The 60,948-nt window shown below is 35.1% G+C and overlaps 3 long non-coding RNA genes across 3 annotated transcripts; 1 reads left to right on the forward strand and 2 right to left on the reverse strand.

Annotated features, from left to right (window-relative positions):
- Nucleotides 1-15,565: 15,565 nt before the first annotated feature.
- LOC145694074 (uncharacterized) lies at nucleotides 15,566-21,856 on the forward strand. The gene is made up of 3 exons (XR_014132907.1): nucleotides 15,566-15,715; nucleotides 19,836-20,010; nucleotides 21,689-21,856. It is a non-coding gene; the product is annotated as an uncharacterized LOC145694074 (long non-coding RNA).
- A 7,623-nt stretch (nucleotides 21,857-29,479) lies between these two features.
- On the reverse strand, nucleotides 29,480-33,859 carry LOC145694075 (uncharacterized). The gene is made up of 3 exons (XR_014132908.1): nucleotides 33,712-33,859; nucleotides 30,808-30,976; nucleotides 29,480-29,619 (listed from the first exon to the last, which is right to left on the reverse strand). It is a non-coding gene; the product is annotated as an uncharacterized LOC145694075 (long non-coding RNA).
- Nucleotides 33,860-45,068: 11,209 nt separating this feature from the next.
- Nucleotides 45,069-50,674, reverse strand: LOC145694988 (uncharacterized). Its single transcript, XR_014133092.1, has 3 exons — nucleotides 50,521-50,674; nucleotides 47,403-47,664; nucleotides 45,069-45,281 (listed from the first exon to the last, which is right to left on the reverse strand). It is a non-coding gene; the product is annotated as an uncharacterized LOC145694988 (long non-coding RNA).
- Between the last annotated feature and the right edge of the window lie 10,274 nt (nucleotides 50,675-60,948).

Raw genomic sequence — 60,948 nt, forward strand, 5'->3', positions numbered from 1 at the left:
GTTTTTTAGTAATAGAGTAATTCTGGACGTGACAGTAATAGTCACACACTTTATGTAACATTAGATATTTAACATTGGCGCAGTCGTTTTGAAGAAATCTACGTTCCAAGAATGTCAACAATTCCGAATTTTCCACCCTTTAACATTGAAACAGATCGTCTACAATCCTACTTAGATCGGTTTGAGCATTTATGCATAGCAGGACAAATACCTGAGGAGAGAAAAGTGTCAACTTTGTTTACAGTGATGGGTACAGAAGCATATGAACAGCTGTGCAATATCTGTTGGCCAGTTTCACCTGCAGAAAAATCGTACACTGAAATCAAGGAAGCAATGAAAGGATATTATGCCACTAAAGTAAATGTGATATCGGAACGTTATCAATTTCACACGATGAAGCAAAAACCATACCAATCAATAACTAGTTTCGTTTTAGACCTGAAAAAGCAATCCTCGTACTGTGAATATACATGTTGTTTAGAAGAGAATTTACGAGATCAGTTTGTCTTTGGTGTGGCAGATGAAGGGATAAGGCGTAAACTATTAAACACCAGAGATTTGACTTTTCATAAAGCTACTGAAATTGCACTAACGATGGAAAGCACAGAACAGCAATTGCGGTTATTCAAGCCTGGTACTGACCATAAAGTGAATTCAATTCAAACCGTGAAAAGTCGTTTTTCAAACTTCACAGATAATCGGGCATCCAGTTCCAGCTCATCATCACCTAGAGCATCTCCGAAGCCCAGGTCAAGTTGTAACTATTGCAGGTTAACACATAAGAAAGAAGCTTGTCCTGCTTGGGGGAAGACTTGTCTCAAATGTGGAAGAAAAAACCATTTTGCACTAGCATGCCAGTACGACAGTTTTGTGACACAAGAAGTTAAACAGCAAACTCTTACTATAGATGAAATGCCGTCACAGAATAATAACGACAGTCAACCAGAACAGGAAGAGTTGATCAATTTGGCTAGATTAATGCATTTAGACACCTTATCTTGTGGAAAGGAAGAAGAGATACAATTACCCGATACGAGTACAGACAATGGTTTAGCTGACATTTTATTTTATGATCAGAGTGAAAAGAAAATGACAAAGTGCAAGGAAGACATAGACGAGTCAAACGTAGGATGTGAGCAATTGTTTACTTCTGATTCCATGGAAGAAAAACAAGAAAGTAACCCATTCATGGGAACAATCGAAACTCCTCAAGTCACATCACCAAAACGATTTCAACAGGTATTCACAAAGTGGTTTGTCACCCGAAAAGGAAGAAGAAGTGAACGAGGGAATGCTAAGAGTGGTACTTGGCCGAAGCAGGTTGATGAGAATAGAGGTTATACAGCGCCGAAGACCATCGCAGTGCCTGAACACATGCAAGATCGAGAGCAAATTATTTCACAGCTTATAAAGAACCAAAATGCAATGCAAGCGCAGATTAACTTTTTGATGACCAGATTAAATCAGCGGAAGAAAAGAAAGAAGTTCGTGGATTGGCAGTATAGTGAGTCTAGTTCTGGTTGATAGAACGTAAATATTTAAAATGTGTGGTTTCATTTATTTTGTTATAGCTTTCATTTTGTAAAGGGGGGAGAATGTTGGATATTAAAAGTGGCACAAAGTGCTTTTAAATGCTACACATACAGTTGAGAAGTTGAAGATAGGATATGGCATGTGATATAAAAAAAAAAAAGATATATGGATGTTTAAGACAAGAGTCATGGAAGAGAGAGTTCCGTGGAGATAGTGAAAGTGTGAACATCGCAGATAGTGAGCTGATGAAGAGGAAGTGGATAAAGTGAAAAATATCTATCATACATCATCTACACTCATCACATTTTAACACGAAAACATTTTTACACAGTTACAATTACTTTACACACATTCATTCCATCTATATTTCACTTTATTCAATATTTTCACCCCGATCAACTGGGTAACTGGCCCTCTTCTTCCCACTGGAACTCCTTCCCGATTTTGACTACACTAATACCTAATTAAGACACTTCAATTATTACCTGGATTTGACATATTATCTATTTTCTTACCTCAACATACTTGACGAACAATTAATAATGAAATAATACAAAATACTATATGTTACAGGAAATACGACTTGAAAGTCGACCAGAAAAAATGCAAATGGCGGCACACGCCATTTGCAAAAATAGTTACAATTATAAGAAAAACATTTCAATTTTCATACATTTATAGCATACTTGGCGAATAATGCTGATGCTTTTATTTAAAACACCGATAGTTGGTGAAAGAAGACAAGACAAGAGTCATGGAAGATTATAAAAGTTAAGTAAGAAGATTAAGATTACGATTTTTAGTTTTTTGAGATAGATTGATGTGAAGACTCGCGATTATAGAAATGGTTAAGATATAGAATAAAGAGGTCAATAACGATATTGTGTTTTTTAGTAATAGAGTAATTCTGGACGTGACAGTAATAGTCACACACTTTATGTAACATTAGATATTTAACACAAAGAAGTGAAACTATGTGTTCATGGGCATAAAATATACTACGAGCACAAACCATTCGATGCTGAGTTGACACATTTTGATTTTTGACAGATGTAGGTAAGAGGCATTTTGTTGCATAAAATGCAAATATCAAGAAGTATAACAGATGTTTATTATAACACAGCTGCTGTATTTGTTTGAAATTAAATTACTAACCCTGAAGTTATTGTGATATCCAATAACTTTAAGGAATAATAGAAAACAATGAATAAATTTTTGCAATGAATTGAAGATATCTGTGGGCCTGTTAATTAATTCTTTGCTTCAGATATAATTATAATGACCTCTTCGGATAGAAATTGTGCTTATTTCTAAGGATGCGAACGAGACAACACACGATTTGTAGAATTCGAGACGAGACACGAGGCAGCTCGCAAAATATCTCGTTTCCGATGTCAACAAAATAAAATTTTGAAAATTATTCACTCAGAAAGAGCTCTCTATCTTGGAACCAATAACAGCAGTTATTATACTTTGAAAGGATAGAGAATGCCTAAACTTAATAGTCATCGTTTCGAAATTAAGCTTAGGGGCACGGTGGCTCAGTGGTGGAGCGCTTACTTCTGGTGCATGAGATCTCTGTTTCGATCCCCGGACAAGCAAGTTTGTGGTGGGCAACATCGTGTTCGTGGGTTTTCTCAAGGTAACCCCATTTCCTTCCTCATTCTCATTCCACCAATTCTTCCATCGTCATTCACTTGCCTCAATCATCGTCTGCCTTAGCCTAAAGGTTATAAACATGGGGCGTTAAACTGAAAGATTTCATTTCGAAATCAAACTTTAATATATGTAAAAATAGTGTCATGTGGGGTACATTATAAGATATGTGCATAATAATATACCTTTAAGTGTTATTATTATTATTATTATTATTATTATTATTATTATTATTATTATTATTATTATTATTTAAAATATTATCAATATGAACATGGGTGTCTGAACAAACCCTTGATAAAATTCTATCTACACCAATCGTACACAGTATTATATCATAAATACACTTGAAATTTCGTTTACATGAGATATTCACGTGTGGAAGTCGAAAACAGTTGGTGTGGATGCACCCCTCATCACCGTTATATGAGGAGTAAGGTTACAGCTTATTGTGGAATCCAACACCAGGAATCGAACCCGGGTCGTATGCTATCTATATATCCACGAGGCCACTCTATGTTGGTATCAACTGTATATACAGGGTGTTTCAAAAGAACACCGAGAACGTTTGGGAGGTGATTCGTTACAAAAACTATAAGAGAAAAGATTCCAAGATAAGACAAAAAGTATAGACCTACCTGGGTGCACAAATGCTTCCTTTCGGAATTATAGGTTGCCAAAAAACATGAAAAAATGAAATTTAAAGATCCATAGCTTAAAAGCTAGAGGACCTACCATAGTCGGGTCAAGACTTCACTTAAAAACTAGTATGCCCTCTATCCAAATAGCCAAGTCTCAGAATCCTGTGGTACTTCCGTAACAATTTTTGTAGAGGTAGTAGGTGAGTACCTCAAATTGTACGCACGTAGCCAAACTCCCTCTATAAAAATTGCTTCGTGAGTACTTTAAGATTCTAAAAACATGTATTTTTGGATAGCACACATACTAGTAGTTAAGCGAAGTCTTGACCTGCTTACGGTAGGTTCCATAGTTTTGAAGCTATGGACCCTTAAAGTTCATGTTTTCTTGTTTCTGATAGCCTATAACTCCGAAAGGAAGCATTTGTGCATCCAGGTTGGTCTATACTTTTTCTTTTATCTTGGTGTCAGGAATCACCTCCCAAACGTTGTCGGTGTTGTTTTGAAACATCCTGTATATCAATACACTATGAGTAATTATATTGGTTGTATACGATATTGCAAAAGCTGATGACAACTACTTGCGACATAGTAAGCGTAGTTGTTGATTTTAAAAAAAAATTTTAGTTTAGCGTCCCTTTCAAGCGAGGCTACGGTATATGAGACGTGGACCTACGGCTTAATGTGGAATCCGAACCACGTGAGCTTCCACCGGAAATTGAACCCATGTCTCCCACGCTGAAGGCTAACCACTTAGCTAAGAGAGAGTTATAAACGTAGTCGTATCTCGTATCGAACTAATTTCCATAAAAAAGGTTTGTATTCAGGGCCGGCCTTAGGTGGTGCGGGGCCCGATTGGTAATATTTGGCGGGGCCCCAGGTTTACAACTAACTTGCACCAAGGTCTGTAAAACGTTATAATATATATATGGGCGGATCTAAGGGGGGCTATAGGGGCTACAACCCCCCTTGATGCTCAGGTGTACACAGGATAAAATGGGTTTAAATTCTGCTTTTTACTGGATGAAGCGGCAAACTATGAGTTAACTCCTCCCTTGATCATATCCTCTACTATATATATATATATATATATATATATATATATATATATATATATATATATATATATATATATATATATATATATATATATATATATATATATATATATTGGTCTCCCTGCTGGTCTAGTGGTTATACCCATTTCACTTTATAACGTTTTTCCATCTGCAAAATGTTCTGGTGAAAACGCTCAGCCTGTTCATTGCTTATAGCAGTTAATTTTTCAGAGAAATAACTCAAATGGAATTGCAGACAGTGAATGAATTTCAAATACATATTTCACTCTTTATGCCTCGCAATTTTTCAAGAAGGTTCTGTACTAGTATTTCATAGTTTTCTTTTCTTACAAGTAAACTTATCGATGTTGAAATCTAGTTTCTTGACCAAACTTGGCCGAGAAGTGTGGAATATTAAGAAACGAGTGTAAGCAAAATTTAAAGCGCTTCCATCCATAAAACAGCCGCAGTGGCCAAAAACCTGATTGTTCAGAATAAGCCATTATAATGTGTTTCACGTTTGAAAATTTAATTTTATTTGTTTAATTTAAGGAATGAAAAACAAAAACACATTAGCCGACACCGGGAGGAAGTACACATCTATTTAAGGGTATGCGTATTATGGTCGCCATCTTGAAGTCAGTCTTGTATCTCGCTTGACATTTTTAAATAGGAAGGGGGTCATGTAATATATCAAATTAGGTTAGAGCTTTACGAGAAATAGAATGGTGAAGTCTTTGTTTCCATAAGTTCATATTTATAAGACATAATGAAATGCGCATTGATATGAATTCGTTGGTTCAAAGATTTCTTAACAGCTTTTTGGAAAGAATTCAAGTCAGAGAATCCTAATGAGAACATTGTAGATAGCTACTTAAAGATTATACTGAAAGGTATAATCAGTTTGAAATCATTATCGACTGCAGACGAATGAAATGACAATGAGACGACACAAACCTTAAAGAACTGATGGATGACTTTTTCTATTGGATTAGTTGAGTTAGAAGACAAACCCTCATAAGCAGCCACCTATTCAGTACGCACTAGTATACATTCCGTTTTCCTGACTTATTTTTTTTAAATCCACGGGATATTTCGCAGGAGAGGGCAACGTTTGTCCTCAGGTTTGGTATTTTTAATATAGCTATAATAAGAAAAAGGATATGCAAAGGAGTCGCACTGACAAGGAAAGGTCACGAACCGGTAACCTGAGATGCGAACGAGACAATTGTGTTTTAATTTGATATTTTATTAAATATAACTAGACTAATCCCAAAGTTAGACGTACCACCCGTCGGGATATCGTGTAAAAGCTATTAGCTGGCTCCTGGCAGAATAATTTGAACCGGGTCATTTGTTCGGAAACGGTTGAGTAGATGAAAAACTTGGTGAAGAAGTATCCCATCCTTTTTCAAGGGCATAGTTTTTGGGGTAAAATAAGTTTGCCGAGGGTCCACCACAGGGTCCCAAACGGGGTTCAACTCAAAAGTTTTAAATGGCAAGGCGGCTTAAGTAGCACATCATTTGAAAGCTGTTGCGAATGAAAGATGTAACAAGTCTCGACTCTCTACGATAACCGTGCAAAATGACAGAGGGTCAAAATGTAAACAGATACTTAATTGAAAAATATATGGCCACCTTGAATCAAGATGGTCACTTAAAACCTATGTCGAAATATAGGCACTCTAAACTGTTGAAGATAGGAAAACTAAATTTGGCATGAATGTTGACCACTAAGCGTAGGTAACGAAAAGATACGAAATGTTCAAAAACACGACATCTTGAGTTCAAAATGCCGCACTATGTATCACACACATGTCCAGCTCAAACCACTGAAGCTAGAGAAGCGAAATGTTGTATTTACGTTTATTGTCAATAGTAGATATCCACAAAAAGTCAGACTTATCATCTGTGATCCAATAGGACTGCCATCATGAAAAATGAGTTTATATATAAATGGTGACAATTACGTTGCATCTGACAATCACAGCTGACAATTATGTTGCATCTTCATTCATTCAACCTGTTGAAACACAGAGATCGACGGGTGACCCGACCGGAGTACAGATAAGTTGTTGCCACCAGGCTGCAACCCTAACCACTGCAGCAGACGATTCGAAGCATCATAGAACGGAGACTACTATTCTTTTTTTTATTTATTTATTTACCACTTCGATTATTTCTTATTTCTTTGTTATTCTCACTTTCAATTTCTATTCTGTTTTCATCATATATAAATTAATCCGCCATTGTGAACTCATCTTCTTTCATTTCACAACAGTTTTCAAATGATGCGCTACTATATCCCCCTTGCCTTCGAAACTTTTGAGTTAAACCCACCTGGGATCGTGCGGGGCCCCTGGGACAAGATGTTTTAACTTTTAAATCGTTGTACTCTGAAAATAATGCCACACGTGCTTTCCTGGTTTGACATTTATCTCACCGTTTCCGATTCATAAAACTGGCCACGGACTTTTCAATTAAGTTTTTATTTACATTTTGACCCGATACCATTTTGCATAGGATAGTCGTATATTCGAGACTCACTCCATCCTCTTTCATTTCGCAGCGCTTTGAAATGATGTGCTACTTAACCCCCATTGCCATTTGAAACTTTTGAGTTGGACCCCGTCTGGGATCCTGCGTGGACCCTGCGACAAACTTTTTATCCCAAAAAGTGTGTCCTTGAAAATGATGGGATACGTGTTCCCCGAGTTTTTCATCTACCCAACCGTTTCCGAACACATGGCCCGGTTCAAATTATTCTGCCTGCTAATAGCTTTTACATTACAAAATATGTTCTAACTCATGATATCCCGACCGGTGGCACGTATAACTTTGGAATTTGTCTCATTATAACGTATCAAATGAAAACACAATTGTCTCGTTCAGATTTCAGCGGAGCCAGTTTGTGACCTTCCCTTGTGAGTCTGATTTATTTTATATCATCTCTGTATTCACGTTAGTATGACATGACATAATCAGTGAGAACGCCAGGAACTTTTACTTAGTGGGGTGTTCAAAACAAAAGATGGTGTACACCTAGAATAATGATATACATATTTACATATACATATTTACATATTTACATAAACAAGAAAACAATATTTTTATGCCAAAGGCTGTGTGTAAGGAAATTTGAGGAGTATTAGAGGTGTTGCGGGTGGGCAGAATACTCCTTGGACATATCTATTTTTACAACAGAAGTTGTAAACGTATAAAAATAAACTACTGCTGCATTAAATTCAGAAAATATGTACTTTTACCCGGAAACTTAATACGAACTATTCATTTTCTTATTAGGGAGAGGCCATACCCTCCTTTATGGAGTCCATGGATGTACCTGTATTGCAATATGTTGTTGTGTACTTGACAACCGAGAGTAGCAGAGCCATCTTAACGGTACCATAGCCATTTGGTTTGGGGGCCCGCGAGCAGTATGGCATGTATTAATTACATGTATTAGGAGCAAAATTTACTAATAGGGACCACAACACACTTTTTTGTTCTGGGGCCTAATATGATGTTGAAACGGCAGTGGAGAATACAGTAGGTTAGGCTGGACAGTACAGTGGACGGCACTAGCGCGGGGCCCCCTTAGGCGCGGGGCCCGATTTGGAGCAATCGGTCCAATCGGCTTAAGGCCGGCCCTGTTTGTATTAGCGTAGCAACTTATGACTTATATATTCGAACCATAGGTACACTCATGTCTAAAATGATTGTAGCATATCTATAACTGTCTTTGCAGGGTACTTTTAATACTGTTACAATGTGTATAATCGGGAAATGTATATTTGTGGTAAATTTCATACGAAAAGAATTATAAATACAAAATTAGAATGAGTAAAACAAAATGTTGATAAATGGACAAGAAAGTTTTGTTTTCGTTTTATTGTTCTTATTTACTGCTTTTTTGACGTGAAATTTGTCACACACATGTCTTTGCCGATTATACACCTACTACCGTTATAAGAAATGCCGGGCGAATTCGTTATCAAATTACATTCCTACAGCAACATATTTATAGACATGCGACAATAATTTTGGACATAAGAGTACTTATTAGTCCAGTCCTAATTTTTTTTCAAGATAGTTAAAAATGGAAGAATAGTATTATTAATTCTTTAGGTAATTTTCTAGAGAACATAACATGAGTTGAGTTGAGTTGAGTTTGAGTTTAACGTCCCGTTCAGTAGCGAGGCTATATGAGACGTGAACCTACTGATTAACGTGGAATCCGAACCACATGAGCTCCCGCCGGGAATCGGATCCGATTCTCCTACGCCAAAGGCGCGTACGCTAACCGCTTCTTGGCGTGGGAAACCCGGGTTCGATTCCCGGCGGGAGCTCCTGTGGTTTGGATTCCACGTTAATCAGTAGGTTCACGTCTCATTTAGCCACGCTGCTGAACGGGACGTTAAACTCAAAATCAACTCAACTAACCGCTTCTAGAGAACATAACATACTATTTAGTACACTAACCAATGTTTTTGAGATGTATTCGTTGTTGGTTAGTTCGGAATCTAATTAAGTAGTTCCCAATCTTTCTTGACTGAAGATACACTTGGCTGATAGCCCACGACATCAAGACACATTTGTTTCATTTTTTATTAATAATTATAATTATAAATTATAATAGTGTATAATTATAGTAGTTTCTATAAAGTAGTGCCTCTATGAAGTACTGAGCATTATTGCTGCTACTGGAGGCGTTAACTGGTACACCCTGTAGCAAAATTGATTGTGATTACTTATTAAATTATTGATTTTTTAAATTCTAAAATTTCGCGTCACACCAGTGTATCACTGCACACCCGTTTGGAGCAATTAAATTCATAATTGAATGGAAGACTTGTTCTTAAACACCACAAACTATTCCAATAAGTTTCCAGTACATAAATTACGTAGAGCAATTTTACGATTAATTTTTACTATGGCACTAAAGTGTGAAGTGTGAGCCTCACAGGCTAGCACCACAATGTAAGTGCTGGAGAAGATACTTGGGTTGGTGTGTGTACCAGATTTCTGCCAGCTTGAACAAATGCTACTTTAATTGCTTATGTACAGTTGTCCTTGTTGCTTAATTTGAAAATGATTACCGTGAACATTAGTAGAGCACATTTATTAAATTCTGTTTTTCTTTTTTTAAAAGTAACCAGCAGCAGTATAAAAGAACGAAGTGGTTATCTGAGGACAAAGCTCACAAGCTTTTAATTCAAGCGGCTCCCCACATGTAACAAGGTCGTGACGGAAATTTGGTTAGATTCACGATTTTCTGCTCTGATCTCCTCTCACGTTGTCAATTTACACAAGTTAGAGACGAACATGGATACGTTATTAGAAACATATGTTCCTTCCTGGACCATCCCTTGAAATTATCACTATCCGACCAATGTTGACTGGAAACGTTTCAGCGAAGATTTACCTCCTTCATCAATGCTTATACTTACGAGGCCCCATCACGGCGAAATTAAAATACCGCTAATTTAACAGTAAGTATGTGATATCTTTTTTTTTTTTACTTCTGTTTGAAACCATAACTAAATCTGACGCTTAGAAATTTAAAATTAAAAAAAAATAGCGCATTGCACCGCACCTGTTACCCTTATAAAGATTTATATATATATATATATATATATATATATATATATATATATATATATATATATATATATATATATATATATTTGAAAATGCAAATTCAATCCAAATATTTCTTCTATTTGCTGCAGAAGAAAAAAATCGATCTTATTTGTAGAAAGATTTACCTATTAATTTGACATGGTTCAAATGAAACATATAACTTGTTCGGATTAACGAACAAGTGAGTGATCGTCTAGCATGCCCCTTATGATACAGTTCCCTCACAACCAATGTTCCAATCAGTTTCTCTTCTTCTTTTCAATTACCTTTAAAATTGCTCTTTTCTCCCCTATTATTCCTAACATTTCGTCCCTCGTCTTGCATTCGACCTAGTTAATTATATCCTTCTTCTCCACACCCACATTTTCAAAGTTTCTCATCGCTTTCGCGTAATGTCCATTATTCTCCTCCATATAGTACAATGTTCCGTATGAAACATTTTATGAGACTTCTTATCTTTTTTATACGAAAGTATAAAGGTAACCAAGAAAGTTCTGTCGCTTTATTTGTGGAGGTTTGTGTTCCACACACACACCGTGAGTTGAATACGAATAGATGTAAGGCGAAGATCAGTTGTTGGTGTGGGTATATCCAATATACTACCTGGTTGTGGCAGTTCAGTTACACCGAGAACTTGCGTAAGGACAGAGTGAACACGGGACTCCACAGCATTGTTTTTCAACTTCATAAATATTTTGAACATCGTTATCTCTCTCTCTCTCTCTCTCTCTCTCTCTCTCTCTCTCTCTCTCTCTCTATATATATATATATATATATATATATATATATATATATATATATATATATATATATATATATATATATACGCCCCCTCCCCCAATCTTCAAGACAGATTTGCGCCGCTGTTATCATTTAAATGTTTCTCAGCTGTCTGCTGCAAAGGACCTTCTGGGATCAAAGACATAAAACGTAATTTGTTTATTTACTTCCACTTATATCTTCCTAGTGCGAAATTGTCAGAACTTGTGCCCAGTGAGCACAATACATGAAGCAACCCTAGTCTAATATGTTAGTTTTGGTTTCATTGTATCTCTTCCTTTACATAAAATGTATTTTCATATCCGATGTGTTTAATCTAGCAGTAGTAGTAGTATGAAATATTTCAGTTTAACGTCTCACGATTATGCCCTTTAGGCTCAGGGAGATGATCAAGGCAGGTGAATGATGATGGAAGAATTGGTGGAATGAGAAAGTGGAAGATAACGGGAGTACCCCAAGGAAACCTACGGACACAAGCGTACTTGACCGGGGATCGAACCAGGGACTCCACGCACCATAGGTAATCGCTTTACCACTGAGCCACCGTGCTCCCTTTATTTATTTTATTTGCAATAAGCACATGGGATAATGCAACATTTAGTCTTAATGGTGGTTGATGATGCTTTTATAATGAAAAATAGGTCCAGTACTACCAAAAACTGTTTGATACAATGTGACACCACCATGTAATGGATTTTGTACACTCGTGATATAAAAAAAGTATACCATGAACGTACACAGTCTCTTAGTTGTGCGCTCCTGTTCTCCGGTCGGCTCGACAGTGCCCTTCATCCTATAGAAAATGATTGATATCATCTAATACTGTAAATTACTTTAACGGTCTCACAGCTGCAAACAAACAACAGTTAATAATAATAATAATAATAATAATAATAATAATAATAATAATAATAATAATAATAATACTTGAAGCATTCTGACGACTGGTACTATTACAGGACATAATCGATTACTTATTGGAGGCATACGAGTAGAGGTTGAGGCTTTACGTTGTGCTAAAAGTTGCTCTACCAAGAATTAACTTCAGCATTCTGTGTATTGAAATTTGGCAATGGCCACAGGCTTATTTTTTGTGGTATCTTCTCTATTTATGTCAGGGTAATGTACTTATAGAGGACTTAATAATTAAAAAACAGTATTTTTTCCTGCATTTATTTTTATTTAATCTATAAGATTTAGTCGTAAGTTATTAATATACGAGGTGTGATTGGAAAGTCTGAAGACGGGGTTGTAATTTTAAAATGACAGTACTTACAGGCTATTGTTATGGATCTCCTTCGAAGTAGTTCCCTGCTGAATGAACACACCGATTCCAACGGTGTTTCCACTTCTCGAAGCATTCCTGAAAATTGACAATTTTAATTTAGGAAAGAGGTAGAAGTCGGCCGGGGCGAAATCCGGGGAATGTGGGGGTTGCGGAAGCACAGGAATGTTGAATTTGGCCAAGAATTCCTGGATCGAGAACGCACAATGCACTGGTGCATTGTCGTGGTGGAGAATCCAATTCTTTTCTTTCCAGAGGGTAGGCCTTTTCCGCCGCACATTTTCGCGCAGACGCTGAAGGACACTTTTGTAGTATTCCTGGTTGACTGTTTGCCTCCTAGGTATTCATGATGCACGACACCCTTAGAATCGAAAAAAAAAAAACATCAACTTTGTCTTCACATTCGACCGACTTTGACGCGCTTTCTTTGGTCTTGGTGAATCTCGGCTTTTCCACTGAGAAGATTGGGCCTTTGTTTCTGGGTTATACTCATAAACCCATACGCGCTTTCTTTGGTCTTCGTGAATCTGGGCTTTTCCACTGAGAAGATTGGGCCTTTGTTTCTGGGTTATACTCATAAACCCATGATTCTTTAACTGTTATTATCCTATTCAAGAAATCTGAGTCCATTTCGGCTCGATTAAACAGTTCTTGGGACACTTCAAGTCCGTATTATTTCTGCTCGTGTGACAACACTTTTGGAATGAATTTCGCGGAAACTTGACGCATGTTCAAATCATTAGTTAAAATAGAATGAACCGCATAGAAACTTAAATTCAGGTCTTCAGCCATCTTTTTAATTGTAAGACTACGGTTCGAGCTCACTAAATCGCCAACTTTCGCAATGTTTTCGTTAGTTTTTGATGTTGAAGGCCGGCCAGACCGGGGGTCATCCTCTACTGACTCGCGGCCATCTTTGAATCTGTGAAACCAGATAAAGACGTTTGACCGGCTCAGACATTTGTCTCCAAAAGCTGTTTTTAAGAGTTCGTAAGTCTCCGAAGCAGATTTCCCAGTTGTAAAACAAAATTTCACACAAACGCGTTGTTCCAATTTTTCATCCATTTTGCGCACTTAAAAATCCGCCAAGACACACATACACACGCCGGTTCTCAACTGGTTGCTACGCCGTTCTGAATAATCGGTGCTTGTTTCAACATGTCTCAAGGACACACCAAGCCACCGCTTCCATGCTAACGGGCGATCATATCTATTCCTCCCGAGCAGTATTGCCAACTGTCTTAAAACTTTCCAATCATACCATGTATATGTTTTCATGTTGTGTTTCATTTTGTAAGTTTTATTTATTTATTTATTATTCCAATAAAGGTTCTATTTTCTTTTAAATTTAATGGCTTAAATACATGTACAGGAATTAGATAGTGATAATATGTAAAATACGTGGATTTATGACACTGAAATTCTTACTAAACTGTCACAATTTATTCGATCTGCAGTATTACAAGCAGAGTTTTGTGCTAGGAACTTAGCTTATAACAACAAATTGGTATACAAATAAAGCCCAATTTTTAAATTGAATCATGAATCGCGTTGGGAGCAGTGAAATATGGAGACATTGTTAAGACTGTTTATGAGAAAATAGTTTAAATAAAACTCTCTTCTCCAGTGTACTACTTCCTCTAAATGTTTCCGACAGAAATTAATTGACCAGTGTTACCACACTTGGTACAATTGCACTAAATTCAGCTTCTTTTGTCATTCGTCGGCTCGTTAGTACCACGCTGGCATTTTCAGTCCCTTTAGTGAAAAGGTGGTACAATTCTACCCAATTCACACTCTTATAATAGAATTAAATACTCTTAAAGAGTTCGTTAAAAAAATCTATATGTCTGTCTGTTATTTGCGAATGTTTCAGTTTTGAGTCCTCTATTCGATAGAGCAACAAAAGCTAACTCTAAGAAGTGATGGAATTTTTCGCGTCACTCTTACCGTTCCCGAGATATTGGCCAATAAAGTTCTGATTTCGGGACATTCAAGGAGCCATATCTCGGGAACCACAAGTCGTAGACAGATGATATTGATGTTAATCAATACAAATGTTGATTCAATACCAACACCAGTTCAATAATTATAGCCTCGTTAGTTATTGATTCAATAATTATAGCCTCGTTAGTTATTGATTCAATAATTATTGCGTCCTTAGTTATTGATTCAAAATTAATGCTTTTCAAGTTCATTCTGGCAATGCTCTTAGAGCATTCTTAACTGCTTATTAAAGAATATTATTCATGAAATACTGTAGATACACAATTAGCAAAGCTGTTTAAAACAATCATGTTACCTTTATATTTGGGTTATGGAGAAAATACAAACTATGGTAAGAAAATCGATTCAATTCCCAGCGGGAACTCATGTAGTTTTACATACACGTTAAGCTGTATGTCCATGTCTCATATAGTCTTGCTGCTGAAGGGGACGCTAGACTCCAATCGAGTAGAATCCAAAATACGAACCAACTTGGAGAATCTTTTTGAATTCTTTAAAAATTTGGTATTGATATAGATCTACGGGCTAAACGTACAAACAGATGAACGGGAGACCCGAAAATCAGCTTGTGTAAATATTAAGATCGTGAAGTGTGTAAATCCGTTGAACTGTCAAGTTCATTCTTCTTCTTCTTCTTTTCACTTTCTTTAGTTGCTTGTAAGAAATGACTTTATGATACATTGGAAATAACCTTGTAGTTTTCACATTTCATAATATATTTTCTTAACATTAACTGTGTTTTATATGTAGGACACTAAAGAAACATTTCGTGTAGTGATATCAGTTTGGTTATCTTATGGAAAAATATTAAGAAGATGTAATTAACCTAATTGAGTTATAAAAATAATATAAGTGAAATTCAACGGAGGAAGTTCTTTGACTTATGAAAAACGGAACAATTTTGTAAGAATTGAAAGCTACAGGAAATGCGATTACACAGTCAATACTAAATATCTCTTGAACACTTGAAAAAAAAAAAAAAAAAATTATTGACATTTTGGTCTTACAGGATGCTGGAACATCGTATAAAAAGGGTTCAGAAAACTTAAATAGTCAGAGTTGACTTTAGCTCGGGAACATTTAGAAGAATTTTACATCCAGTCATGAAGGTCCTGGTAAGTAGCCTGAAATTACTTTCAGATATTACATTTTAAAAATAAATACGTACAATAGTTCAAAGTGTATTGATATTAAAGTTATTATTCTCAATTTATTATCGACAGAACATACTAAAATACTGTTATATTTAAACTTATCGTTACAACTTTTTTCATTTCTTTTTTCGACATTGAAGTAATCAAACAGTAGTTAAAAAAGGGCTTAATTTTATAGAAAATGCAAAATACTGTTGTGAGAGTTAGTTTTCATTTTTACAAGCTTATCTTGCAAACCTATGACGGCCTAATTGATTTGAAGATATTTTTTTGCCTATTTCGTCATGCAACCCTATGGTGTTCTAATAGATTTGACGACGTTTTTGCCCAGCTTGCCGTGCAAACCTAAGACGTCCTAATTGATTTGAAGAATATATTATGCTCACCTTGTTGTACATACCTTTCGATTTGAAGACAGTTTAGCCCAGCTCGTCGTGGAAAACCTATGACGTCCTAATTGATTTGAAGACATATTCTTGGACAATCAGATATAATGTAGCGACAATAGAAACTCACTAGTAGTATTTTCGAGCTTATATATATATATATATATATATATATATATATATATATATATATATATATATATATATATATATATATATATATATATATATATATATATATATATATATATATATATGTCCTACACAATCGAGGAATCTCATCCGATTTTGATTAAACTTGGCGTGATAGTAGATCTTGACCTTAGTGGGTGTATGAAATATTATAGTGTTGGTTCTCGAGTTATGTATGCTCCATCAAAATTGGAGATTGTATTTAGTTAAATTTCCGAAAAAAAGTTGTAATTCCTATTTAGGAAAAATAAAATAACATGGAAAAACTTGTTAATTTACGGCATCGGTTGATTAGCTATGTTGTAATGCAGGGTGTGTTTATAATAATGGTTTGATTTCGAAAATTAATGATATCTCGTAATAGGGACACTTACTAGTCGAATTACACAGAAGAAGTTGATTATCTTTTTGACTTTGGCAAAACTTCCAAAAAATATTTTTATACAATGTGTCAGAAGATTTTCCAAAATGAATGAATTGTTTAGAATAGTTGTTACCTGCGTTTATAACACTCAATCCAGGGATAATGTTTTCATCGAGACCAAAACAACAGATAACTTACAAATAGTAGGCTAACAATACGAAATACGACCTACAGTCTTCTCTATCTCCATCGTCTGTGTCATCTCTTCCTCAAATATTCGAACATATTTCCTCAAAATTCTCTTAAATATCTGCACAGTAGCATATTTCACACTCTCAGAGATGTTTTACATTCTGAGTTCTCACAACATAGATCTCAAAATCAGATTACGAAATTCGACATAAAATTTGTGTAATTCTACTGTGGTGCTATTTTTCAAAGGCTGTTCCTCTTAATACGTTTTCTGGGACGCAATATCACTTTCAACGAAAGCTATACCGGATTGTTTTCTGCACATTTTAACGACTTTTTGCGGCACTGGGCGAATTTAGACTACAATATGACATCCAAATATGTGCTCGTAGAAGGAATCGAATCCTGCTTTCAAGCACCGCCAGCACATTAATCCACGAAGTTCTACTGGAGTTATATCTATTCTGTAATTATACTTAGTTTGCACTGTTTTTAAATGCTGATGTATAACTTAACCTAATGTAGTGCTTATTTTTCTGCCTATCACAAGAAAAATCAATAACTTAAACGAAATTGCGTTCCTCACAAGTTTAGTGGTTAGCACGTGCGTCTTTGGTGCACGTGGTCCCTTGTTCGATTCGCGGTGGAAGAGCGTTGAAATTTGAACGTATTGCTGTAGTTCGGTTCTACTTTAAACTGTAAGTTCACATCTCATATAGCTTTGGTGCTGAAAAGAAGCAGTAAACTACATTAAATAAGGAATCAAACAATGAACTAAATTAAAATTGTAAAAATCCTTTGGATTCCCAGTTAGGCTAGTAATGTGATGAAAATTCTGTGAAATTATGGGGAAGTGAGAATATCCGGGATATTACTAACTTGAAATTTCTGCCTAAATACAAAATGAAAACACTTTTTCAATTTTTTCTATTAAATATTGCGGAACTTAGAACTAAAATTTCTTTCGATGCAAATGTTCGATGCAATGAAACCTCTGAATAACATACACCAATGAGCCATGGTTATTTGTATGTATATGAGAATTGTCTGTTACAGAGAGGTTACACATATTTAGATTAAACATAATTCATGTAGTAATTGTGTGCAGCAATCAGTAAATACACAAATTATAAATGTAAATAAAGATTAATATCGAAATATTATGCTCAGTGTTCGAACTGATGGCTGGAAAATATCTTTTGTAAAGAAACAAATGTATCTATGTGGTATGTGTTTATGTGCGTACACTTCTAACTATATTTCATGCTCGGTATAATAATTGATCATAGTTAGCGAAATCGATTATTTAAAATACAATACCAAAAAATATATAAGTTCACAATTTTAGAAGACCCTAAATATACTCATTTCAATGGGTAAAAATTTGATCATTAGTATCACTACGCTCACACGTAAGGCAGTTAAATAACGACATGACTAATTGACGCAAACAAAAAAATAAAAAATAAATAAATATTACTAATAAACAAAATTTGCAACAAAATATGATAATGTTATTTAAAAAACTGTAGGAAGAATTAAAAATGAGATTCCTTCACCGTATTATGGAGGTGTCCATTGAGGAAGATTTCACTATACTAAGAAAATACTACTTTGTGAAATACCGTAAAACGGGGCTACTTTGACATTTAGGGTTACTTTGACATAGAGTGGGGCTACTTTGACAGATGAGCAATTCGTGCTTCCTATGAGAATTGTTGCATATACTTTCATAGATAAAGGCTGATATGGTGTCCACGGTGCGAATTGCCGGGGGGGATGAGGGATTTTTCCCATTGTATTTCTACCCCCTCTCAATATTCTTCCTGTCCCCCAATATATAATATAAGGACTTCTAGACCCGCCACTGTTTATTCCCTCCAAAAATGAATAATCTAATTCGCACTCTGACGATATAGAGAGTGGATTCAATGTGTGCTGTGCAAAAAATGGGTGTATGGGTTTTGTAATGGTGGATCAAAAAATCCTCAACATGCTTGTTACGACTGTGATGTTGACGACTAATCTTTTTCTTTCCATTGTTACATGTAAAGATAACATACCGATACATATGTAATTATGTTAAAAGTAAAGTAAAGTAAAGAAAATAAAGTAGAGTAAAAAATAAAGTAACAATGTAAGGCAAAGCACCGTGTATGTTCAAAGTATAAGATGTTAAAAGTAAAGCTTTAGAAAAACTTGTATAGTGGTGTATAATGATGTACCACAACAAAATAAAGATTTCGTGCTTATCAAGTATACAGCATACCGTACTTTACACATGACCAAAACAGTGTTTTATACACTTTACATAAATTCCATGTCAAAATAACTCCATACGTTGAGTAACTCTGACATTATGCAGAATACATAAGATGTCAAAGTAGCCCCACCCCCGGGGCTACTTTGACCGGTATTTCTTAATTTCTTCCCGCCAAAACTTACTTGTAGAAACTTAGGTTTAGTAGTGGATGTGATAGCCTAGATACCTATTGTTATGATGAGAATAGTATCATTCATTGGTTGCAGAAAGTGTCCCGTGTACACATCTAAACTAGTCCAAAACCTGTCAAAGTAGCCCCGTTTTACGGTACTTTTTTATTGTCGATACGTTTAACATTTTCAATCAATACTCTTGAAATACATTATTACCCCACAGGCAAGGGCGCCGATTTCTCTGTAACTTTGGGGGGGGGGGGGAATTAGATGTGAGTTCGTATATTCATAGAAAAAATCATATAACAATACATATAAAATTACATGGGGACCCAGATGAGTTTTGAGGGGCCCGGGCCCCCCAGGATCGGCGCCCTTGCCCACAGGTTAGATGAGAAACCTAGCAAGAACTTAAGAAAAAATGTTACTTTAGTAAATAGTACGTATATTTTGTATTTCTATCCAGACAGTTCACATATCTTATTTTGGTTACTTTATTTTGTGATTGTAGGCTTTCCTTGTTCTCTTGGCCCTTGTGGTCCTCACTGTCGCTGAGCAAGCTGATCAGGGATCTCCAAGGAACAAGAGATTCATTCCATGGGCCTATTGGGGCTACCCCATTGGCATCGGCTATGGTATTGGCTACGGTGGCTTTGGAGGTGGTTTCTTTGGATAAATTTCACTTGGTAAGTTTTCTTGCTTCTTCTACGACGAAATAAGTTGTTTGGATGTTAACAAAAATGGGTATTCACTTACATAAAATATCTCGGAGCTGATTTTAAGTGCAGTTTACTGTAAGTTAAAGAAGACCATGCCCACTACATAAATGAAATCAGTATTCACTCAAGGTTCTAGTTTTTCGCAGGAAATCACGTAAGTGGATACTTACTTTTGCTCGTTACTATGTCTTCTAGAAGGATATTTCTATTACTTTAACACACAATACAATATGGATGCCCATGCAATATTTGATCTTTGCAAGATTTGTAAAATATTTATAGGATGTTCTACTTATTTGTGGTGTATATGTTGTAACCAAATATCTAGCACTCATTCCCTTGGTGGATGTAGTCCCCGGATCGATTCACAACAGAGAGTTGACAGAATTCTCGTTGTTCCTATAGCACTGTGAGGCAATTGGGAATCAACTTGAATTAAATACAGTACAAGCCCGATTTAGAAAGTCAGAAGTAACATACGCAAAAAAAGTGAAATAAAATAAAAAATAAAAGAAACTAACCACAAATCATTCAATTCAAATCCGTTTGGCTCATCATTGTCCTTTATGAATTTTAACACTTCCAGCTCTAGTAACGCAATAGAACGATATTTTCGTTATGTAATAAAGCGATATACGAGTTACTGTACTGAACCATGCCCGGAGCTAACATTAGTTTCTTTTGTTATGTAAAAGATAAATATAAAAAACTGATCAATAATATGAGTATTTCGAATTTAGAATAAAAGATTATAACGTGAAAATTTAACAATTCGATATTGCTGAAAAGTAATTATTAAAAAAATGCCCTTATGTTATAGTTTAGATAATGAAAATGACACCAGAAATTTGTTTAATTTCTCGAATTGTTCACCTGGGTTTCGTATATTTCAAGTTAGCTCTAGAAACTTATCTTCCAAAATTTTCGCCAGCGTTATGTACAATTCTTGAACACGGTTTTCAACATTTACGAAATTTCGGCTTTTGTTGTTAAATATTTATATAAGGTTTTATGTCCATTCCGTATACTTGTTACTTTATTCCATATGCCTATCAACTAAAAAATATATATAAATATATTTATCCGCTCCATATTATCCAGCTATAGGCCTATTACGCACAAACGGGTGAAAGAACTCTTGTGGAACCCAATTGATCCTTACTTTTCGGTTAAAGGTACCATATAAAGGCTTCGAACCAGTATTGAACCAATCTGCCATTTATTAAAGTAATACTTAACTTACGGTGCTTACGCATACACTTTGCTGTTAAATGTTAAAATATGCACTAACAATATAATGAAAGGTAGCATTTTCTAACATCCAGCAAAGTTTGTGCCAAATGTTTTGTATATGAAATGTAGCATCGAAAGTGTACTTCACCTTTCAGGGACTTCTCTTCAGAATTTATTTGATAATATATTAATTTTACAGTGAAACGATAAACTAGAATGAATTTTGTGAAAATATTGTCATCTGCTTTACTTTTCTCTACATTTCAGACTCTTAGTACGGATGCCTGAAATTTAAGCTGCATAATTTAACTCTAACAAACAAGCATAAAAAGTAACAAATTTGAAAAATAAGGTTATTTAAGTCATTTGTAAGTGTCATATTTACTTAAATATCTTTTTCTCTTTTTTCTAGAAGGGGAACGATCACTTATTTCCTGATTTCAAGCGAGGTTCATAGCAAGTAAGATGCCTTTTCTTCCCTTCAACTCTCTTCGCTCTTACTGTTATGCTGTATGTTTGTCTTGTGTGTATGGATATTCTATTCTTCAGAATAAAAATTTAGTTTAAAAAAACATCAAAAGGCGTGTTTACTTTTTCTTTCTCCCCTTTGTGTATGTAGTGCAAGTACACTTCAGTATAACGGAGCGGTTTCAGCCGTGGATATTCCCATTCCCCTTCTCTTTTAACAAGGACCTATCGTTAAAGTACACTGTTAGCTTGCCTGTCATGTTGAAGAAACTAATGCTTAAAACGAATACGAATACGTACACTGTAGTTCCATTGTAGAATGTATTTTTCATGTGTCTATAAGTAATGCAGTTAGGCAGCTGTCGATTAAAAGATAGATATTTCCCAGAGTAACGTACATAAGACAGAATGCCAGTACTATGTTAGAGTAATTTGATGAGGAAGAACAGGATACGATTATACATTCTTGTGATTAGATATAGCAATTTTATGCACTTAAAATTCATGAAATATGGATGTAAATATGTTAAAATATACACTAACAATGCAATAAAAGATAGCATTTTCTAAGATGCAGCAAAGTTTGTGACAATGTTTTGTTTGTGAAACATAACATCGAAAGTGCACTTCACCTTTCAGGGATTTCTCTTATGATACAGTTTATATACTCCTAAGTGTTTGAAACGCTCACAGATTATGAGATTAAAATGAACACTCTAGTTTTTCATTGCATTTTGAGTGCACACTCTCTAGAACACATTGTATTTTGAGGGCATTTTCATTTCACGAAATAATGGGAGCCTCACTTTTCTACGTGTTTCCACTGTACAAAAAAAAAAAGTTTTCGGTTTTAAGGATTTACTTTTTCTCGTAATTAGCCTTACAGTACATAACGAGATGCTTCTCTACATTTTTGGTGTAAGTTTGTGACATTTGTTACCAGAAAGTTACTTCTCAACAGCAACAGATGTTACTAGGCCATATTTATAGAGGGAATCAAGTTTAATATCTATTTTTTTTTTTTTTTTTGGCAAGTTGAAATCTAATCCTTGAAGGTATTTTCGCATGGCTTTAATTGCTTTTTAGTCGGAGTGTCTGGCAAGAACATCTGTCCAAATTTATCAGGAACTGACTAGAGAGAGCTCTTGCTGATTTTCATTAACTTGAGTTAAGCATTTGCTAAGCAGCATTCCTCGCGTCCCTTGTTCCTGAATAATGTCAGCACGATATTGCAAGTCTTTATGATCAGATTTCTCTTAAGTGAAGAGTCTTACGTCTTGGCAATTGTAAGCGTCTTTCCTCTGCTGAGCGGTTGCTAATGTTAGTGGTCCTTCATAAACTAGGCATTCTTCCATCCTTCTATATAAAAAGCCATTCTGTTGCATAGACGTATAAATGTGTTAAAAGACACAAACCAAAACTGGATTTATTGCATAGTATAAGCATATATCTAAAGTGAAAATTTATATAATACTGAATATGCTTTAACCTTTGAAATATGCATTATGCACTGTGGAACTTCAAATTGGAATTGTATTATTGTTGTAAGAAAGTATTACCAAGTTTAACAAAGATGCATATAACCAAACAAAATGTGCATTTACAAAAAAGACCGACGTCTATTTATGATATCGATCTGAATATAGATATAAATATGAAATTTTGGTTAATTTATTTAGGCAGAAAGGAAGGTGCAATTCATGCCTTACATTTTCATCATGTCATAAGTGTGATGCGGAAACTAATGAACTGCGATTGATTCAGTTGACAACTTAGTAAACTGCGCCGGCGCTAGCGTGCCAGTAAATATGTAACTCTTCCAATATTTTCTTTCAATTTCCACACCATAATATAAGCAGGATTACCATCTGAAAGAATACTGTTGTGCGTTTGACAGTGGTTCGGGGCCTTATCGATAGAAAATTGAACCTTTCGATTTTCGTCCATAATAGCACCTGAATGGAACATTATAAATAATGATAAAATTTTATTATCATTTTGTGTTTAATTATTATCATTTAATATAATTATCAAGTGTTATTTGCTTTGTAACATATCCTCACAAAGTGACATTAAAGTGTGTTGAGTAGTTGCCGAATCTGCAAATGGAGTCACTAAAGGATACAGGAACCAAAATCAAGTTTAGAATGTCATATTTTAAAACAATCCCTATATTTTACAAAAGACTTCTTGCTCTATAGACTATTTACTTATGATCTTTTACAGTGTACTTCAGTCTTCTTATCCAGATTTTTAAATTTGAAAACACTGATTGATTAAATTGATCATAAGACTTAAAAATAATTGGAAGAAAAATTCTCAAAATGGACAATTTATTGAATATCATTACATTTAGACTCATTTATAGTTAACAATAATGTTCTTGTACTGAATTATTGGATTTTCTTAAGTTCTGGTAACACTTTTGAATTTCCTGGAAAAGAAAATTTCTTTTAGAAAATAATTAGAAATCAAAATGAAGCTAAATCTACAATTGTGTTCTCTATGCAAAAGAAGACTAGAGTATAGCAGAAACAAATGAATCGCAATGAAGAAACTGGTCCTTGAGGCTGAAGGAGACGGATCATAATTGAAAATGATTCATGTAAAATTACTTGCTTAGATCAGCGGGGAGGTCATACGGTACTGCATTGGAGTCAGGTCAGCCTAGATGTTGCATGCGTACTTCTTATCTTTGTGTTCAGTATTTTTTTTCTGATTGCTGCTATGTAATTAACTATACTCCCCGTATGTTTATTTCCAACCAGAACGAAAATCTAGACCGTACAAGAAAGGGACTGTATAATGTCAGTAAACAACCAAATAATGTGTAGTTTAAGTATATTTTCATAATTATATGTATCCTCCACATGCTGACGAAGGATACACATGATTTCCACCTATTTGTGACTGTACAAATTGATCCTGGCTAGGCAGCAAGCCTGCACGTAGTCTGGTTCGGAAAGTATGATACAGAATCATACTAAGTTTCGCCTCTCTGGATTTTCTGTATTAAAAATTCACTTAGAAACTAGTCCGTGACCTAATCAAATATCCAAGTTTCAGAATCCTAAAGTACTCACGCAACAATTTTTATAGAGGAAGTTCGGCTATAGACATATAATTTGAAGTAATAACTACTTCTACAAAAATTGTTGCCGAAGTACCGCAAGATTCTGAAATTTGGAAATTTAGATAGAGCACATACTAGTTCCTAAGTGAAGTGTTGATTCGACTACGGTAGGTCCCATAGTTTTGGAGCTATGGACCTCTAAATTTCATTTTTTTTTTCATATTTTCGACAGCCTATAACTCCGAAAGGAAGCATTTGAGCATCCAGGTTGGTGCAGGTTATACGTTTTGTTTTATCTTAGTGTCAGGAATCATCTCCCAAACATTTTCGATGTTGTTTTGAAACACCCTGTGCATCTAAGAATAATTTGGTTTTAGTATCTTTGTCTTTGTACGCCAACACCGTCTCGATTACATCGCAGTTTGATCGACCATGATATATTGATGACAGAAAATAAGGTATTGTAAATTAACAAAAGCAAAACTCCAAGTGGTTGTGAATTACAGTGTTCTGTAAGAACCTTTTCAACGTATAGAATTCGATGTAGAACGTTATGAAATGCGAAATCTTAATTGATACAATTAAAAACCATAAAAAGATTTGTGTGATATACTTGGTTGGTTGGTTGGATTTGTGTTCAACGCTCCTTTCAGCACCGAGGCTGTATGAAACAAAGACTTTCAGCTTAACATGGAAGCTAATCCGCATAAGCTCCCATCGGGAATATAAATATATTTTGTGTGTTGAAATTACTTTTATTGAAACTGTCTCTGTTTCTAGTTAACGTTATTCTATGTTACCATGTGAAACCGTCTATACGTAAATTCTGAATGTGGCATATCTTCACTTTTTCGCCCTAAAAGTCTTTAAGATCTTCCGTTTTTCCCTTTGAAAAATCTTGCAAGGCTATAACTGTAATGTACACTATATTGTTGTAGGGCATGGCTTCAAAATACGAGCCTGAGCGGCTTGGAAAAGCCCGCTTAGGCATGAATGCCTGTCCTTTATCCCTAACCTTTTAAGAAATGTAAGTTTATACCTAAATCTTTAAGTTTTTTTTTAAATATTGCCTCAGGCAGATATACACTACATTACTTTCCATAGGTTCGAATCTAAGAAACGGTTCATTGATCACTCCTTTCTCAAGAAATCTTAAAACAAGGGAAAACTGCTTAATACCACTCATAACAATCCTCTCGTTGGCTACTCAGAAAAACACTTGAATGCATTAACCATGTCTACAAGATTCCTCACAATGAGATAATTGCATGCAGAAATTACCTCATTTTGAGTTTTGCAACTTATGTAACCCTATTTCTTGCAACATGTACTTAAATCCTCTTTGAGGCATGCATCTCCTGCATCAACACGCTGTCTTAGCAATGCTCTGAAATTTCCTTCGTTGTGCTGAGGTACAGCACTTAAATCCGTAGTGTCCGTAGTCCGTATGCCACTGTATAGGAAATCATTGTTTTCCTCAGAACAGAACTGTTTAGCTACAGGTTTCAATTTCTGAACATTTCTTTTAATTTGTTCCGTTAGTCTCAGAACTATTTTTAGGTAAATTGGCTGGTCTTTTCAACTTCAAACAGATTCGCGTGCTAGAAATCTGGGATACAAGTCAAATGATATTTTGTAACCAAACGATTGTTACATTGTTCAACTACGTGTTTTCAATTGTTAAATTATTTAACAGCAAGTTTGCAGGTTCGTGTGTCGTTAAACATACCGTACCAACTTCCTTAGGTTCATACATAACGCAATATTTATATACAAAAAGCACCAGATTTCTCTGAATATGCTCATGATTTCCGTCGACTTAGCAAGTGTCATAGAAACGTTAATTTCTTTACACTTGTTTCAATTAGAGGAAATTTATATGGACTATCAGAAACCCACAAAGAACTTAAAACATTTAGTTTCTTTTAAGGTCAGATAGGACTGTATTGTTGTAATTTCCAATAGGCTATCACGCTGGTTTTTGCACTAGAAACACTTTAACTTTGTGATGTTGACCAATAACGGGGAAATAACTTCAGGATCACATTCAGTATCACTGCAGCATGTTTCACCTACCCAAATTGGTAGACTGTATCTGTTTTTATTCTACTTTGTAAATCAGCATCGGTCTTCAGAAATTTGAGAGCTGAAGTAAAGTAGCTAGTTATTTTACGTTTGTTCATGTCACATACACTGATGCATAATTCAGTTGCAACTTGAAACCCAACGTGTAACACAACAAACCAATGAACCAAAGAAATACACTTGAATTTGGTTATCCACTTTCTTTAACGTTTCCACATTTTATTACAAGGTGGCTGAACAGAGTTCGTGAATAAATGCAAATCAAGAAGTGTTCTGAAGTAGGTCTATATAAAACCCAGATTCAGTAGGTAACTATTATGGAGCAGAGGTGATTTACAAGACATTGCGTCTATGTAGTATTGATCTGGTATTACGTACCGAAAAGCAATTGAATTGGTGTTATCTACACCCGGAAAAATAATTGAACTGGTGTTATTCTACACCCGGAAAAACAATAAGTAACTCTTAAATACTTCCACTTACATTCTAACATTTTTTTTTAAAGTTTTGTGAGAAAAGAACGAGTACAGGTATAGTGTAAGATCAAATCTTCAGGCTACTTCAAATATTTCTCTTCTACAGCAAGTATAAATTTTCTAAGAAAGTATATAAATGTCTCTCGAGATACTGATGTTGCAGGTAGATCCTGTCCGGATAGATCCCATGACTGCGCCCTTGGTACGAACAAATTACAAGTGTATTATTTCAATAAATAAATAAATAAATAAAAATAAAAAATCATGAATGAGTATTCGAACCCGATAACCCTTGAATTATTAATGTTCCAGAGCATAAAACCGTGACATTCCAGTTTCTAAATTTAATCGATAATTCAGTATGTGTCATTAAACTGTACATTGTGGATTTTAAAGGCGAAAATGTTGTTGGGTATAAAATGCGTACATGTTATTTTATTATAATTCCAGTTATGTTTGAAAGAGGACTATTTTACGCTTGCCGATTATTCAATGAAATCAAGAAACAAATATTAGTAATATGGCAATATTGATAGCTAGTAATCTATCTTTCTTTCTCTTTATGAAACCATATGTGTGAAATGAAAGAAAGTTTTGATACGCAACTTTTATTTCCGATATCATTTACGGATACGATGCAGTTGAAGCTTCAAATGTATTGAAAATCTAAAGTATAAAATATTTGAGTAATCTTTGCAGTATATTAATAGCTGTTTTGGCGCATTACCAAACGTGTGATTCGAGCCATAGGTATAGACTGTTTCAGAACTATTGTAACCATTATTTCTCTTAACTTTGCCAGACATTCAGACTGCTCACTGAGCGCTGATCTTAAACTACGTGTGTCAGAGATAAAACTTTTCACAATGCAGTATGCATGAGTAAGCTGACTGATCTCCTACCTGTTCCTACGACTGTTCCGCGTTTTAATGTCAGAGACGGTTAATACTAGAAACGGGCAGACTATACTTCAATGCGAGTCGAACTATTTTCCACTATAATGTTACTATTTAATAAAATGAATGCATCTACTAAAATGTTAATATTTAATATTCTTTAAAAATTAAATATTCGGACAAGAGTAAACTTTTTCATAATGTTATACCGCTTTAGGGTTTCTGTGTAGCCAACTTTGCAAGTGCCTTTGATGTGGAGTGTACCGAGTTCGCAACCTTCTGAAACCACGACATTTTTGGCATTGACGGAACATTATGAGATGCAGTCTCAGATACGAAATATTTTATGTTGCTTTATCAATCTCGTCCTTAGGCTTTACACTCCATGTATATTTGAATTCATTGTTTTGGATTATTATTATTATTATTATTATTATTATTATTATTATTATTATTATTATTATTATTATTATTATTATTATTATTATTACTATTATTATTATTACTATTATTATTATTATTACGGAACACCACTTCTGATGAAAGTTAATAACTTTTCAGACATTCAAACTATGGTCTTTTACAATGATTATGCTTGCCCATCGCCCTGTTTGACGAAAAGTATCAGAGAAAAGACGGTGTAAGATAGCGAGAAAGGGTTTGTTTTCTGATATGGACAAGGCGTCCCGTAATAGGTTTCTTTCCTTTTCACTTTTCGACCCCCGTTGTTCGCAAGTTCATTATAAGCTCTCAATGTGAAACAAAGTTGACTTGTTTGAAATAAGAGGTTTATGGCTACGATTTAGTGCATATTAATATTATTACTATACTTAAATTAAGGTATAGATATGATTGTTTCTGTGAAATGTGGTTTTCTTGAAATGCGGTTTATCTAGCCATTTCTTTACTTTTGAAGTTACAATTTTTTTTTCAATTTAAACCCTTTTAAAGACTGTGAACGAAAGTATATTTATGCATTTAAATATTAATACTATTTATGGATAACTTTCCCTGTTCATTTTCTGGTGTTCTTTAAATTCCGGCTTCCCTTTGCACCCAATGAGAATCTAAATAATAATAAATTCATTGTGACTAGTGACATATTCCCCCTTTCCCCCAGAAAAAAGGGCACTGGGTATATAGATGTGATCAAACGTATTTTGTGTGAAGTAATTTCTATTTTAAGTTAAAAAAAGAGAAAATAATCATGTTTAATATTCATTTTTTTTTATTATTTCAATTGCAAATGAATTTCTGTACAGAATATGTAGAAAGGAGTTTCTGTAACTGAGTAACTTGTCGAAATCTTGTCATTGGTCCGTCATTAGTATCTCCTTCCATGAACCTAGAGTGAGAAAAAACATCAGAAGTAAATTAAAAGTAGTACTCATAATAATTCATTATTTTAAGTTAGAGGCTTGAAAAATGGCAAAGAAAGCAGATCTAAAGAGGAAGGAAAATCAGCATCATGATTACAGTTAACCGTGTTTCTGGTTACTACTTGCTGTTAAAAAGGGAGAAAGAAATGTTAGAAATATAATCAATATTGGCACTGTTGCGAAGTTTAGTCATGAATGATAGATTATACACTGTGTAATACAAATCAAAGAAACAACTTTAAAATAGTCGAATGGACGTAGGTTAAAGGTTACTGTATTAGTTTGCAATCAAGAAAACCTTAGTTGGAATCATGATGACATACATGTAACTTAAGCGTTTTCAGGCAGAATTCTAGAATTAGTACTTTCCTAGTAAAAATTCTTTTCCCCATTCTTCCAGTTAGTAAATAAATAATAAAAATATATGTTACCATACAATTGTTGGTTGGATTTTAACTGCCCTTTTCAGTAACAAAGCTATACGAGACGTGGACCCACAGCTTAACGTTGGATCCGAACCGCATGAGTTCCCACCGTGAATTGAACCCGGGTCTTCCACGTCTAAGTCACGTACCATAACCATGTAGCGATCAGAGAGTCTGAGATGCCTGAAGTGTCTGTTCACTGACACATTTATGATAATGGCCCAGTCAGTTAAGTATAGAAACATGAGATAATTTTTAGTCAAAAAGAAATTCCTATCGTGTGCTCGAACAGAGGTTTCTTATCGTTCTCTCGGTTTCTAACAAGAAACTTAATTTCTGAGTATTTCTAAATTTGTAAATCCAAGTGTTGTTTATTTATCAACCGGAAGTCATTTTTTTTTAAAGTGACTCGTCCGGTTACATAAATATGTTATTTTGCCGACAAAACAAAATTGTTTGTTGATGTCTAATAGTAACATTCATCTGTTTTATCTACAAGGTTATGTCCGTGTGAGAAAAAAGTTTAATCAATCTAATTTCAAAAGTGCTATATCATTTCGATTTCCTTTTTTAAACAACTCCTTTCGTAAATGTTCTAGATCTAGATAATTCATAAAACATAGATAATTCATAAATTAAAAACAGGGATAACCGGAATGTTGATTAATTTTTTGTTTGTTTGTTTGTTCGTGACAATATGTATTTAGATAACACTACAACGCTACTTACCTTGAGCAATTTAGCCGTAGAAACCTCCATAGCCAATGCCATATCCCAAACCATATCCAATACCGATGGGGTAGCCGTAGTAACCAATTCCACCGATGTATCTCTTGGCCCTGGTGGATTCTTCCTGAGCAACGGTGAGCACCACAAGGGCAAGGAGAACCAAGAAAGCCTAAAGAAAGAAAGAAAGAAAAAAAGATTTTGACATAATGCGTAACTTACTTTTACAATTCGTCTTTATTTTTAATTTTACTAATACTGTATGCTTAATAATACAGCCTTGAACTTAAGGAAAGCGCGTGGGCGAGAACCTTAGTGACAGCTTAGGGCTTTGGCTATCACTTTACTCAAAATCCACAACCAATCAACAGAAAAATAGGCAAAAGATCAGCTACACTTTTTTTTTTCAAGAGATCAAATTAAATAATTGATTCCATCTGAACTATCATTATGACTGAAAAAGTGGTTAGTTCCAGAGAAGACATTAAATGTCGAATACCAAGCAGTCATGGTTGGTTTGAAATTTGACATCCGTTTTTTTTTTTCACTTACCAAGATAATTGAGAGATGAACTTGTTTTTTAATGTAGAAGCTGAACTACATAATTCAGTAAGAATCAAATTAAGAACTTCGTAAGTCAGATAACATCAGCAGAGATAATTTTATGGATGCAGTGGCGTGGGTAGAATTTTTCTTGGTGAGGTCTTATTTGTTTACCAGAAATACCAAACTTACTGTTCTTTTCTCGAACACCTAATGTACTCCTTTTGTATTGAATGCTTCAGTTAGCGGATAATTTCCTCTACATTTTTCTCCTGTAAGTTTGAAATTATTTCAAAATTTAGACAGTTTTTGACAAGTAATTGCTCTGTCATCTATTGATATTACATGTAAGTAATTTCAGACTACATTGATATTATTTTGTTCGTAAATTCTATATGGTTTATTAAATAACGTACAGTGGTTCTTCGGGTCACGAACGCCTCAAGTCACAAACAAATCGGCCCACAAACATAATTCCTGAACAAATTTTGACTCGACTCGTGAATAATGCCTCGGCACACAAACGTACACACTTGATTTTGATGTCATGTTTTCAACTTGCTAACGGCAGTAGTTGTATTTAGGTTTGCACGAAACACCTACACAGTTATCCGACCTCATTATGGAATGAAGTTCTCCTTTGAAGGAATAGTCTTTCTTCTTCTTCTCTATGATCTATCTGTGACAACAACTTTGAAGTATTAAAGTAAAGTTATACTTTATACATTTCATATTACTGTACTGTACATTTCATATTACTGTGTATTATTTTGCCGAGAACTAACTAAATAAAAATGATGTTTCTGGGGTGTGCGAACGGATTAATTGAATCTACATTAATTTCAACATCGGTTCGCGAACGAAGTCAAAAAATGAATTAAGTTCGTAACACCAAGTACCACTCTATGTTTAAAGGCTTCAAAAATATAAAACTTTATAAATGAACAGTCACTTTTAAAAGCATATCCATGCTTAAATTCCAAAAAAAAAAATAGTGCTGGTATAAGTAGGTAGTGCAGTTCTGTTCATGTAAAGCGTCGGACTCGAGGTACATCTTGTGCTGTAAGTTTGACTATTGCTGAATCTTATAAAAGGTACCCTGAAGAAATATAAAGAACAAATATTTACAATATCATTATATATATATGATTTCAAATAAATACTATGGGCATAAGACCGTATAAAAATGTCTGCGCGCAAAGTGTTTGCAAAATTGATCTTCGCGGAAATCAGTGTCTGTCTAACTTAAGTTTAACGGTTCTTGTAAAATCTAAACAGTATTTTATTATATGTTCCAAAGTGACAAGTCAATTGGTTGCGAAAATAAACAATAGAAACAAAAAAAAAAAAAAAAAAAAAAAAAAGATAAGAGTAAATGCCTAATTACTTTTATCGCACCAGAACTACAAAGTTCGTTACCATAATCAAGGAACCTTCTAAGAAGCAAAATTTAAAATTATCTTCTTATGATAGTTGTTGTTGTTGTTTTTAATTGTTGTTGTACAGTTTCTTTCAGTTAAAGTTTTGTTTACCTAGAATGGATTTTACTAAAATCTATGTGATAAATAACATAAGGGAATAATCCTTTTAAAGACCAACTTACGGAAGCAACGAATAAATGCAGTACACTTCATTCGGGTTTGTTACATTTTATTTATGATATTGGAGAACGCATTACTCTGTCTTGAATTGTAAAATCCAAGTTCAGTTCTTGCTATAAATCGCGCAGTTTCTGAGATGGCACTTTGACCAAACATTTACGCTGTATCTTAAACCCATGGTTTCCCAATCGGTATATTGTCAAATTTTAGAATTAAAAAAAAAAAAACAATGTTATTCCACACATAAGACTTACAAGTCTAGACTTTATAGGATTCGTTTCATTATTGCCACGAATCTTCAATATCAAAATTAAAATCAATTTTGAGACAGACGCCTGGTAGACAGTAACAATGTTCAATTATAACCTAAATGTATTGCTATGTCAGAGATGTTTAGTAAAGTATGTCGCCAGTTAAAAAATGTTAAGAAGCACTGCCTTAAGCCAGTCTTTTCTTAGTGTAGTGTGTGTAAGAAAAGAAACTTATCTTAAATCCATCGTGGCTATGTAGATAGCGTACGTGTCTTTAGTGCTGGAGTCCCGAATTCGACCCTCGGAGCAAGTTCATGTTGTTATAAATCCCACATTAAAATTTAGGTCTACATCTCATATAGTGTCGCTGCTGAAAGGAACGCTAAACTCAAATCAAATCAAAAAGTCTTATAGAAGATTTCATTAAAACATAGTATTTTAAGATGTAAAGTTTTGGGTAGTTATTTCTTTGCAAATATACGTATATCATGTAAATTGTTAAGACAACTTACCAAGACCTTCATGTTGCTTGGAGCTTTGTCTTCAAATGCGTTGAGACTACACTGCCGAATTCAGATATTCTTCCTCTTTTTATACAAATTCTGTCAATTGTTACCAAATATTACCAAGGACAATATATTAAAGATCTCTTGATCGTACCAGTCGTTTCCTTCTTTATATTCTTTTGCGGTTTACACTTTTCGGTACAAACTAATAGCATGTATTTTCTTTCAAGGCCAGTAAGAAAATATACCACAGAGATGATGGAGTATAATATATGTGTAGTTCCGCACTGCGTTCTCTGAATATACAATACCAATATTAATCATGCTGGCTTCTAATGTGAGTTTATTCCTTTCCGAAACGTTTAGTTTTTCCAATATTTTGCTTTGTTGCCGACTGGCATGGTCGAGTGATTTGATATATTACGGCGATGTTCAAAAAGTCTGTCTGTCACGGGTTCGAATCACGCTCAGGATATGAATGATATATCTACTGAATGACTTCATTATAATCATACATTTCCCATTGCATCCTTTAGTCTAAAGGCCGCAATCGCATAAGGTTAAACTCAATACAGCACGTTACAATTAATTTTAGTACACTCACTAACAAATGAACAGATGTTCCCCTGTTTGTTTGCTTATCGAGAACAATGCACAATTCTCGTTAAATTATAGAAAAACTTTTTCTGGGAAATGCGGTTTATGTGTAATTAAAATTTTCGCATGTTCGCTCATTAATTTGAGACAACGAACGAGAATCAAAGTATTAAAATGTTAACGCAATAGCACGAATTTGTACATTTGAAAGCTTGTTAAATTCAAAACAATTCGCACCGAAACCAATATTATATATATCGGGCGTAGCAAAAGAAGTGTTACAACTCTTGGGAGGTACTCCTGCCACTGAGACAAGAAAAAAAGTTCTCTTGAACTTTCGGCTATCGGACATAGTTTCAGATCTACAAGGTGCCGAAAGCGTGGGAAAATGACTTTCGGACGCCAATAGTTCGGAAAGTATTCAATGTAGAGCCGGCAAAAAAATCACTGAAGAAGTCATATCTGCTGTATTGAATTTTGCATGTTTCACAATCCTACCATGCACGCGCAAGGGATCCCCCAAAGGAAAGTAGGGAGTCCCGATAATCTGCCAAATACAAATTGGTCTAAATGGATATGAATTAATAGGGTTTCTACCAGGTAACAATAATTCGTTTCTATTAAGTCGATATCTGGAACAAATACAAAATGGCGGACACCTTCATGCCCGTTGTGTGTGGTTGCATAATCGCCAGGTGCGGATGCTGGCCAACAGTGACTTTCTGAGTATTAAGTGCAGCGAATTTGTATTCAAATGCTCTAGAAAGATATCTGGAGTGTCTGTAGAGCACAACAGATCAAGCAAGGTGATTCAAATGTGTGGAAACAACGAAAAATGTCCAGAAATACTCAGTAAATGTGAGTTCAAAGCGTCGGAAATGTAAGGAATAGCATCAATAACATGAAAGCTATTGCCAATTCACCAATAATATTCCCTCAAAGTGATACAATTGATGTGCACGGTTGCATACCAATAAGGATACAACGTCTGAGGCCAAGTTGAAATTGTGCAAGGGGACTCACTAAGAAACTGGGTAAACTGAATGAATGTCACTAAGTGGGATCGCATGATCGACATTGACATAAGGCCAGTGTGTGTGTTGATATCGATACGTAGCTAATGGATAAATGTTAACATGTCCCACTACTGCTGGGACACCGTCCCACGTGCAAAAAATAACAACTCGGGTCTTGAATCTGAGGCCGTGGGCTCCCAGTAGAATTGGAAACTGCGACCACGTGAGCGAATGTGAGCGCTCTAGCCCTGAGGCTTCGAGGGAGAATCACTTTGTATTCATTTCTTTGAGGAGTATCCACTTAGTTTGGCAAGCGCTCTTGTACAGCCACCAGACATGCTTATGTGTTTCATTTTGTTATTCCTACTGCCCAATTGTAAACAATCAGAACTTTAAGACATTTCTTTCTATTTCTCATGTCACTTTATTTTCCATATGTATGGTGTTCCAGCAGTAGTGTTACATGTGCCAAATTGGTTTATTTGTCTTGGCATGTGCACTGTGTGTAAGATACGAATTTCTGGAGGTATTTTCCTATATTTCGAGTACGTCATATGTCCCAGAAGACGTGGGACATGATACAAGTTTGTTATTTTCGCGCTCTATCAGAATTTGGGCCATGGATTAAGAGATTTCTTTTCATATGTGTCGACTGTGAAACAATGTCCCAAACTAAGAGGGACATTGATACAATCGTGTTCTAGTTACGTTCTACCAAAAAGTGCACCAGATGTAATAGCAGAATGTACAACGTTATTTTCCTAGTTTTCGCACGTGGGACGGTGTCCCAGCAGTAGTGGAGCATATGGACATTCATCCATTAGCTACATGTTGATATCAACACACACACTGGCCATATGTCAATATCGATCATGCGATCCCAATAGTGACATTCTTTTAGCTTACCCAGCTTCTTTGTGAATCCCCTTGCAGAATTTCAACTTGGCCTCAGGTGTTGTATCCTTATTGGTATGCAACCGTGCACATCATATTGCATCGATTTGAGAGAATATTATTGGTGAATTGGCAATGGCTTTCATGTTCTTGATGCTATTCCTTACATTTCCGACGCTTTGAACCCACGTTTACTGAATATGAGTGCATTTCTGAGCATTTTTCGTTACGTATTTCCACACATTTGAATCACCTTGTTTCATCTGTTGTGCTCTACCGACACTCCAGATATCTTTCTAGAGCATTTGAATACAAATTCGCTACACTTAGTACTCAGAACGTCACTGTTGGCCAGCATCCGCACCTGGCGATTATGCAACCACACACAACGGGCATGAAGTGTCCGCCATTTTGTATTTGTTCCAGATATCGACTTAATACAAACGAATTATTGTTACCTGGTAGAAACCCTATTAATTCATATCCATTTAGACCAATTCTCATTTGGCAGTCGGGGGATCCCTTACGCGTGCATGGTAGGATTGTGAAACATGCAAAATCCAATACAGCAGGTATGACTTCTTCAGTGAATTTTTTACCGGCTCTCTTTACGTTGGATAGTTTCCGAACTATTGCTGTCCAAAAGTCATTTTCCCACGCTTTCGGCACCTTGTAGATCTGAAACTATGTCCGATAGCCGAAAGTTCAAGATAACTTTTTTTCTTGTCTCAGTGGCAGGAGTCACCTCCCAAGAGTATAACACTTATTTTGCAATATATATATTCGTAACAATTCGTGTGAATACTTTTTTAGCGCAAAATTTTCTTTCTATCTTTTCGAAAATTAAACATGAGAATTTACTTTCAAACATGTAATCTTGTTCAACTTGATGCAATCTACCGTCTGACTGTATGTCTTACATTGGGACATTATTTTAATTAAACAAAAACCAAAATTTAAGAGTTAATAACAATTTTGGGCTATATTTTGTTAACCATTCAAAGTACAAGGCCTTGTAATGCGCCGCTATTATCCAGCTGTCCCGAAGCTCTTTACATAAAATTCATTTGGTGATGGGGTGTCTTGTCCGCATCTTCTGATATTAAGATTAAAATTTAAAATATAACTTTTTCGAATCGAATTTAAAAGTTAGTTAGCAGTTCAATTTTATAAATGGTTTTTACAGTACGAGTTTGTGTTTGTAACTACCGATTTAGTTTTAAAATATGAAGCTGTAATAAATAAAGACGTCGGATCTTACGTCAAAAGCTAATCCATCTGTAAAATTATGTATGTATTTACATTTAATGCCTAGAAATATCAAATCAGTTGGAGCTGTTGCAAATATATTGTTATTTGTTCACAGATGATGTGCAGCTTTATAGAAAAAGAATGATCGATAATTAATAATTTTGATTAAATATAGTAAGAATATTAATTCTAAGTTTGAGTTGTTGAGTTGATTTTTAGTTTAGCTTCCCTTTCAGCAGCGAGGCTATATGAGACGTGGACCTACTGATTAACGTGGAATCCGAACCACATGAGCTCCCGCCGGGAATCGAACCCGGGTCTCCCACCCCAGGGCGCGTACGTTAACCGCTTAGCCAAAATTCTAAGTTTGAATACCGTCTCTATGAAATTGAAGAAGGAGATAAAATGAGTTTAATGATATGATGAACTATAAAATTTGTATATGTTTATAATGAATATGATAATATGTAATGAATATGTTATAAGTATAATATGTAATTTGGAAAAAGGGCTGTTGAAAAGTTTAGAATTGACTCCTATTAAAATACAATCTAATATTCGTATGTTCTTCAATGCTGCATAGTCTAGTTGACATTTAAAACGATGTTTTCCTACACAGCTTGAGTTTTAATGGGCACTTTTACGCATGGCTAATGGAAAGAGATCTTACGTTCTTCATTGTGAGAATTCCTTCATTTGCGTACCGAACCTCCAGTTTTATATAATGGAACATATACCTGTGTGTGTGACAAGGTGCATTTCAGCCTATTTAATAAATAACGGGAAAAGTTGTAAAAATAAATACAAAACTGCGACAAAGTTATGCTTCTTTGTTAATTTTGGTGACCTAGAAGTATTATCAGATTAGCCTCGCGCGTCTGCCTCGCGAACGGAATGCTGGGAATAAGTAAAACAAGGTGGCGACACCCTTGCAGGTTTACACCAATGTGAAGCAGGGGAGTACCTTTATATTTCTGTTAGCTGAAAAATTAAAACCAATCGAAATTCACTCAAACATCAATGGGGTGGCGACATTCTTCATCTTTGCTGCAATATCGCTCACCGTAATACACCTGTCTTCCCGTATCAACTCTCGCACTGTTGTTCTTCGTGACTGCAGAGACAGAGTGTCCTGGGCGTGATGAATTTTCAACACTTGTTACAACCTGTTTGAACTTATCTCCCCACTCGTACACTTCTGTTCGACTCAATCAGCTTTCACCATATTGCACTGCTATCCGACGGTGTATTTCGATCGGTTTTAACCCTTCAGCTAACAGAAATCTAAGGACTTTCCGCTGCTCCACGTTGGTGTAAACCTGCAAGGGTGCCGCTATCTTGTTTCACTGATTCCTAGATCCCGTTCTCGAGGCAGACATTGCAGGCCCATCTGGTAACACAGGGTGATTTTTTAAAAAACTCATTTGAGTCTAGAATTTTAAACTGAAGTTCGATTTTCATGCGGTTTGTGGCAAATGATCAAGGAAGGATGGGAGATTTATGGAACTGTGAATGTTTACTGGCTTAAATTTGTCCGAGGTAATATCGGTCTCGCCTCAAGAAAATCAACAATTATTCCCCAGTGTACCTTATAATTATCGGAATGAGGTGCGGTGCGGCGTGGAGGTTTGAGTTTCTTAGTTAGATGGCAGCTTCACTAATGTCAGTAAGAAACCGGAAATTGAGCCGTTGTATTGAGAATTGTGCTGTGCAGTTCCGTGCTAGTTGTGAGTATGATCAGGAGACAGTGAGAATAGTGTACTCTTTGGAGCAGATGAGTTTTGGAGAACGGAATCTGTTGTTGCTACGCAAAGAGCATTTGGAAACAAATTTGCTCCGGACAAGTACATAATATGGTCGTTAGCAGTGGCGAAGCGTGCCATGAAAAATTGGGTAGACACAACACTAGACACACACCTGTTTATATATATATAAAAGCGCGAATCCAAGGGGGGCTATAGGGGCTATATCCCCCTTGACGCTTAGGTATACACTGGATAAAACGGGCTTCAATTCTGCTTTACACTGGATAAATCTGCAAACTATGGTTTAGCCCCTCTCTTGATCATATCCTGGATCCGCCACTGTATCTATCTATCTATCTATCTATCTATCTATCTATCTATCTATCTATATATATATATATATATATATATATATATATATATATATATATATATATATATATATATATATATATGTGTGTGTGTGTGTGTGTGTAGGGTATGGGAAAATTATGCCCCTCATTTCTAGGAAATATGGCGCCGTAAAATCTAGACTTCGGAATAACATACTACATGTATAAAATCAACTAATTATGAAATTTCATACTTTATGCTCAAAGCAAAAGAATAAATAGATATATAGCAAATAATAATATAAAAGCAAAATATAAAAGTATGAATGATCAGGGATCATCAGTGACGGCCTTTACATAGGGTAACCCGGGCAACTGCCTGGAGTACCGCACTTCAGAGCACTGCCCTTGATCATAGAGGACACGGATATGGTCAAGTGCGTCATCCAATAAAATTACGAAGTTTACGAAGTCCTAATCGACTCGATCACAGTTTTATAAGTAGCCCATCTGCAGGACACCAGAAAATGCAGCATGGATAAAAATATTCCCATTACTCCATCCATCAGCGTGGGATCTGCGACTAGACAAACTGTCTAGGGCCGCTGAATTCAGAAGGACCATAGAAGAAAGAAAAAAACAACCTTTGGATCAATTTCATTAGTGGATAGCGTATCAGGAGGTTAGCGAAGGGGGGCATTCGACCATAAGTTGCCTAGGCCGCAAAATACCTAAATCCACCACTGCCTTCCATCTACGTATATATTCATTGTATTAGTGAGTCCCGTTGTCCTTCAATTTATCCTGTAATATCCTTGTAGGTAAATTAATAGAGTTGTAAAATTCAAACTGTATTTTCTGAGCAGTCTTACGCAAGCGATAGCTTCCTACAGCGTCATAGCGACGTAAAACTAAAACATTAAGGTTATTTTCCAATACTAGTTCAACTTGCTTTGGTGTGGAGGCAATTCATGTTAAAAGAATGTCGTGTACAACCATCAAAGTTCGCTGAAAATAATTATATTATAAGCTATTAAAATCCATTCAGTGACTTGCACACAAGTGAGAATAATTTCTTTAACTGACCTTTTAAAAAACATTTTCGAAACAGCTCTTCCCGCTGGTGTAGTAGCTACTGCGTGATCCATTAATGTACATAGTTCTGGGTTCGATTCCTGTTCGGAGAGCGTTTAAAATTCCAACGCATTAATGTGGTTCCAATTCTATCGTAATCTGTAACTCCACGTCTTATATAAACTTGCTGCTAAAAAAGGGACGCTAAATTTCATAGAAATTTTCGAAGCATTATACGTTAGGGACTCCATAATACAGTGTAAGTAAATACACATCCAGAGAGAGAGAACGCCGTAATCATCTCACTTTTACTTGTTACTCTCGCGAAGGCGAAATACACAATAGTGGTAGAGTTGCCAATGCAACACCTGAACTTTAAACCCTGAAAAGATGGAGAGGCCAGTGTCTTCTGGAAAGTTCTAAAGACGAGTATTTATTTGGCCCTTTAAGCACCAGACCCCGTAGGTAGGTGTTGTGGAAGATACCAGTTATGGACTCCTTAGATCCCCCAAGAAATCTCTCCGTCGTTTGTCGCAAGAAGCCAGCTATAGCTATTCAACATGTCAAAAAACTAACAATTTGTATTCTGCAATTTCGCTTCAAAAATCCAAAACCTCATTCCAATTGTAAAGTACACCGGCAATTATTTGTTGTTTTTCGTGAGGCGAGGTCGATATTACCTGGATGAATTTAAACTAGTAAACATAGTCCCATAAATTTCCCATCTTCCGTTGATCATTTGCCACAAACCGCATTCAAATCGAACTTCAGTTAGAAATTCTAGACTCAAATGAAATCCGTGAGTTTTTTATCTTTAAAAAAATCACCCTGTAGTTCCAGGACACCACCAAAAATAACAATAAAGTACAAATTTTGTTGAAGTTTTGTATTTGTTATACAACTTTTCCGGTTATTTATTGAATGGACCTTGTATATCTCTTGTTAGTAATAATGAAATACTTAATGAGAGTATATTTCATTATCAGGTTCACTTCGGTAAGTGACGTGGTACTCATACAGATCATCTTTTTTCTCCATTATCTGCAAAATTACACATGAGCTTTTATATTCATGCACATTATTTTGTTCGCTTAAAAATACATCTATCGATTGGTATGTCTCATCTTTGGACATTTTTTTTTCTATTTCGTAAGTGACAACAATATTATAGAATTTTGTTAATCTTATTGTGAACTGGGGCGGATTCAACTAAGATGAACCGACTAGATTGTTAAATCAGACGATACACATTTGCTGATATCAAAATTGCAAGTAAAAGGTATTGTTGTGTATATAATGAAATTTCATTTCAAGTAAGTTAAATCCTTATGTTAAATCCTATTACTGATGTTAGTTAATGCTGATTAATGACCAAGCATCATAAACATAAGTAAATCATTTTGATTTAAGTTTATTATTATTATTTAAACATGTTTAAGGTGTAATCAGTTATAAATCTCAATCTTTCTGGAATTAATTGTATGACATGGCATTTTTCTTTTATCTTACAAAGTCCCGCAATTATGCTAAGGGAATAATGAAATAAATTGCCATGATGAAATGAAGAAAGTGGGAGCAAACGGGAGAACCCCGAGAAAACTCACGCGCACGGTATCTGCGTACCACTTGGGAGGAGCTGGAATCGAGGCATGATCCAGAATCATGATCGAGGCATGGTCTAGAGGTGAATGCTTTACTACTGAATGATACAGCAAAAGGTTTAGTATATGATATTGCAGCCCACACGAGTGTTCGTAGCAATAGCCAAATTGAGTTTATATATTTTTTTTTTATTTTTGCGGAAGAAATTATTTATTTGAGTACTGTATAAATATTTACCAAAATACACTGTCAACCAGCGAACTTTTCCTAACTGTGACACGCATGCACTCTTTATGCACATATACTATTTGTAAATTAGGGTATTTAACACAGTTTTCTTTTGTTTCGTATCTGCCGATACAGCAATTATTTTTCAACTAAACTGCAAAATAGTTGTTTTCCGTTGATTAGAATATTGATTTCTATGCCTTTCCTTTTCAGTAGAGCAAAAATAAATAGAGAAGAGGAGAGAAACAACAGAAGGAGAGAAACATCTTTATAGATATTTCGTTAAAAAAAAAAAAAAATCACATAGATTTTGTGGCTCATGCATACATGTATCATAACAAGTGAATATATTAACATTGAATTGTATAATCGCAGCACAGAACACAGGAAACTGGTTTTTGAAATAAACTAACAACTAAACAAAATTTAAATTACAAATGTAAATATGTTCATAGGTGTTTTAAATCAAGACGGGAAATAACTTACAAGAGACCATTCCGACTTGGTGAATTCAATTGCTGAAAATGATTGCTAGCACTGGATTCAACACCAAAGAGAAAAAGAGGATGTTTAGTGGCAGACCGTATACAGGGTGGGAGATAAATGAGGACAAAGTGCGAAGATGTAAGGTAGAAACTGTCTAGAAATCCCATGTTAATTTTGAAGCAAGTAGAGGGATTGAGGTCATGTGTTGAATATGATAAATGCATGTAGAGCTCCACTGAATAAGCGTAATATGAATCGTGGTGGCAGGCACGTAGTCAAGGGGTGGGTCCTGCGGGTCCAAACTCCCCCTTCGAAACTAGAAATGAAAAAGAAAATAAGGAAGGGTGAAACAAAAATAAACTATAGAAAAAAAGAATCAGCGGTAGAAATATAAAGCTACAGCAAACGTTCGGTTACTCTTTCTTATGAGCAGCTTTGTGTGGAGAGAACGGGAGGAGGGGATTCAAGTTAAATTGGATTTTATTGTAATGGAGCATTCCGAATTACATCTGGCTCCATGCTAATCATATGAACTACAAATGAGGATCGATAAAGCGGTTCAATCACAGAGACTCTCTTACAATTTAAGAAATGCTCATAATCACCAACTAACCCATTTTATAAGATGTCTTTACTACCGAAAGAGATTTCGTTGCTATATTTGACGGCATTAAACGAAGATAAGAAAAAGAAGAAGAAAGAAGACAAGAAGAGCCGATTTCTAATAACCTCGGAAGACTATATCTTTTTTTTTCAATACTTTTTAAAATATTCTTTTACTCGAGATTTCTCCGTAGTTTGTCATTAAAATACTTAATAACATATCCTCATTTTATATTCCTAACCAACCAATATAGGTATGTTGCCAGTAAAATAATTTAGATTGATCGAGTGCCTGGTGTGTAACCACAGTATTTCATATCACGCGGGAAGGGGAGGACGAGCTCCTGTCCCCCAGGATCGGCGCCCTTGCATTACGTCACACTCGGGTGGTGCAACTTCCGAAATCGGTGGTGCAACTTCGGGATGTAAATCTACCCTTACCCGCTTACTTGTGACCAACTTAAAACAAATGGCTAGGGTAGCGCGTAAAAATAAATGCCAGCCAACTGAATTAACTAATTACTTTTCGTAACGTCCATACCGTATATTGAATTACAATGCCAGATTAACAAAGCACTTGCAGCAGCCAGCTTAAACATCTAATAACTTTTCTCAGCAATAAAAAGAAACAACTAAATAGCGATTTTAAATTATTCGTTGTTTTATTACAAGTTTTAGGATCAAGTACTTGGAACACAATGATATTTAAAAATCCCTGCTAAGAATATTATAGCATTTTTTCGGGGGTGGGAAGAGAGTAAAACATCATCTAAATTGCGGGCGGGACAAGGAAATGATGTGCGATGCATATATATGTAACCATAATTTTATACTGGATGGGCTTATTATTACTGAGAAAAAGATATGCCATACTTTGTAAAACACCTTTTCTAAGATTGAATAAGATGGAACAGAATTGTTAACATAATTGTAATCAGACGAAGAAGTTGATTATAGATAAAGTATAAAGGTCTGAATCCTGAATAGTGAGTTGGAGTGAATTGTTGAACGTAAAAGTGCTAGATAGATGAGGGCATTTGACGACAATGCTTTCTATATTTTATTCAAATAAGTAGTTAATTGGATCGACTGTAAACAGAGAAGTCAAATTGTATTTTTTTTTTTGTCTGGTGCGGGGAACGGGGAAGTTTGGTTATGTATCTTCGAAACATTCCAGTCTACTGAAGAGAAGCCTGAACGAAGAGAGTAAACAGATCGAGAAGTCGTTCTTCAGTATGATCTGTTGAATACCCTGAGGTTGTTTCACTTTTCTGTTGAAGAACAGACATCATCCCGTGCATTATAATGGGATTCTAAGTACATAGATAGGAAGTGACTAGGTCCAGTCTGTTATTGACATGATGAATGCGGCACATATATATATATATATATATATATATATATATATATATATATATATATATATATATATATATATATATATATATATATATATATATATAATATGAACAAACAATCGTGTTTCTTTTCTGACTGGATATGCAATACATAAACATATTAAATAAATATACCAATTAGGTATAACTTCAAAATATTTTATTGAAGCATCATATGTTATTATTTATATACATAACTTGTACATAAATTGTGAAAGATATAACCTTTCTACAATATATAAACTTTACTGCAATCTTGTAAAGTAATCATACTCTCAGAGTGCAGCACAAGATATAAACTTTGCATTTCCTTGTTGAATTGAATGCAAAGGAGTGGAAATTGGTTTTGAGCTAGAAAAGAAAAAGAGAATTAACTTTAGTCAATAAAATTTAAATCTAATATGAATCTATTATATGCATTAAATCTATGTCTAATATTAAAACAAACGTACAGTGACTACAGCACAAGAATACACTACAATGAGGGCTACAAAACTCGAAGGGATTATATGTGGTGATTTCTGGAAAATAAATAATTGAAGTAGATAAAGCAACTGAATCAAAAATAAGGAAGTTTCACTAACAATGGAAATTCAGTGATAAAATAAGAATATTAATTCTTAACTCTCAAGTACCTAATACATCTAATTTAATAAGTTTTTTTTTAAGTACTTTTCAATGAAATACTCTGAAATACTCTGATGTTTCTCTTGTCTTATCAATACCACCGCTCTCTTTCTCTCTCCCTCTCTCTCTCTCTCTCTCCCTCATACATATATATAGGGTGAACCTGAAACATGTGCACAAAGTCCGGGAGGTGATTCGTCCGTCAAAAGAAGATAAGCAAATCCTCTTGCATATTGTCGAATTCCGCGTCGTGCAAGAGTGACGGGGGTGCCAACTTAGAACTGGAACCCGAATCCTGAATATTGGAACGAAATAGAAAGATGTGCACGCGACGCGGAATTCGTCGACATGCAACGATTTTTTGTCCTATTTTGATGTTACGAATCACCTCCCGAAGTATGTGAACACCTTTCTGTTCCGTTGCAATTGTCACGATTCGATTTTCGATTCCAAGTTGGCACCTCTATCACTCGTATACGACACGACGCGGAATTCGACAACATACAAGAGGACTTTTTGTCCTCTTTTGATGTCATGAATCACCTTCCGAAGTATGTGCACACCTTTCAGGTTCAGCCTATATATATTTCTTTAGAGGTTTCAGAACGCTGTGAACTGGATGAAGGGTTCACAGCGTTCTGAGACCTCTAATCATTACTGTTTCCTTTTGAATCCCCTTCTCGAAAAGAATATTTCTTTAGTATTATGTGCATGTATGGGTAAGAAATTTGTTTAAAGACTGTTAAAGGAACAAGGTTATTTTTAAATATTGTTAGATCTATGCAAATTTGCAATCGTAATAGAACCCAGCGCAGCAAAAAATTACACGAGTTACTAGAAATGAATTATTGCTAACTGAAACGCAAATATTGCTCTGTGTTGAGTTGACGAAATCATATGAGGCCCTAGAAAACGTGTGTATTCGTATTTCAGCGCATTCCTCAATATTATATATATATATATATATATATATATATATATATATATATATATATATATATATATATATATATATCTTATAGAAGGAAATGTTTGAAAATTATATAAGTATCGCCTTTTATTTGTTTAAAAATCTAATTGAACAAAGCAGCTCTGACCTTGATATACTGTATTGAATATTATGCCTTAGTTTACACGAAAGATTTATATAGTTGATCTCTTTAGGAATGCTGTTTCCATGAACTTGGCGTTGTTTCGTAATTCCAAGGTGAAAAAAAAAGCACTGCAGAGATTTTCTTTTTTAACTTAATACTTTTAATTATGTAACAATATAACAAATAACATTATAAGCGGCATGAAAAGTTATCATTTAAGTGACAAGTTCAAGGTTGCTTGAAAACGAAATATTAGTTCATTTATTTAGGTACCAATTTGCACCATGTATTTATTGAATGGAGAAATTAAACTTTTAACTATTTCGTGAAGTGTTACTTATGAATTTCATTTCATATTCCCTGACCCTACAGTGAATCCTTGAAATCCTGGTATCAATTAAGATGCTGGACGAAGAATTTTTAAGATGAGTAAATGGAACAAAAAAGGTAGATTGCAAGCAATGGTGGCCCTTGAGGAAACTTCCATCGGTTAAAATGTAAATATTGTCATTACAAACTAACTATTTAATGTATAACTTTTTTGTATACTGCTTTTTGAAGTAGTGTAAAGGTTTCTTACCTTAGTTTGTAAGGGTAACAATTATTATTATTATTATTATTATTATTATTATTATTATTATTATTATTATTATTATTATTATTATTGATGCGATGTCCCTCAAGAGTCGTCATTGCTGTAAACAAGTAAAAAATACCAGTTTATTTAGTAATATTTACCAACATTACTTACCATGTTACAACACAGCTCATAGGTAACCATATCCAAGACCGTAGGGAGCATAGGGCAGTCCAGCAGCCAATGGGAGACCATAACCAAGACCTAATCCATAGCCATAGCCATAAGGAAGGCCGTAACCGTAACCATAACCGTAGCCAAGCCCAAGACCATAACCTAGGCCTAGGATGCCTCTCTTTGTCTTTGTAGATTCCTGTTGTTGTTGTTGCTGTTGGGCAAAGGCAATGGTGGCGAAAGCAATAAGAACAAGCAATACCTGCAAGAACGAGAAGAAAGAATGAAAAATAATATAGCTACAAATGTAATTACGTGAATAATTGCAGGAAAGAAAATGTGTATATATTTTCAGTATGATTACAAATAAACTTTTTCTTTATAATCACATTTGTATTTGTAATATATTCCTTCATAAATATTGTGCCTCCTAGTAGCGAGTTAATTTATGGTCCCGAGCTCGATTCCTGGTGGGAATTCTTGCCTTGGGTACGAATTCGAGTTGTGGTTAGGATCCCACTTTGATCAGGAGATTCTCCCCGATTAAGTTTTGTTACTGAAATGGAAAGCTAAACAAAACGGTAATAACAACAAAGAAATATTAATAATAATTTTTAAGAAACAGTAATATACTTCCAAAGAGATATATTTATTTTATTTTTAATAAATGGTAATAAGTTTACCGCATATTACCATCCTAGAAAAATTGTTGTTCTAATATATTCTCCAAACGACTAGTTGAAACTTACGCATACTTGTAAAAAAAAGTCGTCCTCTATTTGATTTTTATTCTATGTTCGGTAAGATAACTTTACGAACAAAAGGAATGTACATCATAGTGTTTCACAAAGTTCTACCTGAAGTCAAGTTCTTTTACCATATTCCACGTTTGATCCAGATCGGATATCGCTGAACTCGTATGATATACGATTCTGTTCTTGTGATTGATTTTTCAGAAAAAAAAAAATCTAATAAAGGATACATATAAAACGAAGGAAGCCAAAGCGAATTACAGCGATGCTTCAATACACGTGTATTTATTTTGATTATTTTGACATTGATGCATTTCATTCTCTTGAAACAAATAGTTCACTGACGCATCTTGCCATTCACACATGATCTTTAATGCTGGAACGAACGGATCATTGCAATAAAACGACTTGGGATAGCTGCTTTACAAGGCCTTATTAGGTAGGGATTATTATCTTTACCTACCATAGAAGAACAATTGTACGTTCGTTGCATCCCCTACCCCCAATTCTTTCTGTGTTAAATACAGAACGGAATTGAAGGATACGAGCCTTTACACTTAAGACAGACTGAGATCTAATTCTAGAAGTAGAAAGTAGGTTTACAGCAGTTCAAGTACAGGGTCAGTTCGCGTACTTCGTTCCGAAAACGAATCTGTCAACCCTTATTTCCAATAAATGAATGAAATGTTTGTCTTTTCCATATTTTAATTGCAAACTACATTTTAAGTTGGATAAAGAAAATTTGCAGAGGGTGTATTTATAGATCTTTTGTAAAGCAAAGCGGGTGAAAGAGCTTGAATAAATATGAATAACATGCCTTGTCTTAAAAGTAAATAAATAACTTACTTTTAAAAACAACAGTAACTCAGTTATTGCATACACAGTAGCTGTAACCTTCATTCGTAATCTTCACTTGGACCCTACAACTTAATTTTCAGTTCTATGTAGGGTCCAAGCGAAGATTAAGAATGAAGGTTACAGTCTCTGTGTATGCAATAACTAAGTTACTGTGTGTTTAACTCACGTATTTGAGGAGCATATATACATATTTGAGGCATGGGAGTCCGAGTTCGATTCCCGGAAGAAGCACATGTGGTTCGGATCCCACTTTAAGCTATAGTTCCATGTCCCATATAGCCTTGCTGCTGAAAGGGATGTTAAACTCAAATCTAATTAACTATTCTATACCTATCTGAACCGAAAGGAAAATAAAACAGCCACCCTTCCCGATCCCTTCTGGATTAGTGGCATCATCTAACTACGATACGGTAACTGGGATAGAAGCTACCTTGAGAAGAACACTCAACGACAATAATATTTTAAACAAAAGAAGCAAATTTATGTCAAATGGCTGCACGCTTCCTAACTGGTGGACACTCTTTGCTAATATAGCGAACATATTAAACCTATAGTATCGAATAAAAGTAAGTAAACTTATTAATTAGTACACTGGTTATACTGGTTTCACATCAACATATAATTTCGGGAAGAATTGACTTACCTTACTCGCTAAATTCGAATAATTACACACATCTACAGGAGTGGAGGCTCTGGAGGGAAATCCCATTAGTAAAATTTTAAATTTTATCTCTACAAGTCACGAGAGGAAGCTTCATACAGGTTCAGAAAGTTATTTATAAATACTAGTACATTAGATAAACTGTCTTCCCTTAACTTGTAGGGATAAAATTGAAATTTTTGCCGATGTGACATCACTTAAGAACCACCAGTGGTCTAGAGACATCTTCAAATATCTCCGACTTCTGCAAAGCACAAATTTAAACAAATATTTTATGTTTCAAATAATGGCATATTTACGATTTTGTTTCGGGAGGTTTGCTAACTTTATTCCTCGAAATGTGAAAATTCTGGAAGATATTTCACTTTCGGGGGTTTAAGCCTGGAAGCTTCCTTATATACGCCACTGGTTTCAAATGTTGTGTTTGTCAAGGTGTATCTCTTAAGTGTGAAAATTTCGACAATTGAAATAAAAGATAACATTATATGTTTTAAATTCAAAAATCATGTATTAAAAGTAATGTAAGTGCACCATATCACTAATTGTCCCAACACCTACAGGTTCCTGCTGTTTTTCTGTAGAAATACACACTTTTTTCTACTATTTTCTTATGACACATGAACAAGAAGGATGGTTTTAAGTATGCCAAAACACGTGACAAAAAAATCGTATTCTTATTGTAAACATTTCACTGAAGCGAGAAACTATTTGTAAAGATTTCAATTCAGTGATTTTTTCATGGTCAGTATGATCATAACAAAACAAAAATGTACTGGAGTCTTTTTTTTTTAAATATATAAATTCACTAATTCGTAGTTATCTTTTGTTTTAAAAACAAAACACTCACCAGAAACTTCATGGTGAAGCTGTTTTTGTCTTTTGACTCTTCTTTGGTGAACTCGTACGCACGTACTCAACACAATCTCTGTCTTAACATGGACACGCAAAAATGCGTCTTTTTATACTCTTAACCTCTTACCTAATCAACTTGTCTCTATTACTGGCAAACAGGTATTATTATTTCAATGATTATTTAATCTGGATCAATTTCAGTATTTCTCGCTCTCTCTCTCTCTCTCTTTTAGGTCCTCCTCCTCTCCCCCATTCTTTCAACGCTCCGAATAAAGTGTTTCATGTCCAACGTCCTATAACACTTTCACCTGAAGAATCTTGACTTACGACCTTCCACTACTTTCGGCTAGTTGGTTATATGCTATACGTTTTTCCAAACACGCAAACTTAACAAATATGTCGTCAAAACATTGTAGCAACTTAAGTGTCGTACTGTGTCCAGATTATTTACTTTTCTTTTTCTTTTCTATTCAGTTTTTTTTTTTTTTTTTTTATTAGTCCGAGGTCATGGTTGACACAATTCATTTTTGGGTCAGCAATTGTTTTAATTTCTTCCTTCTTTACACGTTAATGGCTGAAAAGATTGATTACATCTGTAGATCAACTGAAAGAGTTTAAGGTCGCTGTCTACAAAGGAATTCATCAGAAAGTAGCCTACGTACAATTTCAATATTGTTAATGTTTCATTGAACGTTTCTTATTATGTATGATTTTGCTTAATCTAATTAGCTATCTGGTCATCTCGTAGGGTCAGGGTCTTTTTCAAAATAATTTCGGGCAAATGCCATGATCCATAGTCTAACGTTCAAAGAGGTTATAAGGCTAATGACTACAAGAACTGTCTTGCGGGTTCGAAACGCCATCAGGATATAAGTGTTACATATTTTTCCGTTATCACTCATTTCATCATCATCATCATCATCATCATCATCATCATCATTCATTCATTCATTCATTTCTCATCGTATCCTTTAGCCTAAGGAGTATAGTTGTTGGGCGTAAAATTCAAATATATATATTTATAGTTATCTATGTAAGTTACCTACTACCAAATATATAAGTTACCTATATTTATAGTGCTTAACATCTAAAATTCTGAAGCGTGATATGAATTCGTGACTAAGCGGTTAGCGTACGCGCCTCTAGCTTGGGAGATCCGGGTTTGATTCCCGGCAGAAGTTCATGTGGTTCGGATTCCACATTAAGCTGTAGGTCCACGTACAATATAGCCTCGGTGCTGATCGGGGCGCTAAAATCTAATCAACTCAACTAAAGGGTGATGATATAAAGTAGGGTATGTGTGTATGCATTTATTTGACAGTGTTAAGCGCATTTTTCTTTGTTTTCTAGCCCATTGATTTAAATACGGAACTACTTTTATGTTTTCTTTGAAATGAACTGAAATTTTAATAGCTTGATATTACTGATTTTCTTCTATAACTCTATCCTTCACTTAGTGAAAATTAAGTTTTGTTGTATCTAGTTTTAATATTTAACAAGGTAGTCTCGCGTAGCGTAATCGCTAACCCTTTCCCTTCTTATGCAAGCGGTCGAGGGTTCGATTCCCGGTTGGAAAAGTGTAAAAACTTTTTTCAAGACAGCTATCCTGAGTAAGATTTTCTTGGGTTTTCCCTCATTCATACCAGATTAATGCCGGGATGATACCTAGCACATAGGTCTCAGGTCGCTTTCTTCCTTCCTCAAACTTTTCTTTCTTCCCTTTCCTCGGATAGTGTGATCGCCGAGGGAGTTATCTCTCGTAGGACTAACATGGTCATAGACGTCGAAAACCCAGAAATCTAATTCCTAAATCCTCCCTTTAACATTTAACATGTAAGTTTCATTTCACAGGTGAAACTACACTAGACATTAGAACTATGGGAATTCAATACTCGAACTTGAAGCAAGAAATGAAATTAAATTAAATATTTAAGTTTAACGTCCCACAATTTTGCCCTTTAGACTAAAGGAGACGACGATTAAAGCAAATGAATGAATGATGGGAGAATTGGTAGAATGAGAAAGTGGAAGGGAAGGGAGTTCCCAGAGAAAACCCACGGACACAATGTTGCTCATCACAAGTTTACTTGGCCGGGGATCGAATCTGGGAACCCATGCACCAAAGGTAAGCGCTCTACCACCGAGCCACCCTGCCCCGCACCCCTCAAACTTGAAGCAGACCATTTATAACTACTCGTTGCACTAGATTAATAAGACTAATCTGTCATACTGATCGCATTAGATTAATAAGACATAACATGTTCCTCAGACACTGAATCTAGATCAAAAAGTTATTACTGCGCCTTACTGTTTTTTGTTCTATGGCGATAAAGGTTCAAACCGAAAATCGTTGATTTGAATCACTTCCGGATTGACTAGATGATTTAGGGACGAGACATAACCTACTCTTGTGAAGCTGAATAGATTATATAAAGCTTATCTCGATATCTCTTACCATTTTTGCTTTACAGAATCAGTAACAGTAAAGTTCAGTAAATAGTAATGAAACCGCAAGTAGTAGTAAATTTCAACCACTTCCGGTTTTGGTAGTGTTGTGGGTTGTGACGATATGATCTCTTCAAAATACTGAATCGATTGCAGCAAACAGTTTGCCGTTATCTATTACCATTTTTGTTCTATAGTAATAAGTGTTGAAACTGGAAATGTCTAATATGAACCACTTCCGTTTTGAATAAAGGTTAATCAAGAAAATAAAACTTACTCTTGGGGCAATGAATCGATTGCAGAACACAAAATGCCGATATTTCTTACTGTTTTTGTTCTGTGGAAGTCAGTATTGAAACCGGAGATAATATTAAATTTGAATTACTTCCGCTTTTGGTAGAATGTTCAGGATAGTCATGGTGCATTGCCTTGAGACGCTGAGCCATTTTCGAAAAAAAAAAAAAAAAACAAAAAAAAAACGTGATGCCATATGTTTACGTTTTCGTTGTATGGGGATAAAAGTTGGAACGGAAAATGATTAATTTGAATCACTTCCGGTTTGAATAGAGAGTTACAAATTAGCAATGTGCTAAAAGAATAAATATAATTTAGCAAGGGCTACTCAAAACCTTTCGTACCGATTTCATCAAAAGCTTTAATGATGCTTTCGTTGCAATCACAGTATTACTATTGGCTATCTACCACCACACCAATATTACATAAATAAATAAAAACGTAAAATAAATTTCTAGTTTACTGTCCCAGGCAATGATGATGCTAGTTTTTATTTCTTGGGGAGGCAGCGATTTTTTTTTCTATATCAAAAATAGTTTTACGTATAATGTTTAGCTTATACCTACATTCCAACATGTCTCGGGGGGGAGGACGATGCCACTGGTTGATGCCCATCCCCTTGACCCTCTTAGCGTTATCATTAGTGCAATGGTTACACTATTTATTCTAAAGGACATGAATGGTGAATGAAAGTGAGTTTTTATTAAATAATTAGTGGAATGAGAATGTGGGAGGAAAGGAGAGAACATCATGAAAACATACGGAGATGATGGTGTTCACCGCAAATCAGAGATCCATCACTCCGGAGGCGAACGCGTTACGTCAAGTTTCCCGAGCCATCAGTTGGGCGATTGTACCTATGTATTGAATGTTTCAAATATATTTTCGTTAATTTTAACATTTACTGGACGAGGAGTGTCTACTTTAGTTAATATAATATTATTTAACAAGATGTCGGTATAATAGGCACTTGCAATCTAGTTAAGCTTTATGAAATAGACTGTAAGCGTTTACTTGTCATGCTGTATGTAATTTCAGACACACGTATTTGAAAAATAAAATGCTGCTCATAATCAATATCTATTCGATTTCTTTATAATAATCAAGCAATGCAAATACACAATTACGTGTGGAAATTTTATTTACATTAACCTACTCTAGTAATGTATATATTACTAGAGTATATTAGGTGCTTCCAAGAATATCATTGTAAAAATCAGAAAAATAATCTTACGTCCTAATATCTTCCGTCATCTTCAAAGTAGTCCCCTCCGGAAAAGATCCCAACGTTGTTTCCACTTTTGGAAGCACTTCTAGAAGTCCGCAGGGTGAAGGGTATTCAGGACCCGTTGCGATTAGACTTTGACATCTTTAATGGAATCTAAACGTCACCCTTTCAACGCGAGTTGCATTTCCGGGAACAGGTAGAAGTCACACGGGGCTAGGTCAGGGGAGTAGGGAGGGTGGGGGACCGTTGCCATGTTGAGTTTGGCCAGGAATTCGCTCACAACGAGCGAGGTGTGCTCGGATGCGTTGTCATGGAGCAGTAACCAATCTTTCGTTTGCCATAGCTCTGGCCATTTGCTCCCAATATCTTCCCTCAGTCTCTTCGAAACCTCGCAGTAAAACTTCTCGTTGACATTCTGACCAGATGGAACAAACTCCTTATGCACAATTCCTTGAATGACGAAAAAAATTCAGTATCGACTTGATGTTGCTGCAAACTTGTGGAGCTTTTTCCTGCCTTGGAGAGAATGGCGTCTTCCATTGTGATGATTGCTGCTTCGTTTCCGGCTCATAACCATAGACCCAAGATTCATCAGCTGTAATGACTCTGGATAAGAAGTTTGGACACTCTCGAACTCTTTATTGCAGCTCAGCACACATCTGAATCCTGAGGCTTTTTAGTCGATGCTGAGAAGGCGAGGGACGAACTTCGCTGCAATTCGTCTCATGTTCAGTTCATTGGGTAGAATTCGTTGACAAGTACCGTACGACAGTCGAAGTCTGTTACAAACATCGTGAATTGTCTGCCTTCTATCTTCACGAATCATATGAGCACTTTCTTGAGCATTTCCGGTGTTGTGAATGATGACAGTCGACCAGATTGTTTGTCATATTCCGCAAATTCGCAGCCTTCTTTGAAACGCTTGATCCACTCAAATGTTCTTGCTAGACTCAGTACACTCTCACTAAATGCCTTTTTCAGCATGCAATGGGTTTCGGCTGCAGTTTTCTTTAACTTGACAGAACTTGATGCAAATCCGTTGCTTCTTAACGTCAGCCATTTGACAAATCGCAGAAGCATTAAAACACGTCCTGACACGCACAACTAGAAGTCACAAGTGAATGCGCCAAAGATGACCGAACTTTGTGGTACAGGATTTAGGATTTAGATGCTCCTTAATTATGTCCGCTGGACATATGAACAAATGTGCATGAAAGCTTTCTCATGTGCCCTGTAAGCATTTTTTGAATGTTTCATTTTAACTAGGTTTGTGTCGAGACACTTCTATAGTCTTTACGGGACAAGTTGTGGTACCTTATTTTGGCTGCTCCATATCTCAAATATGTAACAGTAGTGATTCATCTTTCTTTCAAATAGCTGCTTCTTTAATGGCACGTTCAGCAATTCTACTGACACATGTTACCAGCGATTCCCATGATCCACCCTTTCCCTTTTTTCGCGATCCCCATTCTCGCGGTTTCTGGCAAAATACACAATGCTCCTCGTTACACAGGATGTCTGACACATTGTCATGCAGCAGTACGCAACAAATATGGCGAATTATCCACCAAGAGTGTACAATTTTTCGCCCCGTATGATTCAGCAGACTGACTTAGCAATCATGGTAAGTTTGTAAAACTTTGGTAGTCCCAGCTATAGACTGTGTTTGTTTGTGTCGTATTCTGTAAGAATTTGGATACAAATTGATGTTAAGAGGTGCAGTTTTGCAGTGCCGCATTTGTGTTGCAGTTCTTTGACCTAAAAGATTTTATGGAAGCTTTTTTCGATGACATTTCTTAAACTCATGTCAGTTTTGTTTTATGAGCAGTGTTTTACACAAAATTTTCGATGTTTTACAACACCAATCCCTTTTCTTGTTGCAATTGTCGTCTGTTTGACTGTCTTCTTTTTGTTTATCATTCTTCTTCAGAATAATTGAGATGACGTGGATTTTAGGGGTGCTACTATTATCAACTTACAAAGAAACAAGAACACAAAGGATATAACAGATTATTTAGTATTACGGAAACTGAAAAACTGCATATTACATTTTATATTAGTGTAATGTACCATTACAGTCGGTGTAATGAATTTTTTTTTTTTGGGAGGAGCCCAGTATTTTTTGAACGTACTGCACTATACGATTTTTCGAAATATATTTTTCGATCCATATAGTAAATTCATTTGATCTTTATTTAAATCAAAATTAATGTGGAAGCTTTGATTAACCTAGTAGGAATTATATTTTGGGGAATAATATCTTTATTTATACATTATTTTAACGTAAACCCTGTATATGGGCATTTCAAATGGATGAGTGTTGAAATTATACACCTTAATGCTATATGAAAATATAGGCCTGCAATTGGACAGACATTCTTGAAATTATCCACCAATTTTATATTTGGCAGAATAATTTAGACCCCTTTCGTCCCTCTGAGATGCCCTTATCCTCCCAAAATCCGGTTTCATCCAGTTTTTACTATTTTTCATTCGTTTTATATTTTTCCGCCGCCAAGCCTCTTTGTTCTGATTGGGACTATTTCCAAAGCGCTAGTATTAAGGCGCGATTCTTCTCATTCTCTACTTGGGAATGGCGTCGTTCAAGACAACGTCAGTTTCGCTCCGACACATATTGGCTTTTTCATGGGAAAAGCAGTAAAATCAAGGTAAAATTAGTTTCAGTTAAGTAATAACCCATTCAAGAAGCCATTGAGAGTCTCATAGTATTCAAATTTCATTCTAAACCAGTCAGAAAACCGTAAAATATGAAGTTTAAATCAGGAACGCCATGTTAGTGCATATAGACAGGATTTACAGTGCAGTGTATTAATTCTCAGTTTCAAGTGAGTTTCAAATGAAGATTTAGTGAATTTAAACATTTAGAATATCCTTTCTACCCCTCCAAATTCGTGTAGGGTACGATAGGCCTGTCCACTTATAGTTCAGCATACGTAGCTTACGCGATTTTTTTTTTTACATGGCGGTATATTATTTTACTGTAGTTAGGATGATTCTTATTATGTCAGTGTAAACGCTAACAGGGACTCTCATTTATTCCTGAGTTGATCACAGCTTCTGACAGAGAAGGGTTGAATGATTTTCTGTTAGGGTTCTTTTCCCTTCAGGAAAGAGACCCTTACCATTAGTAGCTTTAATATGTCCTTCATGGGGCATTAAAAGTATTTGGAAAACCATGATCTAATTAGTAGTAGGACCATTGGGCTCTGAGTATTCCGTTTCTTTTACCCCAGTTTATAGAGCCAATTTAAAATGGAGAAAACAGTAATTTGTTTCAGTGTGCATATAGTGATTTCGTGTGATAACATGATTTACATATGTAGTGATATGTATTGATATTTGTTTTCTTTGTGTATTTACTATGTAGCATGCATGTGTGTGTATATAATTTAGTATTTTGACCGTAGTCATATGTGAGTGAAAGTATGATTTATTTAATTACGGACAGTGTATTGTTGTTTATTGAATATTCATCTCCTTTGGTCCCCTATAGTAAGCACATTGATTCATAATTAAAATTTATAGTTAATTCTGTACCGTATATTACTTATAGCTAGACGATAACAGAGTTCAAAGAATATTTAATCGTGCAAAGATTGTTTTCATTCTACTAACGCCGTCACGTCCGAGTTGAGAATTATTCGCCGCTAGTGTTTTGTTACTCAAATACTTAGTGAACTGGCCAACACGACAATGACCCCTTTTTGTCATAAATGATGGGTAAATATTAGTTCTTGCCCATAAGAATAGGTATTTAGATAATTCACATCGTAAATTAACTTTCCAGAAAAGCACAATTATTTATATAGTCTAGTAATCAAATTATTAACAATATTACACTTCTCGTTTTCACTTAACTCGAGGTTTGTCTATGTGGCATTATTTTTGTTGCCAGGCTGCAGTTACGAATTCTCTTTCCGTTGCTTTCTGTGAACGATTTCATTCTTGACATTTCCAGAAATTTAACTGCATGTAGTCAATAATATTGAATTCTCGTTGTATTCAGAATAAATTCGAAGCCGTGAAGTGAAATATACAGTAGATTGCTGTGAAAGAAATTCATATTCAGTTCATATAAAATCACGCGTGTTAGTTAATGTGCTATAATAATTTATTTTAATATAGATAATAAGACTGCTTTGAACAGTCTGGGCGTAATGATAAAATGTAGGGTGTCTGAAAATAAATCGACGTTATAGAAAATAAATAAATATATAAATGAATAAGTGAGTAATGGTAATATATATACACCAGCGTGTTACGTAAAAATTATGGATGGTGTTTTCACTTCGTGGCTTGACATTAAATAGTGAATATACTGGCTAACTGATCAACCGGCCTGATGATACGAATAATAGTCATATGGCAAATAATTCCGGATATTCTCCAGTTAATTACAAACTAGAATAACCGTTTGTAGACTCTATACAATTTAAAATTATTCATTCAGTGTATATTTGCGATATCACTCTGTAACTTCAAACTTTTTTCCACGTTACCTGATTAAGTTTACTATTGTCCGCAGAGGTGACGAAGTGGATAGGATCGAATAATATAGGCAAATTTATTAGAGTAGACTCTCGTATTTCCGTACCCAAGTGTCGATCTTCCCCTTCCGAATATTTTCATTTTCCTTAGTTTTAAACTAGATAGCTATTGAAATTAAACGATAGCTCAAGGTTGGCACCCTTGCAGATGGGATAGCTACTAGTAAGATTTGGCACATAACTTACTAGTACAAATTTTATTTTTATTTAAATTTTTTGTTAATTTTGCAAATCCTAGTTAGAATTTTCTATTTTATCAACTTTAGTCTAGTTTTCCATACTTTCCTCGTAACTCTTCTCGGTTTCTGAGGAGTCGGATAATTTTTTATATAGAAAGTCTAAATTAGACACCACACTGACACTTCCGGTAGGGCCGGGGTCTCCAATGGCGATTGACCGCATACAGTGTGGAGTGGGATTTCCCTAAAGCCTTTGTATTTATGAAAATCCCAGTGAGGGCACGGATTCGTCATGCACTTGGAGATATTTATCTTAGGCTACGCATTTTAGTAGGCCACCTTTTTTCGGCATATGAAAGTATATTTGGCTGTGGATTGTTGTATGTCTAAATTCAACCACATATCTTCGTAGTTTTAGTGTCCTAGCTTATTCCTTTGACGCCGCTTTTCTCTCTCTTCTCTATCACTTTATTCTCTCCAAGATTTAAAAAAATTTTTAACTTTCCCCCTCCAGTATTGAAATTGACAAATACGAACCATTCAACATATATCATTTGAATTTGATTTACCAACTAAGATGTCGCGAGGCATGATTCATGGAGGTATTCGTTGATGTGGAATGTTAAGGGAACGTTTTACCATCATATTTCGACCCACTGTAATTGTGAGCGATGATTCAGTACACGATACAATTTATTTTTCATTATTCGTTCAGAATTCCCGCCAGTTGCCAGTCATTTTCTGCCTTTGTTCCATTAGTAAGCACAAATGTAGATGTTGATGTAGTTGTTCTGGGCCCAAAAATAGTGTTAACATTTTAGAACTATATATTTATACATATTATGTGCTTACGTGCCTCCCATGCTAATTAAATGTCTCCCAATTTAATAAAATATTTGAGAATACTAATTTTATCATTATGCGCGAGTAATTAGTCGAATTTATATATGTGCGATATATCGGAATTTTCTCATGTAAAATGTTGCAACGTACGAACTCAATTTGTCGGATTCATTAATTTGAAAGAAATAATATATATATATATATATATATATATATATATATATATATATATATATATATATATATATATATGAATGTGTGGAATATGAATATAATGTTGAAGTGAGGAGATAAATATGTGTAAAGTGTCTTAATACCGACACCGAACGCCTCTTGGTTGTCATAGTTACGAAATATCCGATAAATATAAAATGGAAAAGTTGTACAATACCGCCGTATGTTAGATATTCTCTTCAACCCTTGTAATGTTATTAAGTAATATATGTAACAACTAACATTGTTAGTAATATACTAACTGCATGTAGCATGGGATTAAGGCAGGTCATCGTAACTCTAATGTATTATTAAATCTACCTACAAGTTCGTAAACCTGAAATCCTTCTGTGAAATTACATTTCAATTCCATTCCTCATGTGCGATTTCTCAAACCTGAACAGTGTTTGCACCTCAGTAATCGTGCTCTCGATAAAAAAAGTCCCTTTGGGCCTGGAAATTTTTTTTTATATATGTGGTATGAATATAACTACAAATGCGTGCGTTTTGGATTATAAGGCGACATTGATTTAAAGCTGGTCAATGAACTAGTTATTAATCGAAATGACCCGATAAGTGACGTAGTCACCGTGTTATGAGTGACAAAACTTTGTTCGTTTAATCCAGGAAATGGAAAACAATATATATAATTA

This window comes from Thermobia domestica, chromosome 9 (genome assembly GCF_964235325.1).
Source record: "Thermobia domestica chromosome 9, izTheDome1.hap1.1, whole genome shotgun sequence".
In the NCBI taxonomy this organism is placed as follows: Eukaryota; Metazoa; Arthropoda; class Insecta; order Zygentoma; family Lepismatidae; genus Thermobia; species Thermobia domestica.